Source organism: Salvelinus namaycush, chromosome 27, assembly GCF_016432855.1.
Source record: "Salvelinus namaycush isolate Seneca chromosome 27, SaNama_1.0, whole genome shotgun sequence".
In the NCBI taxonomy this organism is placed as follows: Eukaryota; Metazoa; Chordata; class Actinopteri; order Salmoniformes; family Salmonidae; genus Salvelinus; species Salvelinus namaycush.
In genome coordinates, this window is record NC_052333.1 from 19,645,676 (window position 1) to 19,700,176 (window position 54,501).

Below are 54,501 nucleotides of genomic sequence, written 5' to 3' on the forward strand. Positions count from 1 at the left end.
CCATTTGTTACAAACCAGAAATGCGCTACTCAAAAAGCCCTGGCACCGTCACAGATTGTCTCTGGATAGCGGAAAACGATTTATGGTGAAACATTGAATCTGTCTCCTTATGAGCAACAATAAAGAACATTCCTAAATCTCACTGGGAGGAATATCAAAAACCTATGGTGTGGTTTGGACCCCTCTTTACTGACAACTCTGTGAGTCTCACTAAATCATTGTTTATCCTGTCAGAACTCTGTTGTGGATATCTGGGTGACCTCAGACTGCAAGTCTTGCTGGGCCCTCCTGGATTGAGAACCAGAACCACAAGGGATCTGGTCCATGCCTAGTCATACAGGCTTCCTTTCCTTCCCAGCTACAGTCGGAGCGCAGACTGACACAGGTTCCCTGTTGGCATTCCGGCCCCTGTTGAGAGAGTTGCGTTCCACGCGGGTCCGGCAGGGCAGGCAGAAGTCTCGGAAGCACCTCTTGAAGTTCTCGTCCAGGAAAGCGTAGAGAACGGGATTGAGACTACTGTTCATGTAGCCCAGCGCAATGCAGAGGTGCCAACTGGCTTTCACGTAGGGGTTCCTGTTAATAAGAAGCAATGATAAATGATGTATAATTCATTTTATTTTATGCCCTTTTTCCAAGTAATTTGACCTAATAAAATAAGTAAGATTAATACAAAAGCAATACAAGCACACAGTAAAATTAACAAGAAAATAAAAGTACACAAAACATAAATTCTTACCTAGAGTTGATCTCCACCAGGGTCTTGATGATGATGAAGATGTGGATGGGTGTCCAGCAGATGATGAAGGCCGCAACGATCACGAGGACCATGCGGGTGATGCGGCGCATGTTGCGATCCTTCTCCTTAGAGCCGGAGAGCAGGCGGACACTGCGCAGACGCAGTATCATCAGACCATAGCAGATGGTGATGACCATGACAGGGACGATGAAGGCAAAGATGAACACGCAGATCTTAGTGACCGTGTCCCAGTACCAGTCAGGGTCAGGGAACATCAGCGTGCACATAGTCTGACCTAGGAAGAGAGGGGTGTAGGGGCGGAGAGAGGGGTGAAGGGGAGGAGAGAGGGGTGAAGAAGCGGCGAAAGGGGTGAAGAGGCGGAGAGAGGGTGAAAGGTGGAGAGAGGGGTGAAGAGGCGTAGAGAGGGGTTTTGACCAAAGATTTAACATACTGTAAATTTGCAGGAAGAGGGACTTATCCCCTTATTTAATGGGATTAGAAAACAGACAGTTCTAGAGAGGAGACTGTAGTAGGTTTATGTTATAGAGATAATTTATATTTTGACCAAAGATTTAATATACTGTACATTTTTGCAGTAAGAGGGATTTATCCCCTTATTTAATGGGATTAAAAAACAATGAATTTAACAGACAAATTCCCCAAAACATGTTGAGTTTCAAATGATGAAAACTCCAACATGGGTGAGGCTATACAAGAAATCCTTTGAAAGAAGTGTAAAAAAAATGTGCTATCTAGTTTAACGATGCTGTCTCACCACTGTCTGTTGTTTTGGTCACAGCCATGACCATGATGGGCACTCCGATGGCAGAGGACAGAACCCAGATCAGAACGTTGATGATCTTACCCTTGGCAGGCGTCCTGAACTCCAGGGCTCTCACTGGGTGACACAGAAAATTACGGTTCAATTGCAACATATATTACAGTGACTGCTGGCCTTTTTTCATTTTTATGTGGTGGATTATTGGTTCTAAGCACCTTTCATTTATTTACGCGAAAGGATAGGAGTTGATCAGGATACATTTCAAATGGCACCCTATTCCCTATTAAGTGCACTACTTTTAACCAGAGCCTCCCTAGGCTCTGGTTAAAAGTAGTGCACTATAAAGGGAATAGGGTGCCATGTGGAATGCTTCTTTCCCTTTACCTGGGTGGCACACAGCGATGTAGCGGTCCACAGACATCATGGTCAGGGTGAAGATGCTGGTGAACATGTTGTAGTAGTCGATGGCGATGACCACCTTACAGAGGACCTCTCCGAAGGCCCAGGTCCCCATCAGGTACTTGGCGCTCTGGAAGGGCAGTGTGCTGGTGGCTAGGGCATCCGCTAGAGCCAGGTTAAAGATGTAGATGTTGGTGGATGTCTTCATCTTGGTGTATCTGTGGACAGAGGCAGAGAAATGAGTTAAGTTGATGTTGCTATAAAAGCGTCTGTTGTTTTCTTCGAAGATGAGTAAAGATAATTGATCTCTTGCTGTGTGTTGAACATGCGTGGAACAGCAAAACATACTATTCTAATTGTTTTCAGAAACATTTCTATTTCTATCTGAATGAGTGATTAGTCATTAAAGCATTAGTGAGCTACAAGTAGCTCTGACCACATACTTCAGTGTATGCTTTTTTTAAAGCAATGTCATGAGCAGATCATGATCACTGTTTTAAGATTAACATTTTCTTGATAACATTTCCCACTATGGATCTGTATTAGATCATAACTACTTCTGATTTTTTGGGGTCTATTCCTCTAAAATAGGCCAATTTAGAATTTCCGTAACTCCCCCAAAGATAAGTTTTCTTTAGCGTTTATTAATTAGACTTTCTCATGAGCATGTTGGTTGACTCACTAGTTACAGAGATATTGGCTTAATGGGGACAACTCTCTGAAGGCACAATATACAATTGAAGTAGTAAGTTTACATACACCTTAGCCAAAGACATTTAAACTCAGTTTTTCACAATTCCTGACATTTAATCCTTGTAAAATTCCCTGTTTTAGGTCAGTTAGGATCACCACTTTATTTTAAGAATGTGAAATGTCCGAATAATAGTAGTGAGAAGGATTTATTTCAGCTTTAATTTCCCAGTTGGTCTGAAGTTTACATACACTCAATTAGTATTTGGTAGCATTGCCTTTAAATTGTTTAACTTGGGTCAAACGTTTCGGGTAGCCTTCCACAAGCTTCCCACAATACTTTGGGTGCATTTTGGCCCATTCCTCCTGACAGCTGGTGTTACTGAGTCAGGTTTATAGGCCTCCTTGCTCGCACACACTTTTTCAGTTCTGCCCACACATTTTCTATAGGATTGAGGTCAGGGCTTTGTGATGGCCACTCCAATACCTTGACTTTGTTGTCCTTAAGCCATTTTGCCACAACTTTGGAAGTATGCTTGGGGTCATTGTCTATTTGGAAGACCCATTTGCGACCAAGATTTAACTTCCTGACTGATGTCTTGAGATGTTGCTTCAATATATCGACATAATTTTCCTGCCTCATGATGCCATCTATTTTGTGAAGTGCACCAGACCCTCCTGCAACAAAGCACACCCACACCATGATGCTGCCACCCCCGTGCTTCATGTTTGGGATGGTGTTCTTCAGCTTGCAAGCGTCCCCCTTTTTACTCCGAACATAACGATGGTCATTATGGCCAAACATTTTATTTTGTTTCATCAGACCAGAGGACATTTTTTCAAAAAGTACAATCTTTGTCCCCATGTGCAGTTGCAAACCGTAGTCTGGCTTTTTTTATGGCGGTTTTGGAGCAGTGGCTTCTTCCTTGCCTTTCAGGTTATGTCGATATATGACTCGTTTTACTGTGGATATAGATACTTTTGTACCTGTTTCCTCCAGCATCTTCACAAGGTCTTTTACTGTTGTTCTGGGATTGCACTTTTCGCACCAAAGCACGTTCATCTCCAGGAGACAGAACGCGCCTCCTTCCTCAGCGGTATGTCGGCTGCGAGGTCCCATGGTGTTTATACTTGCGTACTATTGTTTGTACAGATGAACATGGTACCTTCAGGCATTTGGAAATTGCTCCCAAGGATGAACCAGAGTTGTGGAGGTCTACAATTTTTTTTATGAGGATTTGGCTGATTTCTTTTGATTTTCCCATGATGTCAAGCAAAGAGGCACTGAGTTTGAAGGTAGGCTTTGAAATACATCCACAGGTACACCTCCAATTGAATCAAATTTTGTCAATTAGCCTATCAGAAGCTTCTAAAGCCATGACATAGTTTTCTGGAATTTTACAAGCTGTTTAAAGGCACAGTCAACGTAGTGTATGTAAACTTCTGACCCACTGGAATTGTGATAGAGTGAATTATAAGTGAAATAATCTGTATGTAAACAATTGTTGGAAAAATTATCTGTGTCATGCACAAAGTAGATGTCCTAACCGACTTTCCAAATCTATAGTTTGTGAACAAGAAATTTGTGGAGTGGTTGAAAAACATGTTTTAATGACTCCAACCTAAGTGTATGTAAACTTTCGACTAAAGTTTGGATACACCTTGTCATTCAAGGGTTTTTCTTTATTTTAACTTTTTTTCTACAATGTTAAAAATAGTACAAATTAAGAAAAACTTTGGAATTAGTAGTTGTGTCCAAACTTTTGACTGGTCCGGTGTGTTCATAGAGATACAGTAGAGGTCGGAAGTTTACATACACTTAGGTTGGAGTCATTAAAACTCATTTTTCAACCACTCCACACATTACAAAAGTATCTATATCGACATAAACTGAAAGGCCACTCAGCAAGGAAGAAGCCACTACTTCAAAACCGGCATAAAAAAGCCAGACTACGGTTTTGCAACTGCACATGGGGACAAAGATTGTACTTTTTGGAGAAATGTCCTCTGGTCTGATGTAACAAAAATAGAACTGTTTGGGCATAATGACCATCGTTATGTTTGGAGGAAAAAGGGTAAAGCTTGCAAGCTGAAGAACACCATCCCAACCATGAAGCACGGGGGTGGCAGCATCATGTTTTGGGGGTTCTTTGCTGCAGGAGGGACTGGTGCTCTTCACAAAATAGATGGCATCATGAGGAGGAAAATGATGTGGATATATTGAAGCAACATCTCAAGACATCAGTCAGGAAGTTAAAGCTCGGTCCCAAATGGGTCTTCCAAATGGACAATGGCCGCAGGCATACTTCCAATGTTGTGTCAAAATGGCTTAAGGACAACAAAGTCAAGGTGTTGGAGTGGCCATCACAAAGCCCTGACCTCAATCCCATAGAAAATGTGTGGGCAGAACTAAAAAAGTGTGTGCGAGCAAGGAGGCCTACTAACCTGATTCAGGTACACCAGCTCTGTCAGGAGGAATGGGCCAAAATTCACCCAACTTATTGTGGGAAGCTTGTGGAAGGCTACCCGAAACGTTTGACCCAAGTGAAACAATTTAAAGGCAATGCTACCAAACACTAATTGAGTGTATGTAAACTTCTGACCAACTGGGAATGTGATTAAATAAATAAAAGCTGAAATAAATCACTCTGTCTACTATTATTCTGACATTTCACATTCTTAAAATAAAGTAGTGATCCTAACTGACCTAAGACAGGGATTTTTTACTTGGATTAAATGTCAGGAATTGTGAAAAACTGAGTTTAAATGTATTTGGCTAAGGTGTATGTAAATTTCCGACTTCAACTGAATATTCTATCTTAACTGACTTTGTCTTCAAAACAGTATTCTGTTAGTCATAGCCCATGGGTCTGTATGTAAAAGGCTGTAGAGGTACAGACTACACTAGTGCTGTCATTTGTTTGCCTAAAAGAGTACATTGCTTGTCGATTACATTTTTGCACTCCGCTGAACGGCTTTGTGGATAAATTAAGTCCATTTAGTCAATGGTCCAGATGTGTGTGTTCACCATAAAAGCTATTGCCTTTCAAAAGCCAAAATGACAACAAAATTAAACCAAACAACACTCAGAATGAAGTAAACAACATTTACTGGAATAAGGAAATCAGCTCTGGGCGCTGGTCAGTTGTTGACAGTGACTGTAAGCTCCAAACCTAACTGTTCCCTGTCGCCCATTAATAAATACATTGTAGCCTGTTGATTTTCCTCTCCTTGGTCGATAACATGTATTAACAGTCCGTGCACTTACAGCTCGTATTGCATAAACACTACCAGCTAATTCCCTCTTGGGACTGGGGCTATAATTGAAGTCAGCAAAGAGACCTAGAGCCAGAATTGTGATGACCATCCCATGTTTAGGCATCCCATTAGCGTATGAGGCTAATGGTGGGTTAGGGGTGAGAAGGGGCAGGGCTGTCGAGTGCCTGCTGCTGAGAGCTGCTGGTCATTTGCTGTTTTCTCTTCTGCTCCTTCGGCTCCCACAGAAGTGTTAAACCCGACTGACTCTGCACCTGACCTGCTATTCATTTCGGTCAAAATTCGTCTCATCAAGACAAACAGACACGCATGCCAATGCACACATAGACACACACATCTAATTACCAGACAACTGGATGCTCTAGTCCTCGATCTCGATCAGGGGAGTGTTGCGATTTAATCACAATTGGTTTTGGAGTTGGAATTTGATAAATGTCCTCCTTTCTGTAATGAATTATCCCTGTAGTTAAGGAACTAATCAATATGTAGTATGGTAAGACACAGAGCTCTGAGCTCTCAGCTGGGGTGGATTTATCTTTCGTTGTGCTTCTCTTGCACACAAAAGTCTCATCGCTGTTCTTATTCTGCCTAATATCATGGAGAGATGAACTGAGACGATCAAAATGGCCTATTGCATACATATCATCTCAGTTTCCCGAGACATAATAACACATTTCTATTAATCAGGTGGAGGGCAATCTATTGTATATGCATGACGGATGGCTGAAAGACCTGTCAATCATGGGAGATATCTGAATTCTTATTAGCCAATGCCCGTCACGTGATGGGGTCCTTCTCACAGGCATCTCAGCTCCAAAGTAGGCTACAAGTGAAGACAGACACACCGGGGATGCAACTGCACGTGTCCTTCTTACTGAATTCTGAGGTGCATATTGAAGATCTTAGAACTGTTTACATTTACTTTTCGCCAGCCAACAAGATGAGTATGCCTGACGAACAGCAAAAACACTTGCTTACAGGTATGTCAATCTACTATGCCCCATAGTACATTAAGTTTACCTAACTTATTGGTCAACTTGTCCTTCTGTGCGAGAAAAACATATTCCATACGTACACTGGGACAGTTGTGGGATGTGATAGATCCCAAATTAATATAACCACTCGCATCAAAAAAACTTTTAAAAGCAATGAGGCTAATGCAACAGAGAGGCTATTTCTTCACATACTTGTAGACATTATAAGAGCAGCAATACGCAAACGGCAGTAGGCTATAAGTGCGCGTCAGAGCCAGAGTAAAACTATTGCCTGGAGTTTCTGGTGCTCAGATGTGTTGTGAGGCAGAATATAGCAGGATACAGACACTTGTCCGTCTGTTAGAACCTTTTGATTCAGCATAACTTCATCTAGGAATCCGTCTGTTAGAACCCTTTGATTCAGCATAACTTCATCTATGAATCCATCTGTTAGAACCCTTTGATTCAGCATAACTTCATCTATGAATCCGTCTGTTAGAACCCTTTGATTCAGCATAACTTCATCTATGAATCCATCTGTTAGAACCCTTTGATTCAGCATAACTTCATCTATGAATCCGTCTGTTAGAACCCTTTGATTCAGCATAACTTCATCTATGAATCCGTCTGTGCTTCCTAGCTCCACTGTCAGCACTGTCTCATATTTATCGTATTTGAATCAGAGGCAGTTGTTATGCCCCTTGGATGGGTTTGCTCTCTGCATATGTAGAATCATCATCGCCAGCACTAAGCTGGCGTGATCGGGACTACACCTACACTACACCCTCCACACACACGCACATGCACACACCTCTCCTTCACCACCAAGTCCCTTCTGGTGTTAACTGTCCAAACCATGGCCTACTTCCATCTGCCTTGAGCCAATGTTACAGGAGCCAGGGCTTACACATGATGCACACACACAGAGACACACACTCTTACACACACGCACACTGAGACGGAGATGCGACGAGAGACGCATCGAGTGGGTGGCCTCTGGGCTCTGTGGGTGGATGTTGATGAAGTGGCTAGAGAAGGAGAGAAGACGTGGGTGGGTGGTGGGGGAAGAGCCATGATGTCATATGCACGGTGTCACACACACAGGAGCTGAAACACACCAGTACTGGCAGGATGGTAAAAGGATACGGTGTTCTGTACAGCACTGTACGGTACAGTCGGTTCAGGGAACTGGCTTGGATATTTTTACGGGGGGTGCAGCTGCCAACCCGAAGCATTTTCTCAGCAGGTTTCAGCATCAAGGCAGGATTCATCACAACGTGCTATGTTGATGACAGCTGTGCATGCATTAATCACAGAAAAGGAGGGAGAAGATGAGCTTTGATATTTGCCCACAGTGCCCACTCTGTTAATGCTATCCTTTTAACTGGTTCTGGACCTGTAGTAGTTAGCTAATGTCACATGTTTATAGGGGTGGTTTTGTATGTCCATCCTCCCTGTTGGAAGCTTGAAAAAAAACAGTGGGATATTTGTTCCAACGTCGTATTAAATCGTGCTGTTCAAAACGAGAAACATGAACTCTGATAGTATCATAGACCCCATGTCTAATTGGGGATTGTAGCTGTGTAGCTGTTATTGCTGTGTCCCTAGAGCAGCGGTTCACAGCCATTTCCATTCCGTGGACCACCAAATCACCGTCAAAACATCTTGAGGACCACCATTCGCAGAGTCATGACATTTTTTTTTACATAAAATATCTTGGCGGACAAATTTAGAGTACATTTTATCAGTGAATGATTTAAGGTCTATTATTATTATTATTATTATTATAAACAATTTGCATTGTGAAAATATTTTTTAAATAATATCATTAATAACCCCCAAAAATTAGAGGGTAACCAACATATGGAGGAGGCAGATCCTTAGAATCACTGCTGCAGGCTACAGAGGGCCGTGTGTGTGTGTGCGTGTGTGCGCGTGCGTGCATGTGTGTGTGTGTGTGCGTGCGCGCGTGCGTGCGTGTGTTAGATTCACTGCTGCAGGGAACAGAGGGTCATTTTAAAAATGTCAGTCAGTGGCCTTGGTTCCAGGAGAAACGGGATGGAGATGGAGCGCTTCCTTCTCTTGACGCTGGTGAATATTGATTACTGTCTTATTGATCACAGCTTCATCGGACCACAGGCATCATTTGTGTGTTAGGCACGTACACCCAGAGTCATTGATCACAGTCTGTCACCACTAGCTAATCACTCGTCCCAATATTGACCATGTTCGCTGGGCTCCAGTCCAGTGTGTAACTTTCCGACAGTTTAAAAGGCAGCACGACATGAAAATATATCTTGCTGCTGTAACGGAAGTGCTATAGTGAACCATTCTTGCTTGATAACTAACCTTGCCTCAGATGAGTTGAGGAAGAGTTGTGTTTTCTTCATGACTTATTACTGAGGGTTTAGCTCAGAAGGCTGGCAGAGTCGTGTGGTTCATTGGAGACGCAGACTCAAACCCTAGTTAGGCACACTGCTTGTAGACATCCTCTGTGAGTACACACTCTGTTGTGAGGGTGTTTCAATCAGCCAGTTTACTACGAATTGGAGACATCAGCATTTAGACCAGGGGATTGGTGGGCCAAAATATGATCTGAGTGGTAGCCAAACAAATATACATTATGTATTTAGAAATATAGAAGGTAAACAATAGCTTTTTAGTAAGCAATCATAAAAGCACACTTCAAACATTCAAATTGTAGCCATATAACACCTAACACATTCTGGTTACCAGTAAAGACCTATTTAAAAAATGTAACAGTTGTGGCACAGAAACTGCAACCAACTTTCTATGTGCATGAGGCTAATAGCTTGAATATGTTTCAAATAACTTGAATATAGGAAAGGTGTAACAATTTGTATTTGCAGCAGGAAGTCTGATCTGTCATCATTTCTACCCCATTGTTTTCTCCATACTCTGCGGCAGTGCCCTCTACCTCTCATCGCTTCCCACCGCCTCCCTGACCAAACACACACTACTCATCCCAGAGCTCTCGCTGTGTTCTTCAAGCTGTCGGGACAGAAGTAGAACACAGGCACACTACCGAGTAAGAGAGGAGACATGCAGCAAGACACGGGAGCTGGTGTTGACTCACACCCATCCTAAAAAAACACCCCAATAAAGCTTCCACTCCACTGGGTACAATATTTCAGGCTGGAATTGATCATCTTGGTGTGTTTGAGTAAACACTTCTCCAAAGAAAGGATTTCAACCTAATCAGAGTTATACGATGTCAGTTTATGGTGTATACCAGAGTTTGAAGGTAATCTTACTCAAGTTTATGGGATGATTCTCCCCAGTTTTGGAGAGAGCTTTCCCCCTGAGACAGCTCTACTAATGCCCTACGTATGGATAAACCAAGCACACCACCTACTGTAGTACCCCAGCTACACGGCTCAAGCAAGACATTTTATCAACTGCACCCCCACACATTCGTAACATTAGCCATTACAGTTTTAACAATTGCTAACAAGCGTTTACCTATACTTAAGATACTTTTTCTAAACTCTTAACACAGCAACACACCTACATCACACAATTAGCCAAATAGTTCATTTCTGCTCAAAACCACATTTTGTTCATTGAATACCAACTCTACATTTAAAAATGCAAAAAAACTTTCTCTACATACATTCTATCAAAACACGCCAAACCCGACTCACTATCTAATCATTCTGTCAAAACACTAGCACATGTTTTCTATCCAAGAGGAACATGTAGTCAATTATAGCACAACGGCTTTCAAAATACTAACAGTTGATTGCATTACAAAAACTGCATTACTTTTCATGTTTCAGTTGTACCTGCATACAATAGACAAAATTAAATCCATAGTTTTTCTTAATTCAGTTTCTTTTTACTGTAAACCACTCCACATTTTTTGGTTGAGTGTCGAATGTGTGCATTTTTGGCAATATACTATCTAAAAGAATGAGTCATCTTTACTTCATAGAATGTACAGTAGAAAAAAATAGTAAGTGACAGAATTGCTGCCAGTGATCAACAAAAAATCCAATATAGGTTCCAAATGTGTAAAAATAAAACACAATTACAGTAAAAAAAGCACAGAAGGGAAAAAATGCAAAAATGCACAGTCCTGTTCTAATCTATACGATCTTCAGCATTTGGCCACATGTTCTCGTCCACATCACATCTTAAGTCGTCTCTCGCTATGCACCTTGGATAGAAATGCTTGGCATGCCTTATCCACCCCTGGCAGTCTTCAGCTGAGATGTCTCTGCAGCCGGCATCCATTGCATCCAGGGGGGACATTTGGTCATGTGGCCGATGATCATACACTTTCCACCTCCAGGCAGAAAAAAATTCCTCAATGGGGTTGAGGAAAGGCGAGTAGGGGGGGAGGAAAAGGGAAACCATTCTTGGATGGGCTGCAAACCAGTTTGTGATTGCATGTGAATGGTGGAATGCTACATTGTCCCATTCACAAATGTCCTCATGTCCCCCCCCCCCCACCTTTTCCCTTTCTGCTTCTGGCACCAGCTGTTGGTGGAGGTCATCTAAAAACAAAAGCTTGTTGTAGGTTTCAATCTGACATTTCTGCAGGAACAAACCAGCACTCCAGATTGCAGCACACATTGTGATATTTGCTCCTCTCTGACCCGGCATATCAACGGTGACCCTTTTCCCGATGACGTTTCTTCCCCTCCGACATGTTTTTGCCAGGTTAGGGCTAGACGTCCCGCTAACTTCCGGTGAAACTGGAGGGCGCGCAATTCAAATAAATAATCATAAAAATGATGGATATTAAACATTTAGGTACATACAAGTGTCTTATATCGGTTGAAAGCTTAAGTTCTTGTTAATTTAACTGCACTGTCCAATGTACAGTAGCCATTACAGCGAAAGCATGCCATGAGATTGTTTGAGGATGGCGCCCCACATCAAAATATTTTTCCACCGGCACAGTTTTTATAAATTCAGAAATAGCAATTAAATATTCACTTACTTTTTGAAAATCTTCCTCTGATTTGTCATCCAAATGATCCCAGCTATAACATGTAGTGTCATTTTGTTAGTTAAAATCCTTCTTTATATCCCAAGAAGTCTGTTTAGTTGGCGCCATCGATTTGAGTAATCCACTTGTTCAACATGCAGAGAAAGGAATCCGAAAATCTACCCCTAAACTTTGTTTCAACAAGTCAAAATAAGTTTCAATTTACTCCTCAGATACCGTAATATTTAATCAAATTATAATATTTCTTATGGAAAGAAGTATGTTCAATAGGAAACCGATTTTAGCAGGTGCATTCTGTCTTCATCGCTCGCGCACACATTTCCAAGACTGTGTCCCTATACTAAAACTGATATTTCTTATTCGTTTTGGAAGTTACAATCCTGAAACCTTGAACATAGACTGCTGACACCCTGTGTAAGCCATGGGAATTGCATCCTGGGAGCTAGAATTCAGTATGCTCCTATACTTTCCATTGTAAGAGCATCGGCTGTCAAAAAAAACATTCAGGTTGGTTTTTCTTTGGATTTTCTCCTACCATATCTGTTCTGTTATAATGTTCTACATTATTTTAACATTTCTACAAACTTCAAAGTGTTTTCTTTCCAATGATACCACTTATATGCATATCCTGGCTTCAGGGCTTGAGCAACAAGCAGTTTACTTTGGGCACGTCATTCAGGCGGAAATTGAGAAAAAAGGGGCCTAATTAATTAAACCCTGCCTCGTCTACATACATTATTTAATGTGGGTTTTGATTAGCCTTCAACTCCTTGACTCTCTGAAAGAAATCAAACACAGTATGTGTAAATGCTTTTCAGTATGTCCTACTGTATGTACTGTAACCCATGTTTACATGTAGAGAAGCATAGTGTAAAACTCACTATAGAACAAGACATATTGGATAGACATCATACCTGGACATATTGGTGCCGGAGTTCCTTGACCCGCTCACTGTTCCTTTCAAAAGGAACTGTGTACAACTGTTTAATTCGAACTCTGTGTTTGGTCAGAGTCCGAGCAATGGTAGTCAGGCTGATGCTTTCCACATTGTTCAATACCAGGTTGTCCTTCACAATTCTGGTCTGAATTTCTCTCAGTTTTACTGCATTGTCAGCAATGACCAATCCTACAATGGCATGGTCTTGGTCTTCACTGAGGAGCTTTCCTCTTCCTCCAGAGGGAGGAAGACGTTGTGTCCTTTAGAGGAACAAAAAACAACATATGTATTTTCATTGGGTCTGGTGGCCTACAGTTACTGTGGGACATAGCAACAGTAATGATAGAAGAAGCCCTTGTGAAATGCATTACTAACCTGTTGGTTTGTTGAAAATTCAGGATAATGGAAGCCACGGTTAACCGTCTGAGATTAGACTGGACTCTTTCACCAGCATCTCTCAGTGATAGACCCTGGTTTATCACATGGTCCGTGGTGGTGGCTCTTATTTCATCAGTGACAACAGCTCTTACTCTCCTTTGAACATCACCACACATTCTTACTCCTCTCCCCCTATCTCTCCTTTCCCTTGTCCTGGTCCAACTACTCCTCTGCCTGGTTCAACTACTCCTCTGCCTGGTCCAACTACTCCTCTGCCTGGTCCAACTACTCCTCTGCCTGGTCCAACTACTCCTCTCCCTGGTCCAACTACTCCTCTGCCTGGTCCAGCTACTCCTCTGCCTGGTCCAGCTACTCCTCTGCCTGGTCCAACTACTCCTCTGCCTGGTCCAACTACTCCTCTGCCTGGTCCAACTACTCCTCTGCCTGGTCCAACTACTGCCCTGCCTGGTCCAACTACTCCTCTGCCTGGTCCAATTACTCTTCCTGTCCCATTACTCCTCTGCCTGGTCCAACTACTCCTCTCCCTGGTCCAGCTACTCCTCTGCCTGGTCCAACTACTCCTCTCCCTGGTCCAAATACTCCTGTAATAATGACAATTACAACAATACTGATTGAACACTTTTATTTTAACTTAATATAATACATCAATAAAATTAATTTAGTCTCAAATAAATAATGAAACATGTTCAATTTGGTTTAAATAATGCAAAAACGAAGTGTTGGAGAAGAACGTAAAAGTGCAATATTTGTCATGTAAAAAAGCTAACGTTTAAGGTCCTTGCTCTGAACATGCGAACATATGAAAGCTGGTGGTTCCTTTTAACATGAGTCTTCAATATCCCCAGGTAAGAAGTTTTAGGTTGTAGTTATTATATGACTATTTCTCTCTATACCATTTGTATTTCATATACCTTTGACTATTGGATGTTCTAATAGGTACTTTAGTATTGCCAGCCTAATCTCGGGAGTTGATAGACTTTAAGTCATTAACAGCGCAATGCTTGAAGCACAGCAAAGAGCTGCTGGCAAATGCAGGAAAGTGCTGTTTGAATGAATGCTTACAGGTGGCATCCCTAAGTCTAAATATTGCTGTTACATTGCACAACCTTCAATGTTATGTCATAATTATGTACAATTCTGGCAAATTAATTACGGTCTTTGTTAGGAAGAAATGGTCTTCACACAGTTTGCAACGAGCCAGGCAGCCCAAACTGCTGCATATACCCTGAGTCTGCTTGCACTGAACGCAAGAGATCTGACACAATTCCCTAGTTAAAAGAAATTCATGTTAGCAGGCAATATTAACTAAATATGCAGGTTTAAAAATATATACTTGTGTATTGATTTTAAGAAAGGCATTGATGTTTATGGTTAGGTACACATTGGTGCAACGACAGTGCTTTTTTCGCGAATGCGCTTGTTAAATCATCACCCGTTTGGCGAAGTAAGCTGTGATTCGATGATAAATTAACAGGCACCGCATCGATTATATGCAACGCAGGACAAGCTAGATAAACTAGTAATATCCTCAACCATGTGTAGTTAACTAGTGATTATGTTAAGATTGATTGTTTTACGATAAGTTTAATGCTAGCTAGCAACTTACCTTGGCTCCTTGCTGCACTCACGTAACAGGTAGTCAGCCTGCCACGTGGTCTCCTCGTGGAGTGCAATGTAATCGGCCATAATCGGTGTCCAAAAATGCCGATTACCGATTGTTATGAAAACTTGAAATCGGCCCTAATTAATCGGCCTTTCCGATTAATCGGTCGACCTCTACTTTATACTATATTTAAGGTTTTGAACATTAGGTCTTCATTTCTGGCATGCTGTGTGCCAGCATTTGTAAATAACAAAATAAAGATCCATAACTTAGGTATTGGGTAAGCTTGTATGTAAAGAAAATGTAAGCATTTTAGAAATGTGTTAATTGACTGCATATTCCCCTTTAAAAAATGTATTACAAAATAAATAAAATTGACAGCATATTCTGTGAAAACACGATGAATTGTGTTTATGGTATGGTCCACAACAGACGGCTAATTGTGTTTAGCGTTTTGAAAATGTGACTACAGATTGGACAAAAGGATGTTAGTGATTGTAAAAAACTGTAAGATGTAAATCATAGCATAGTACATTGGGTACAATCATCTCTACACTCATACTGCTTCTCTCTCTGTGTGTGTGTGTGTGTGTGTGTGTGTGTGTGTGTGTGTGTGTGTGTGTGTGTGTGTGTGTGTGTGTGTGTGTGTGTGTGCGCGTGTGTGTGCGTGTGTGCGCGTGTGTGTGTGTGTGTGACTTGGATGGCTGACTGTCAAGCAGAGGAGTGCTGCTGACCTGGGCTGTGTTACAATGGATGATCCACAGCAGTGGTGGTGTCAGCTCCAGCTCTCAGCTCTCCCCTCAGTCCCCTTAGTTAGTGATCACAGAGGACTCTTCTTCAGCTCTGTTCCAATATCCACACTAGAATACCACTCAGAATGAAGCAATGTATTGGGCATGCATTATAAGTGATGCTAACGTGGATACTAGAAAATAACCTTCACATCCACACCAGTTAGCTCTCAATCTGGAGCAGGCTACACCTGGGTTCAAATAGTATTAGTTTTCTTTCAAATACTTTGAGTGTGAGATTTAGCCTGCCTGGAAAGCCAGATGGATACATTCAACAGCTCTCTAGAACGGAGAGAGGGGATATACTGTACACTCATAAAAAGCAGAATTACTCACTATGCTGTGCTTTTAAAACGGATGTTCAATGCCAATCACGATTCACAGTGAATGAACATTAGCAACTCACTGTGGTGGCTAACACATTCGTTTTACTCCACTAGTCAATGTTTTATTTCTTGTGTTCCAGACAATTAGAACGCATCGAACCCAACTCGACGTCACCGCTTTCTCCACACTCTTCCTATCCATTTTAAATGTGTGTAGTTCAGTCCTTGATCTGTTCTTGTCTAATGATGTTATGTATTCTGTCATGCTTTAGATTTTTGTGTGGACCCCAGGAAGAGTAGCTGCTTCAGTAACAGCTGATGGGGATCCTAATAAAATACAAAATGTGTCTGTTTCTCTCTCTCCTGCTTTCTTTCTCTCTCTCTCTCTCTCTCTCTCTCTCTCTCTCTCTCTCTCTCTCTCTCTCTCTCTCTCTCTCTCTCTCTCTTTCTCTGTCTTTCACTGTTTATCTCTCTGCCTGTCTGTCTCTGTTTTTTGCTATCTTCCTTGTTCTCTCTCTCCCTTCACTCTTTCTCTCTCTTTTTTTTCTCTCTGTCTCCTTACATTTTGGGGTGGTTGTCATGGTAACGGCAGCCCATGCGCCAAAAAAAAAGAAGAAGAAGAATGCAGAAGGCATAAGGCATTAAAGTGGTTGTGGCTAGATGGTATGCTCTGTTTTGCTTGTTTACAGCGGGTCATTTCATAGGGAACTGTTGGAGGCGCTCTCACATTGTTACATTGCCAACACTTTCAGAATAAAGACGCAATGTATTGGGCATGTATTATAAACATGGCGTCCGTTCTAAAACCTGGCCGAACTCTCTTAATATATGGCTCTGGCAGAAACCAACTAATGTCCTTTGTCATGAAAACCCCTTTCATTATCTGACAGTAGACAGCAGAAGAGGCCATTAGATGTATATTTTTCCTGACAACCAGAGAGAAAGGTTCGTACTGATGGTAGCCTACTGGCTCTTACAGTCAAGCTCCATTGAACTATACATATATTACAATTCTGAATTAAGATGCAGATTGCTCTTTATTTCCAATTCAATTCATGAATTTGAATTGAATTTGAGTTGGATACACTCAACAGGAAGCAGAATTTAAATAGAATTTGAATGAAAGGAAGTGGAATTGAATTCAAAGAAATTCATTGAAATTCAAATGGCTTACTTATTCTACACATCACCATCATTTTTTTTTTTTAAATCACATCATATTGTGAATTGTATCATTGTTTTCGGTTTACGCCCTGGCTCTCCTGGTGTTGTTATCGTCAATTGAACATTGAAAATCCTTGCAGGATCAGGATCAATGGCCTTCTGGAAGGCCTTGAAAGGGACAGCTATCATGCGGACCGGGACGGCCGCTGCTCTTCTGGGCCTAACACAACTGTCGGAATACAGAAAACCCCAGAATACATGGGCACAGGCTGGCGTATGTAGCAGCGGAAGGGGGAATTACAGCAGCCATTTAAAGATGAGCTCCCAACCAGAAAAGCTCAGCTCTCCACCCTGCAAGACACTGAGGAGTTTGATGTTCTTGTCATAAGGGCCGGGCCGCGGGCTCCGGATGTGCTGTCACACGCAACCTTAAGACTGCACTGGTGGAGAGGAATGATTTCTCATCAGGGACCAGCAGCCGGAGCACCAAGCTCAGCCACGGAGGAGTATACTACCTCCAAAAGGCCATTATTAAATTAGATTATGAACAATACATGATGGTGAAAGATGCTCTCCATGAACGCTCCAACCTGCTAGACATCGCCCCTCATCGCCCCACTACCCATTATGTTCCATGTTTACAAATGGTGGCAGCTGCCATACTACTGAGCTAGTATAAAGATGTAAGACCTGGTGGCTGGAGGCCAGTGTCTGAAGAGTAGCTATGTCCTCAGTAAGAACAAGGCCCTGGAACTCTTCCTCGTGCTGAAGAAAGACAAGCTGGTGGGAGCCATCGTCTACTATGATGGACAGCATAACAATGCAGATTGCCCTGACAGCAGCCAGACACACTGCTGGATTTGCTAACTACAGTACACAGAGGTGGTCCACCTGCTGAAGAAGACAAGTGCTGAGATGGGCAAGGAGAAGATTTGTGGGGCATGCTGCAGAGACGTTATCACAGGAAATGTATTTGACGTCAGAGCCAAATCATCAACTCCACGGGACTGTTCACTGACTCTCTGAGGAAAATGGATGACGGGAAGAACGCTAAAATCTGTCAGCCCAGTGCTGGGGTTCACATAGTCATCCCTGGTTATTACAGTCCTGACATGATGGATCTCCTGGACCCGGCAACTAGCAACGGCCGTGTCATCTTCTTCCTGCCCTGGGACATGATGACCATCACGGACGACGGACATGCCCACTGACGTCACTGCCTACACCATCCCCAGAGAGGAAGACATCAACTTCATTCTGAACGAAGTCCGCAACTACTATACCTCAGCCCTGATATAGAGAGGAGACGAGAGGAGAGGAGACGTCCTGGCAGTGTGGATTGGTATCCCTCCTCTGGTCACTGAGCCCAACTCTAAAGACCCTCAGTCCATCTGCAGGATCCACAGTGGCCTGGTCACCATTGCAGGAGTGTAGGGCTGCCGTCTTATCTTCTTTGGGACAGGGGGGCAGTATTGAGTAGCTTGGATAAAAAGGTGCCCAGAGTAAACTGCCTGCTACTCAGTCCTAAAAGCTAGAATATGCATATAATTAGTGGATTTGGATAGAAAACACTCTGAAGTTTCTAAAACTGTTTGAATGATGTCTGTGAGTATAACAGAACTCATATGGCAGGCAAAAATCTGAGAAAAAAATCCAACCAGGAAGTGGGAAATCTGAGGTTTGTAGTTTTTCAACTCTTTGCCTATCGAAGATACAGTGGAAATGGAGTCAAACTCAGTTGAATTTGTTTTAATTGGTTTTAATCCAATTATACTTCCTTCAATTGAAATTCTGCTTCCTGTGGGATGTAGCCAATTCAATTGAAATTCATTGTTGGAATTGAATTAAATAAAACAAATCCGAATTGACCACAACCCTAAAGCTATCAGTGGATTCAGAGCTACTAGACTGGTCACTGTTTTATAATGTCTGACTGCAGTGGGCAATAAAGCTATTAGTAGACATCAGAGGAAGTAAGTGCATTAGACTGGACATCCAGTTTACTAGACTTGACACTCATTGTCTTATAATGCCAGACAGTTTAGTAGACTAATAGGGTTCAGTTTAGTACGCTGTGAGGGTTCAGTCCCCAAAGTTTGGCAGTGATGTGGGCATAATTATTCTCCTTAAGGGTACACTCAGCATGGTAAGGGCATCGTAAACAGTAACCACATCACTGACATCAATACTATTTAAATTAAGGGAGGGTGCAGATCGGGAATAGCCAATAATAATGGCAGTAATTGCAATTTGAATCATGTTGATCTTAATGTCTGTACAGTTGGAGAATTTAAAATAAAATATGTTTTAAAGCTAGCCCAATTTGAGGACTATTTTAAGTATAATCCTTTCACTTCAAACCAAATCCAACGAAAGAAAGCCGTCATATTTACCAGCTAGAGATGGAGGTAAAAGAGACTCCCTGCTTGACCTGGCCCAGCTCTCTAGCCATATGCTGTGTGTGTGTGTGTGTGTGTGTGTGTGTGTGTGTGTGTGTGTGTGCGCGCGCGCCCCTGCGCCCGCGTGCACTGTGGAATCAGCCTGAACTGAGGACGAATGGATGTGAAATATGAAAGCGAGTCCGAAGCATGCACGCAAGCTAGTAGGCGCGCACACACACGCAAACGCACACACACTCCACCAGACTCCATATCTTTCCTCTGGTTCTCAAGCGCGAGTAAACATTGATTCACTGTTTCACCAGCAAAAATGTATCATCGTTGAACGAAAGCAAAGTATTTGTATATTTTTTTTGTCAAACAATGTATAATACAGTGTAGCAACGTCAAGTCACCGAAGATTGACTTTCAGTGCTTACATTTGACAAATCATCGTTATGCTTAGCTAACATGGTGAGGCAAACATAAAATATTGTACTATAAAAAAACGGAATTTCCATACGGAATACACGATTCCCTTATAGCCTAAAAGTTTTGGGGAGAAAAGTACTTTTTCAATCATGCATTTCCCCAAAAGGATATACATTCACACATTTTCATACGGACAATAATAGGCATACAATATAAAAAGTAAGTTGTCACCAATGATAGTAGGCTAAGTAGAGTTCCAGTAGAAAGCCCTTACCTCACCACACCGTACATCACAAGGACATTCCCGAGCAATCCCACCACGCAGATAACGGAGTAGAGCGCCGTGATGGAGATGGCTACTATAATATTGGAGGCGCTCTGAACCGGGAGCTGATGGGTGTAGTTTCCTCCGTTGGGCTCGAACCCCATCTCGTCGTCCGGGTAGGTGACATTGGATGGAATCACCGAGTACAACTCGAAATCAGCCGGTTCATCACCGGGGGCAGTGGATGGCTCCATGGTTATACTATTGTCGCTCGCGTCTGTGACTGTCTCTGTTCTCTGGTTCGTGGTTCTGAAAACTTCACCAAGCACTACTGGTCGGCTAGGAGGGCACGACTTGCGCTTTTGTTTCGCCTACTGGGCGTTTTATTGGTTGGAAGGTGTGTACTTATCCTTACGCGCCAAAGGGCGAGTTGGTCGGTTGGTCTGTCTCACCAAACGGTCGATCCTGATTAACAGAATGATGACAGACTTTACCACCCAAAAAATAAGAAAGCAAAAATGTTTTCACTATTGTTTAGATTTCACAGAAAATGATGATCCAATAACTGTTCCTTCATATGTCCAATTGAAAGACAGGAGTCCTGTTCTCAGGAGGATCGGTCTGTGTAGTGTTGCCGGTAGCCATTAGTGGAAAAGGTGCACATAGTGATTTGCCTCGCTCTCCAAACGTCTAATGTTACCCCATCCGGCCCTGCATGTGATTTCTTATAACCAACGTTATATGTCGAGATCAAAGTTGTGCATAGTTGGCTGATAATTGTTTTAGCCTATTCAGCTGAACTGAAGAAGCCAATTAATGTCTACACTTATCGTAGACTATGCGACAGAACATATGATAAACATATTGTTCACAGACAATACCATGATGATGCAAGTTTATTTGAATAAATAACCAAATGCAGTACTTTGAATGAAATAATACTGGGCCTAGGCCTATTAGTGATAGAATTAGCCTTTGTCTAGATGTGTAGTTCTAGGCTTGTTGCTTGGCAAGCACATAGAGAAAATAATCTAAAAAGGAATTGAACGGTGCCTCAGCTGGTTTTGATGTGGCAATTTTCATCTTAATGGAAAATGCTTGTGGAAAAACTGCTCCTCATTAGATAGCCTACATTTGCTAATGTTCTTTATAATCATTGATATTTCTGAGATGAATATCACCTGTGGAATACTACCCCAACACCCTACCATTGAGCCAATAGGGTTAACCCTCGTGGTGGGAATTGTAACATGGCTCATACAGTGATTTCGGAAAATTTCAGACCTCTTGATATTTTCCACATTTTGTTACATTACAGGGTTCTGAATACTTTCCGAAGGCACTGTACATGTACTACCTCTGTTTCAACGCTTGAGATTGATAGAGCTAGCAGAGCTACAAGGCTTGATATGCTACGGTACCAGTATTTGGAGACTAGATTGATGCAAATGACTCAGAGCTTAATATTTTATATCAGAGAGAGGTACAGATTTTCTTTTCGTTTCTGTGTCGCTAGTTGTTTCTCTATCTCTCTCACTCGCTTCTTCCCTCTCCCCCTCTCTCTCTCCCATTCACTTTCTTCATTTCATAATTTAATTGATTCCTCTCCTACTGTGTTGATTACTTTTCTCTGAGTCCTTCTCCTCATTACTCTCCACTTTACCAGGCTCCATAATGGCCCTTCATTTCCTGCTATGTAAAGTGGCTATACAAACTCTTGTTCACACACAACTAAACCCTTCAGGAAATATACAACACTCTTCTGCCCGCAGGGCTTAGAGGTCCAGTTCATTATTAGTAATATAAGCTTCATGGACCTTTGGAGTTTACACAGGTTGAATCTTACATGGCAATCAATACCCTATATAGGGCCCTACTTTGACCAGAGCCCTATGGGTAGTGCACAAAAGTAGTGCACTATATAGGTGATAGGGTGGCATTTTTGGATGCAAGCACAGTAATGATGTGCCTACGTTGATGATGCGCCTAGATATCCCCTTAATCATCTCTAATCCTAAGTGTCACAACCACATTGATTGATGGGGCAGAGATAAATCCTTATCGTAAAACATTACATCAAAACAACCCGGGCACATGTCGTGGAAATTCTTATACAGGGACACCCAAAGTCAATCTTAAATGAATCATTGTTTATTGTCACAGTGCTGGAGAGGTTTCAACCAACTCAATGCACCATGTACACATGTCAATCAGGAGCTTTGCCTGGCCAGTCCCAGCAGTTGTCTTATACAGTAGGGAGAACAAGTATTTGATACACTGCCGATTTTGCAGGTTTTCCTACTTACAAAGCATGTAGAGGTCTGTACTTTTTATCATAGGTACACTTCAACTGTGAGAGACGGAATCTAAAACAAAAATCCAGAAAATTACATTGTATGATTTTTAAGTAATTAATTTGCATTTTATTGCATGACATAAGTATTTGATCACCTACCATCCAGTAAGAATTCCGGCTCTCACAGACCTGTTAGTTTTTCTTTAACCTTTTCTCAATAGGGGGGGCGCTATTTCCACTTTGTAAAAAATCGTTCCCAAATTAAACTGCCTCGTACTCAATTCTTGCTCGTACAATATGCATATTATTATTACTATTGGATAGAAAACTCTCTAGTTTCTAAAACCCTTTGAATTATATCTGTGAGTAAAACAGAACTCATTTTGCAGCAAACTTCCTGTCAGGAAGTGAGAAATCTGAAATCGAGGGCTCTGTTCCAGGGTCAGTTTATTAATTTGCAAACATTAATTTTAATGTTTGTGCTTTTCTTATAACTAATATAAGCGCCTATAACAAACAGGACACTTCGAGTGACCCTCCTTCAAGATGGCCGTACTTCTTCATTACACAAAGGAATAACCTCAACCAATTTTTAAAGACTGTTGACATCCAGTGGAAGCGGTAGGAACTGCAAGCAGATCCCTTAGAAATCTGGTTTCCCAATGAAATCTCATTGAAAAGAGAGTGACCTCAAAAAAAAAATCTGAATGGTTTGTCCTCGGGGTTTCGCCTGCTAAATAAGTTATGTTATACTCACAGACATGATTCGAACAGTTTTAGAAACTTCAGAGTGTTTTCTATCCAAATCTACCAGTTATATGCATATCATATCTTCTGGGCCCGAGAAGCAGGCAGTTTAATTTGGGCATGCATTTCATCCAAAATTCCGAATGCTGCCCCCTACCCTAGAGAAGTTAAGGAAGTGATTGAGGTGGAGACTGGGTTTGGGGATTCCAACCTATGGTTGGAATGGGTTCAGTATACGGCCAGATCAGTAGCTAAAGAAGAATGTTATGCCTGCGACACAGCCAAACCTCAGTTGACAACCATCCTCTTTCCACTCGATGGAATTAATTCACCCAGGGGAATGGCCTGTATGGTAAAGCTGTTCATGAAGGCAGGGAAGCCAGACAATGACAGTTGCACTGATCTGCATTATCTGTATCCCCATGTACCCATTATATCCGGACTTCCCCGTTTCACAGTAGCAGAAGGAAACTATTATTGTATGGCTCGATACAGCACACACGGATGGGACTTAGGGGAGGTAAGAACATGCAATAGGACAGAGAATGTTACAACCAATGAGACAATGAGGGACCTGACTGGGTGGTTGAGTTCCGTGGACTTTAGTAAGATAAAATGGCCTAGAGCAGATGTCTGGTGGTTGTCTGGAGGTATTAAGCTGTGGCCTAACCTGCCTACAAATTGGACCGGTATTTGTGCATTAGTACAGTTAGGCATAACCTTCACTCTTATCAAACACAAAAACCTAGTGCCAGGTAAAAGAGAGAGAAGGAGTGCTCCGCCAGAATCTTTTGACAATAGAGTTTACTTTGATAGCATTGGGGTTCCAAGGGGGGTGCATAATGAGTTTAACTTCTTGACGCTAGGGATCAGAATTTTTATTTATTTTAAATAACGTTCCCAAGGTAAACGGACTATTTCTCAGGTCCAGATCGTAGAATATGCATATAATTTACAGATTATGATAGAAAACACTCCAAAGTTTCCAAAACTGTCAAAATATTTTCTGTGAGTATAACAAAACTGATTTTGCAAGGCGAAAACCTGAGGAAATCTAACCCGGAATTGTTTTTGTTTTTTTAATCTGTGTTTCATTGCCCGTCTTTCTTCCATTTAAAGGGGTATCAACCAGATTCCTTTTCCAATGGCTTCCTCAGGCTGTGACCAGGCTTTAGACATAGTTTCAGGCTTTTATTTTGAAAAATGAGCGAGATTTTTCAAAACTAGTCAGGTGTCCTTTGATTAGTTCCTGCGCGCGAGAGGGGTAGCTCTCCATTTTCTTTCTCTCTTTTATTGAATAGGTTACGGTCCGGTTGAAATATTATCGATTATTTATGTTAAAAACAACCTGAGGATTGATTATAAAAAACATTTGACATGTTTCTACGAACATTACGGATATCTTTTGGAATTTTCGTCGAACGGAACGAGGCTGTGGTTTTCTGAACATAACGCGCAACCCAAATGGCGTTTTTTTTGTTATAAAAGTAATATTTATCGAACAAAAAGAACATTTATTGTGTAACTGGGAGTCTCTTGAGTGCAAACATCCGAAGATTATCAAAGGTAAGCGATTAATTTGATTGCTTTTCTGACTTTATTGACCATGCTAATTTGGGGCTAGCTGTTCTAGCATTGATTGATACACTCACAAAAGCTTGGATTGCTTTCGCTGTAAAGCATATTTTCAAAATCTGACACGATAGGTGGATTAACAACAAGCAACAATACCATAGCTGTGTTTTGGTATATTTCACTTGTGATTGCATGATTATAAATATTTTTAGTAATATTTTTGAATCTGATACTTTAGGGAATTTTCTTTTGCCTTTCAGGACCGGAACGAGGCTGTGGTTTTCTGAACATAACGCGCAACCCAAATGGCGTTTTTTTGTTATAAAGCACTGCCTAGGGGTTCCACTAGATGTCAACCATCAATAGAAATTATAATGAGACTTCTATGGTGTTGTGGGAGTGAATGATAGCAGAATCAGTCAGGTGTCTGGCAGTCAGCCATTTTCTGATCATGCTTATTCCTCATGGTAGTCACTTGCGTTCCATTGCTCACGAAGACAAGAAAGAATACTCCGGTTGGAACTTTATTGAAGCTATATGTTAAAGCTAGGAATCAGATATTAGCTAGATTGGAATCAAGCATCTTCTGGTGATCAACTCTCAATAAAAATGTAGACTGGATGAATTATATCTATTATAACCAACAGTGTTTCATCAATTATACAAGAGATGCAATAAAATGATTAGCAGAACAGACAGAGGCAGTTTAGTTTGGTGACATGGCAGAATAGAATATTATTGGATATGTTACTGGCTGAGAAGGGAGGTGTATGTGTGATATTTGGAACAATGTGCTGTACTTTCATCCCAAATAACACAGCTCCAGACAGATCAGTGACCAAGGCCCTGGCTGGTTTAACTACATTAGCTCACGAATTAGTGGAGAACTCTGGGGTGGATAATTCTCTGACAAATTGGTTTGACAGTATGTTTGGTGAATGGAAAATTCCTTCACTTACGAGGAGCCCATGTTGGATGAGACCATTTTTCATGTTTAACCTTTCTAGCGCAGGCGTTCCGCTAGCGAGACCCCTCGACAACATTCCGCTGAAAAGGCAGCGAGGGAAATTCAAAAATATTTTTTTGAAATATGTAACTTTCACACATTAACAAGTCCAATACAGCAAATGAAAGATAAACATCTTGTTAATCTACCCATCGTGTCCGATTTCAAAAAGGCTTTACAGCGAAAGCACAACATATGATTATGTTAGTTCAGAGCCAAGTCAAAAAACACACAGCCATTTTTCCAGACAAAGATAGGAGTCGCAAAAAGCAGAAATATAGATAAAATTAATCACTAACCTTTGATGATATTCATCAGATGACACTCATAGGACATGTTACACAATACATGTATGTTTTGTTCGATAATGTGCATATTTATTTCCAAAAATCTCAGTTTACATTAGCGCATTACGTGCAGTAATGTTTTGATTCCAAAACATCCGGTGATCTTGCAGATAGCCACAGAAATCCCAGAAATACTCATAATAAACATCGATAAAAGATACAAGTGTTATTCACAGAATTAACCTCTTGAGCCTATGGGGGCGCCATTTCGACTTTGTAAAAATGAGTTCCCAAATTAAACTGCCTCGTACTCAATTCTTGCTCGTACAATATGCATATTATTATTACTATTGGATAGAAAACACTCTCTAGTTTCTAAAACCGTTTGAATTATTTCTCTGGGTGAAACAGAACTCATTCTGCAGCACATTTCCTGTCAGGGAGTGAGATTTCAGAAATCAAGGTCCCTGTTCTGAGGTCAGTTTATAAGTCCCCATGTAAGCCATCGGGCTACATGCACTGCATACGTCTTCCTCTAGATGTCAGTAAGCGGTGAGAATTTGAATGGAGTGGATTGCGCAATCTGGGACCCTATATAAGACCGTGGAACGGAAGTACCGTCCTTTTCAACGGTGCGCCTGGCGCAAGAAGACATCACAATGGCGTCCTGCAAACGCTTTCGTTTTAGTAGTTCTATATCTCCGGTCATGTTTTTATTCGTTATAGGTGTTAAAGACATCATAAGGTAGTTAATTTAAACCGACTTATAGCAGTTTATAGCAGTTTATTGCGATTTTCTGGGATTTCTTTGTCATGCGCTTTCACGAGTTGGACACTTCTCCAGTGGGTGGCTATCGTTAGCTGCTATTTCGACAGGAGAAGAGGACATCTTTCAACCAAAAGACGATTGTTCTGGAGAAAGGACACCTTGCCCAAGATTCTGATGGAAGCTCAGCTAATAGTAAGCAGTCTTTATGCTGTTAATTCGTACTTATGTTGACAAATGTCAAATAATAATTCCGCCATGAATTATGGTGCGGTCTCGCTTTAGCGCACGCTGTATTGCGCAGTAACGTTAATTTTAAAAATCTAACACAGCGATTGCATTAAGAACTAATTTATCTTTCATTTGCTGTCCAACTTGTATTTTTTAGTCAAGTTTATGAATAGTTTTCGATTAGAATAGGTGCCTCTCCAAGATGGCGCCGGACAGATTGCTTGACGTTTTGGCCACTAATCACATTGTATAACCACGATTTGTGCCGCTAAATATGCACATTTTCGAACAAACTCTATATGCATTGTGTAATATGATGTTATAGGACTGTCATCTGAAGAATTCTGAGAAGGTTAGTGAAAAAATTAATATCTTTTGGTGGTTTATACGTTATCGCTATGTTTGGCTTGAATCAATGCTGTTGTGATGTTTGCTATTGTGGTAAGCTAATATAACGCTATATTGTGTTTTCGCTGTAAAACACTTAGAAAATCTGAAATATTGTCTGGATTCACAAGATCTGTGTCTTTCAATTGCTGTACGCTGTGTATTTTTAAGAAATGTTTTATGATGAGTAATTAGGTAATACACGTTGCTCTCTGTAGTTATTCTAGTCGCTTTGGTGAGAGTTGTGATGGTGGCTGCAATGGTAAACTATGATTTATACCTGAAATATGCACCTTTTTCTAACAAAACATATGCTATACAATAAATATGTTATCAGACTGTCATCTGATGAAGTTGTTTCTTGGTTAGTGGCTATTTATATCTTTATTTGGTCGAATTTGTGATAGCTAGTGATGGAGTAAAAAACTGGTGGAGTAAAAAAAGTGGTGTCTTTTGCTAACGTGGTTAGCTAATAGATTTACATATTGTGTCTTCCCTGTAAAACATTTTAAAAATCAGAAATGATGGCTGGATTCACAAGATGTGTATCTTTCATCTGGTGTCTTGGACTTGTGATTTAATGATATTTAGATGCTAGTATTTACTTGTGACGCTATGCTAGGCTATGCTAGTCAGCTTTTTTACTGATGGGGGTGCTCCCGGATCCGGGTTTGGGAGGAATTAGAGGTTAAAGATAGACTTCTCCTTCTCCAGATTTCAAAAAAACTTTACGGAAAAAGCATAATCTGAGTACGGCGCTCAGAGCCCAATCCAGCCAAAGAAATTTCCGCCATGTTGGAGTCAACAGAAGTTAGAAATAACATGATAAATATTCACTTACCTTTGATGATCTTCATCAGAATGCACTCCCAGGAATCCCAGTTCGACAATAAATGACTGATTTGTCCAATAAAGTTCCATAAAGTCCATAATTTATGTCCAAATAGCCACTAGTTGTTAGCGTGTTCAGCCCAATAATCCATCTTCATGAGCACTAGGTCCTGATAAAAACTTAAAAAGTTTCGTTACAGGTTGTAGAAACATATCAAACGATGTATGGAATCAATATTTAGGATGTTTTTAACATAAATCATCAATACTTTTCCAACCGGAGAATTCCATTGTCTGTAGCAAAGGACTGGAACGAGAGCTAACTCTGTCGTGAGCGTGCGTCACGAGCCCGAGACACTCTGCCAGACCACTGACTCAAACAGGTCTCATGAGCCCCTCCTTTATAGCAGAAGCCTGAAACAAGTTTCTAAAGACGGTTGACATCTAGTGGAAGCCTTAGGAAGTGCAACTTCACCCCATAGACACTGTGTATTCGGTAGGCCAAGCTTTGAAAAACTACAAACCTCAGATTTCCCACTTCCTGGTTGGACTTATCTCAGGTTTTCGCCTGCCATATGAGTTCTGTTATACTCACAGACATCATTCAAAAGGTTTTAGAAACTTCAGTTTTTTTTATCCAATACTACTAATAAAATGCATATATTAGCATCTGGGACAGAGTAGCAGACAGTTTACTCTGGGCACGCATTTCATGCAAAAGTGAAAATGCTGCCCCCTATCCCAAACAGGTTAAACTGTTTTTTGTTGAAGATCTAGGACAGTCATTAATGAGGATAAGATGTAAATACATATATTGGTTTTGTGTGGTTGATTTTGAGTGACATTGATAATTTTAATAAAAATAGATGTGTAATTGTGTGTATAATATTTATTCTAAGGGTGGATTGTTATGGAGATTCATATGTTTAAGGTAATGGTAAGATAATGACTAAATTATTTATAATTTCAAATTAATGTTAAGGTAATAACTAACAGTATTCCACCCTGTCACTGGATAATGGAGTGAGATGTATTTGAATCATAAGACTAGAATTGTGCATAGAAAAAGAGGAATTGTTTAACTTCTTATGGTTGCAGGGGCAGTATTGAGTAGCTTGGATGAAAGGTGCACAGAGGTGCCCAGAGTAAACGGCCTGCTCCTCAGTCATAGTTGCTAATATATGCATATTATTATTAGTATTGGATAGAAAACACTCTGAAGTTTCTAAAACTGCACGCTATTCATCCAAAGTGAAAATGCTGCCCCCTATCCCTAAAAAGTTTAAAACATTCTAAAGATTGATTCAATACATTGTTTGACATGTTTCTACTGACTGTTACTTTTAGTGAACGTGCTTCCTGACGTTGGATTTGTTTACCAAACACGCTACAAAAATAGCTATTTGTACATAAATGATGGACATTACCGAACAAAACAAACATTTCTTGTGGAAGTGGGAGTCCTGGGAGTGCATTCTGACGAAGATCAGCAAAGGTAAGTGAAGATTTATAATGCTTTTTATGAGTTTTGTTGACTGCACAATTTGGCGGGTAACTGTATGTCTTGCTTTTGTTGCTGAACGCTGTTTTCAGATTATTGAATATTGTGTTTTGCCGTAAAGCTTTTTGAAATCTGACACAGCGGTTGCATTAACTTCTTGACGCTAGGGGAATTTGTCTGCCTTTCAGGAACGGAATGAGGCTGTGGTTTTCTGAACATAACGCGCAACCCAAATGGCGTTTTTTTGTTATGGTGGAACAATGGTGGAACAAACTCCCTCACGACGCCAGGTCAGCGGAGTCAATCACCACCTTCCGGAGACACCTGAAACCCCACCTCTTTAAGGAATACCTAGGATAAGATAAAGTAATCCTTCTAACCCCCCCCCCCTTAAAAGATTTAGATGCACTATTGTAAAGTGGTTGTTCCACTGGATATCATAAGGTGAATGCACCAATTTGTAAGTCGCTCTGGATAAGAGCGTCTGCTAAATGACTTAAATGTAAATGTAAATGTAAATGTATAAAACTAATATTTATCGAACAAAAATAACATTTATTGTGTAACTGGGAGTCTCGTGAGTACAAACATCCGAAGATTATCAAAGGTAAGCGATTAATTTTATTGCTTTTCTGACTTTCGTGACCATGCTAATTTGGGGCTAGCTGTTCTAGCATTGATTGATACACTCACAAAAGCTTGGATTGCTTTCGCTGTAAAGCATATTTTCAAAATCTGACACGATAGGTGGATTAACAACAAGCTAAGCTGTATTTTGGTATACAGTGATCCCTCGCCACTTCGCGGTTCACTTATCGCGGATTCGCTATTTCGCGGATTTTTTTTTTTTGGTGCATTGTGCTCTGCATTCTGATTCGCTAAAAACTCACTCCCGCTTCTTGTATCAAAACATGCTACGAATTGTGCTATCATTTTGTCGTCTCGTGCAGTTATGTGTACGTACATAAAACAGCTTGGCAAATTTACATTAAGTTGGCCAAATTATCTTGTAATTTCGAACATCTCCTAAACCCATAATGTCGACGAAACGGCCTGAACTTAAGCGAGTAGCTGAGGAATGGGACCCTTTGATGAGCCGTTCATTACAGTTCTCCAACGTAATCGATGGTGGCATGTCGGTGTACAAGGATCTTTTTGCAAAGAAGAAAAAAGAGCGACAACAGCTGCCTATCACTATGTTCTTCTCCCGAACAAACACACCTGCACCGCGGGCTTCAGAAGAAGAGAACACTGCAGAGCGCAGTCAGGATGCAGCGGCCCAGTCTGAAGAGCAGTGAAACGGCCTACACGTGAGTCACTGTATTTGTATACATGTAATAGTTGCTAATTGTAAAAAAAAAAAAAGTTTTCTATTTCGCGGATTTCACTTATCGCGGGTCATTTTCGGAACGTAACCCCCGCGATAAACGAGGGATTACTGTATTTCACTTGTGATTGCATGATTATAAATATTTTTAGTATTATTTTTGAATCTGATACTTTTGGGAATTTTCTTCTGCCTTTCAGGACCAGAACGAGCCTGTGGTTTTCTGACCATAATGCGCAACCCAAATGGCGTTTTTTTGTTATAAAACTAATATTTATCGAACAAGAAGAACATTTATTGTGTAACTGGGAGTCTCGTGAGTGCAAACATCCGAAGATTATCAAAGGTAAGCGATTAATTTTATTGCTTTTCTGACTTTCGTGACCAAGCTAATTTAACTTCTTGGTGCACAGATCCCGATTACGGGGTCATTTTCCTAAACAACCACTGAATTGCAGAGCGCCAAATTCAAAAAATAATACAAAAAATATTTATAATCATGGAATCACAAGTGAAATATACCAAAACACAGCTTAGCTTGTTAATCCACCTATCGTGTCAGATTTTGAAAATATGCTTTACAGCGAAAGCAATTCAAGCGTTTGTGAGTGTACTAATCAATGCTAGAACAGCTAGCCTTAAACAGTTCCTCTTTTTCTATGCACAATTCTAGTCTTATGATTCAAATACATCTCACTCCATTATCCAGTGACAGGGTGGAATACTGTTAGTTATTGCCTTAAAATGAATTTGAAAGTATAAATCATTTAGTCATTATCTTACCATTACCTTAAACATATGAATCTCCATAACAGTTAGTGATTAATTTTATCTCTATTTGTGCTTTTTGTGACTCCTCACTTTGGCTGGAAAAATGGCTGTGTTTTTCTGTGGCTTGGCTCTGACCTAACATAATCGTTTGTGGTGCTTTCGCTGTAAAGCCTATTTGAAATTGGACACTTTGGTGGGATTAACAACAAGATTACCTTTAAAATGCTATAAAATACTTGTATGCTTGAGGAATTTTAATTATGAGATTTCTGTTGTTTTGAATTTGGCGCCCTGCACTTTCACTGGCTGTTGTCATATCGATCCCGTTAACGGGATTGCAGCCCTAAGAAGTTTAACAATTATGCTAAGACATTCAAAAGGTTGGTGCTTGCTCATCAGCTCAGTGTTCCATATAATGTAAACGGGTTAAGGGTTTAGATGACCTTACCCTCAACTTGTTAAAAGAAAACCTTCAATCATTACTCATCGTCCGTATCTACAGGGGGAATTGGGGGCTCATCCAGAGTTTGCAGCTCATTCGTTTCACCATCCTCTGGAGGAGCAGAAAACATGATTGCTGCTGAAATCTTATCAGCCAGAGAAGCACAGATAGCCTAACAACATGTTAATAACATTTCACAGGGAAGAGAAAGAGAACACATTATACTAGTTTCACACCAACCTTGCTAAGAACGAGATTGGGGCAAGGTTAGCCCAAGCTACAATCTAGTGGCTCTCTTCACATTTTATAGAAGCCTTGCTTTTCCAAATCATAATTATAACTATTGATAAATTATCTAACCCAAATTTCAAATGACAGTCCATAGTGCTTCACGTTGGTTCTATCACTTTAATTTAAGACCTTAACTTTTGTAATCACTTGTGGTAATGATAGATTGGTATCGCAATGCATTCTTAGTCTAAATTACTATACATTTCGCAGAGTGCAGACCTCCACAATCAACCTGATACCCCAAATAAACTGTTTTGGACAATCCTAAATCAATTACGGGCACAGTTGACCACCCGCCTCCGTCCCCGGCACTCATCCTTCCTTTCCTGGCGTTTCTTCATGTTCTTCTTCAGATAGTGTTTCAGTTTGTACTTTTAATGGCACATGTTCAAAGTGGATGGCCCTTGATAATGTCTCTCACCTTACAGTCCATTATGTCTTTGTCAATTTTCCTACCAGTACACCAGCAGTATGAGAGAAGTTTGGACTGGATCTCTCTCCATGCTCACTCCACATGGACCCATGTTGCATTGCTGGGATAAAAAGCATGTGAGAAAGGCAGTTGAAAGCTTCGACTGGATGCTGTGTACAGGTCACTGGCTCGGACTCAGGTCTCACGGTAGAAGTGGTGAAGGACCATACTGAACCCCATTTTTGCCATTTTCAGACGCTTAGAGGTGGTGTTGAGGTTCACACTGTGCTTGACCGAATTATCTTCCATGCATCTGATACCATCTGTGGTCCCCTTCGCCAAAACCTTGAGAGAGGACAGACCAGAACAACAGTTTAGTTTAGGGCATTTGTAATTCAGGAAATCCAGACTTCTAAAACAATAACAACACACAGTTGAAACCACCCCCCCCACCCCCCTCCCAAATTGGCTGATACTACCCTATCATCTTGGCAATCTCACTGCAGAGTTACAGGTCAGGGGGTTAGAGGGCTAATCCTTAGGGAGAAATCCAGACCATCCAGCAGACCCAATCTGGTTAGATTTGTTATTGAAGCAAGACAAAAACAAGAAAAGAAAACAACAACAGCAATACACATATATCACTTGATGTGGGGAAACTACAAACCATTTGGAGTAACTGTCATCCATTACCAACATCTCCTTTTTGCTTTTACATGCAGGCATATGAAGAAAATCAATTTGCATATTTACCAATGGGCCCCAGGGCACTGGTAATTCCCCCTTTGGACACATGACTCACATCGTGATTCATGCATCCAAAAAAAGAATAAATAAAAAATAAATAAATTAGAATAACAAATCAAATGATCTCTTGATAACTCCATAAGGAAATAACTATCCCATAAGGTAACGGTAAAATAGACTAGTTACAGCTCTCTCTATGTCCACACTTCAAAATCAAACGGAGTATTAACAGTATCCTCAGAAATAGTACTTTCTCCTTGAAAATCTCCATACCTTTATAACATTATAAATATTAAGGTTTTCACCTCCACAACGCAGCAACAATCACAGCGCAGCAGCACGAGTGGTACACATATCTTTCAATGGCTTCTCCTGTCAGTATTCACTACCTGTAGATGGATGGATGGTGGTGGACAGAACCCCTAGATAACGTTATAGATCTAAAAACTCAGCTCAGAATGGTTGGGGTATCCATTCTTTCACGCACTCGGTAATCCTCTTTCACACTGGAGCTAGTCCCTTGACAGCTCTCATTCACTCTGTACAGTCAGTTTAATAACCACATTTCAATCTCTTAACATCCAAATGTCAATCAATCATTTTATTATCTAAATTTCAATCAGCTTAACATGTCCTTTCCACACAACCATACACAACTTTTACATGCACATTCACTTAGTACTATTCCCAAACACACTCAGTAATCTCCCTTATTACCCACGTGCATCTTCAACAATTATATGTCGTCACCTCCTATGCACCATATGTACAGTGCCTTGAAAAAGTATTCATCCCCCTTGGCATTTTTTTTTTTTTTTTGCATTACAACCTATAATTTAAATATATTTTTATTTGGATTTCATGTAATGGAAATACACAAAACAGTCCAAATTGGTGAAGTGAAATGAACATAATTACTTGTTTAAAAAAATTCTAAAAACAAATTAAAAACGGAAAGTGGTGCGTGCATATGTATACACCCCCTTTGCTAGGAAATCCCCTAAGCAAGATCTGGTGCAAACAATTACCTTCAGAAGTTACATAATTAGTTAAATAAAGTCCCCCTGTGTGCAATCTAAGTTTCACATGATCTGTCACATGATCTCAGTATATATACTGTTCTGAAAGGCACCAGAGTCTGCAACACCAAGCAAGCGGCACCACGAAGAACAAGGAGCTCTCCAAACAGGTCAGGGACAAAGTTGTGGAGAAGTGAAGATCAGGGTTGGGATAATAAAAATAAACTTTGAACATCCCACGGAGAACCATGAAATTCATTATCAAAAAACGGAAGGATTATGGCACCACAACAAATGTGCCAAGAGAGGGCCGCCCACCAAAACTCACGGACCAGGCAAGGAGGGCATTAATCAGAGATTCAACAAAGAGACCAAAGATAACCCTGAAGGAGCTGCAAAGCTCCACAGCAGAGATTGGAGTATCTGTCCATAGGACCATTTTAAGCCGTACACTCCACAGAGCTGGGCTTTACGGAAGAGTGGCCAGAAAAAAAGCTGTTACTTAAAGAAAAAGAAGGAAGAAGGTACTCTGGTCAGATGAGACTAAACTTGAGCTTTTTGGCCATCAAGGAAAACGATATGTCTGGCTCAAAATCCAACACCTCACCATCCCCACAGTGAAGCATGGAGGTGGCAGCATCATGCCGTGGAGATGTTTTTCATTAGTAGGGACTGGTAAACTGGTCAGAAGGAATGATGAATGGCGCTAAATAGTGGGAAATTCTTGAGGGAAACCTGTTTCAGTCTTCCAGAGATTTGAGACTGGGATGGAGGTTCACTTTCCAGCAGGACAATGACCCTAAGCATACTGCTAAAGCAACTCTCGAGTGGATTAAGGGGAAACATTTAAATGTCTTGGAATGGCCTAGTCAAAGCCCAGACCTCAATCCAATTGAGAATCTGTGGTATGACTTAAATATTGCTGTACACCAGCGGAACCCATCCAACTTGAAGGAACTGGAGCAGTTTTGCCTTGAAGAATGGGCAAAAATCCCAGTGGCTAGATGTGCCAAGCTTATAGAGACATACCCCAAGAGACTTGCAGCTGTAATTGCTGCAAAAGCTGTCTCTACAAAGTATTGACTTTGGGGGGATGAATAGTTATGCACTCTCAAGTTTTCTGTCTTTTTGTCTTATTTCTTGTCTGTTTCTCAAAGAAATATATATATTTTGCATCTTCAAAGTGGTAGGCATGTTGTGTAAATCAAATGATACACACCCCCCAAAAATGCATTTTTATTCCAGGTTGTAAGGCAACAAAATATGAAAAATGCCAAGGGGGTGAATACTTTCAGAAGCCACTGTATCTTCACTATACATATAAAATAGCACAGAGTGCACCTTTTGCTATTCTCTACCAGTGGCTGCAGGCTATGTAGACATTTCTGTTAAATGCCTACAGACAGCTGTCAGCGGGGCATGGTACCAATACTTACCCTCGCTCTAGTCTTCTCTCTAAGACTAGCTCTAGCCTTCTTCCACGTCATATGTATTTCAACGGTTCCTCTTATAGTCTCTACAGTATCCATGGTCCCTGAGCATCTGTAGTCCCTGAGCATCAATAGTCCTAATAGCATCCATAGTCCCTATAGTTACAGAATCTATGGTCCCTACAGCATCTTTAGTCCCTCAGCATTTACAGTCCCTCAGCATCCATAGTATCACTAGTTTATAGTCATAAATGCTATGGTCTCTATAGGCTCTATTGTCTTGCCGCTTCCCATACATGTAAATAAGACCCCGTATTCACAATTTAAATCTCCTATCCCTTCCCTATCTCTCTGTGTCTGTCTGACAACCACCTCCACATTCACATATCCAAATAGAAATGTATTCTCATTAAAACACAGAGCAGAACAAAGCATGTTATGAAGGTTTGCTCCTCCACCTCTCATGGTGACAGAGAGCTAGACAAACAAACACATCTTGCTGAACTTCGGAGGCCTGTGGATGGGATGGGCTCCTCCAGAGCAGCTTTCCATCTGGGCCTGGCTGAGAGGAGGGGAAAGCCTTCCCCATTAAAGAGAAAGGGAGACAGGCCCACAACAGGTAGAGGGGCCACAACCAGGCAGGCCAATCGTTGAGTGAGGTATTGACAGACAGTAAGCCACAGTAAGCCCAGCAGCAGTTCTCGTTGTAAACTTGTTCTAATGACATCATTCTACCAATTAGAGAGAGAGTGGGAGATGCAGGCCACAATCAGAGAAGTAAGCTTCCTCCTCACCATAATATATCATGACAGCCTAGATCCCTTTTGTCACACCCTTTATTTTTCCTCCTTTCAGTAACTCTTCATTTTAAGGGATCCTAATTACAGTGTAAATACATATGTAATTACTGACCACCTCATTGACACATCTGTGCAATAAAGGGCTATGGAGTCTGCCCAGGCCCAATGGCAAAAATGGGTTTACAAACGGTTGACATAAAAAATTACTTAACCATCAATTAAACATTTAGATATTAGATACATTAATAAACAGTTATGGATAAAATTGTGAGATCGTCATTCGTGCTTCCCAAATTGTAAGCCTATTAAGCTTGGTTGAATAATGGTTTATAAATGTACTTAAATGGTCATACGACAGACTCTTAATTCCATCATGTAACCTTGCAAGAGTTTCACTGTTGAGGAACATTCTTACTTTTGGAAGGGATGCATTGGTGCAATTATTTCTTTATCCCAGGAATTAAGACATCATGTCAAGATCTGCCCATCTGTGCCACACGACGACCTTGAACGTGCCCACGTGTTGACACTGACATCATGTGACAGTGAGCAAAGAACAGTGTCGAGAAGAAGGTCGGTATGCAAAATTGAGATTGCTGTAAAATAAAAATAAAAATAAAAATAAAAAACACTGTTGTGAACTCGACAAAAATGTCAACACAGGAGAGAGAAAGTAAGTTTTACATGCAATTTGTTTTGCTTTTTTGGAGACATGAATTCTGCTGGAAAATTTAGCATAGATAGTTAGTTAACTAGCTAGTGTTTTCCAGCTAGCTAGCCTAGTGTTGGCTAGCTAGCTAGCTAGCAAACCTTTCAATTATTTTTCTAACCTTGACTAGCTAGCTACCGGCTAAATCTGGCTAATAGCTTATGCTATGGTCGCTACTCGCTGGCTAAATTCATAGCTAACATTAGCTGGGCTCGATGGTCTTATCAATTATTTGTGGTCTTATCTTCCCTGAACCTGAATCTCAGTGTGTCTGTACCCCAAAGGTATTACGTGAGAAACACCCAGCATGTTTACATTAGCTTGCTAGCTACTTGTGTCAACACACTATGACAAGTAATGTTAGCTAGTTCCTTTTCAATGTAGCTAAATGTAGCTTATTAGTGTTAGCAAGCACTATTAATGCTAGTTGGATAACACAACAACTACTAGCTAGACCTAGCCTAAACTATAGAAATTATGATTATGATAATGATGATAACTATTATAGGGTAATGTACAGTGTCTATGATAAATTGTCATACATTCTTCTTGTCTACCACAGGTCTCAGACTACAGGATGTAAAAATGCTTACAAGAAAGAAATAGAGGAAGACAGAGTTGTCAATTTCCATTGTTCCTTGTAATATCAAGGCTACTCATCATACTAGCTATAGGCTGCAGATATGAGTCACCACTAGTTATTTTTCTGTTATTGAGTAGGCCTATATATTTGTTTAATCTATTTAATCAAATTATTAATCTAACAATAAAAATCCTTATTATTTTGTATCAAATTAAATGTCTTTAAATGTTGCAATGAAGTTGACTAAAGTAGAAGATCATCTTTTGCTTGTATGTATTTTTACTTGGTAATGATTAATAACTAATTATCTAGAAATTGCTCATTGGTAACTACTGTATAAAGTTACACTTCACTTTAAATGGTCACATCTGCTCCTGCCACGCTCTCTAGTGCTCATCCGGTGTCTCCTTGACCTGCCGCCACTCCCCCAGTGCTATCTCCCTCTCCCCCTCTCTCTGTGTGTGTGTGATTGTGTGGGAGGAGACAGGTGAGCTGGAGTTAGAGCAGATCCCCACCAGCTGCAACTTATTCCATAATCAAGACCTCTACAAATACTCAGTCCTGCCACTTCCACATGGGCCAGATTGTAATCTCTGCCCAGTCAGTCCATGTTTCTAGCCGTTTGTTCCTGTTGTGCCTGTTTTCCCTTGCCTGACGCTGTTTTCCTCTCCGCTACAGTTCTGCTCGCTCTGACTCTGGTCCCTGTCTCCAGTCCGACTTCTCGTCAGTCCTGCTACTCTGTCCTGAATTCCCTACTTTACGCTCCCTTTGATTCCCCTCCGGACCTGCTTACCCTGTCCCCACACCTTTCACTCCAGCCTCAGCCCCGCACCTGGTTTCCAGCAACCCGCCCGAGCTTCCCCTGGCCTGCACTCAATCTTCCCCCCGTGTTTCAATAAATACCTTAGTTACCTCATCCCAGTCTCCTCGTCTGAGTCTGCTCTTGGATTCACCTGTTCCGCTCTGCGTGACATAAGTAGCTAAATCCTGTGTAACACCAAGTAGTTACATTGTACTCATGCAAATATTACATGTACCCCGAGGTGTACTAATGTGTTTATCCTCCCACCTGGATGGTGCTTCCGGAAACCTTCAAATAAGTGCCAGGTTGTCAGGATGGGTAATGTACTAACTAAGTACACATTAACTACAAGTACTGTAAGTACCTTTCAAGATACACTTCATTTTAATTAGATAAAACTTGTCTAACACCTAGTAGTTACATTGTACTTATGCAGATATTACATGTACTTCGGGGGTCAAGTGCTAGCAGCAACATAGAGTTGAGATTTTGAAGAGTGCGCATTCACAGGTAGGTAATTAGAGTCTATTGAGCCTCCAACCTTTAAAACTTCTTAAGACTAGGGGGCGACATTTTCGTTTTTGGCTAAAAAACGTACCCATTTGAAACTGCCTATTTCTCAGCCTCCGAAACTAGAATATGCATATAAGTGTCAGATTAGGATAGAAAACACTCTGAAGTTTCCGAAACTGTAAAATTTTTGTCTGTGAGTTAAACAGAACTGATATTGCAGGCTAAAACCTGGGGAAAATCCAATCAGGAAGTGACCCTGTTTTTGAAACCTCTCTGTTCTTATCCATCCCTATTGCCCATTGAAAGGGATATCAACCATACTTCTTTTTCTATGGCTTTCCTAAGTTGTTAACAGCCTTTAGACATAGTTTCAGGATTTTATTTTGAAGAATGAGCGTGAAAGGGCACATTGCGTAAGTGGATAGGTGGGGGCTCTCAGAGTGAGTTCTGCGTAACAGAGAAAGGCGGCCATTGTTCCTCCCTGTCCTAGTGAAAAGCCAACTGTCCCGGTTGATATATTATCGAATAGATATTTGAAAAACACCCTGAAGATGGATTATAAAAAACGTTTGACATGTTTCTGTAGACGTTATGGATATAATTTGGGATTTTTGTTGGCGTTGTCGCGAGCGCTCTTTCCGGTGGATTCCTGGGCATAACGCATCAAACTAACGGAGGTATTTGGATATAAAAAATATCTTTATGGAACAAAAGGAACATTTGTTGTTTAACTGGGAGTCTCGTGAGTGAAAACATCCGAAGATCATCAAAGGTAAACGATTAATTTGATTGCTTTTCTGATTTTCGTGACCAAGTTACCTGATGCTAGGTGTACTTATTGTTTTGTCGAGCGATCGATAAACTTACACAAACGCTTGTATTGCTTTCGCTATAAAGCATAATTTCAAAATCTGAGACGACAGATGGATAAGGCTAACTGTGTTTTGCAATATTGCACTTGTGATTTCATGAAATTATATTATATTATATACCTGTGGCGCTAGGCTAGGCTATGCTAGTCAGCATTTCTGATTACAATTATCCCGGATCCGGGATGGGTGGTTCAGAAAGGTTAATCTCTTACGCCCAGCGCATCGGTGCACAAGAGATTACAACCTTGTGACAGTTATTTCAGAATTGGAATGCAGCTGAGAAGAAATTAAAACTTAATTTAGTGGGAACTTGCCCATTTGTAACAACCATTGTAACATGCATTTGTTGTTACACCACCGTAATTACAGACTGCAATTACCACCAGTTACATGTTATTACAGTGTAATAATGGGTTTAAATGAACTAAAATACTTATTACGGTGTAATTGCTTGAGGATTGATTAGAAACGTTGTTTGACTTGTTTGGACAAAGTTTATTGGTAACCTTTGGGATTCATTTTGTATGCATTTTGAATGAGGGAATACCGGTGTATTACTGAATCAAGCACGCCAACTAAACTTACTTTTTTGGGATATAAAGAAGGACTTTATCGAAGAAAAGGACCACTTGTTATGTAGCTGGGACCCTTGGAATTGGAGACAGAGGAACATCTTCAAAGGTAAGTGATTTGTTTTATTGCTATTTCTGACTTTCGTGATGCCTCTGCTTGGTTGGAAAATGTTTGTAATGCTTTTGTACGCGGGACGATGTCCTCAGATAATCGCATGGTATGCTTTCGCCGTAAAGCCTTTTTGAAATCTGACAAAGCGGCTGGATCAACAAGAAGTTAAGCTTTTAAACGATGTAAGACACTTGTATTTTCATGAATGTTTAATATTACGATTTTGTAATTTGAATTTGGCGCACTCCGATTTCACCGGATGTTGTCGAATTTGATCACGGTAACGGGATTTCCGCTCTACTTAACCTCACCAGGGTAGTTGGCAGCATTCTGAATTTTGGATGAAAAGAGTGCCCAAAGTACACTGCCTGCTACTCAGGTCCAGAAGCTAGGATATGCATATAATTGGTAGATTTGGATAGAAAACACTTCAAAGTTTCTAAAACTGTTAAAATAATGTCTGTGAGTATAACAGAACTGTAAATGGCATGCAAAAACCTGAGGAAAATCCGTCCATGAAGTGCTTATTTTTTTAAATGCCTGTTTTTCCATTGAAAGCCTATCCACCATACAAAGACTTATGACGCAGGTCACTATTGTAACGGCAGTCTAGCTCTTCCTCCTCCTCGGACGAGGAGAGGCGAGAAGGATCGGAAGACCAATGTGCAGCGTGGTAAGTTTCCATAATTTAATATACACGAAGACAAGACACTATACAAAATAACAAACAAACTAACCGTCACAGTCCTAGCTGGTGCAGACAAAACACAGAGACAGGAAACAACCACCCACAAATCCCCAACACAAAACAAGCCACCTATATATGATTCTCAATCAGGGACAACGATTGACAGCTGCCTCTGATTGAGAACCATATTAGGCCGAACACAGAAACAGACAAACTAGACACACAACATAGAATGCCCACCCAGCTCACGTCCTGACCAACACTAAAACAAGAAAAACACATAAGCACTATGGTCAGGACGTGACAACTATCTCCATGGCTTCCTCTAAATGTGGCCAGTCTTTGGGCATTGTTTCAGGCTTTTACTCTGAAAAATGAGGGAGAAACAGCACTTTCAATGAGTGGACAGTGGAAATTTCCAGACATGAGTCCAGCGCATGACCGGGAGTGTGCCTTTCTTGTTTCTCCTTTTCTATTGACCAATCTTTTGTCCGGTTGAAATATAATCGATTATTTATGACAAAAACAACCTGAGGATTGATTATAAATGTCGTTTGACATGTTTCTACGAACTTTTATGGTACTTTTTCGTCTGTATGTTATGACCGCGCTTTTTTCCCAATGTATTACTGAACCAAGCGCACCAACAAAACTGAGGTTTTCGAATAAAAAGAGGGACTTTATCGAACAAAACAAACATTTATTGTGTAACATGGAGTCTTTGGAGTGCAACCATGAAGATGAAGATCATCAAAGGTGTTACACCCTGACCTTAGAGATCCTTTTAATTCTCTATTTGGTTAGGTCAGGGTGTGACTAGGGTGGGCAATCTATGTTTTCTATTGCTTTGTAGGCCGGGTATGGTTCCCAATCAGAGGCAGCTGTCTATCGTTGTCTCTGATTGGGGATCATACTTAGGCAGCCTTTTTTCCACCTTAGTTTGTGGGATCTTGTTTTTGGTACTGTGCTGTTTATCCCTACTAGATGTTACGTTTCGTTTTGTATTTGTTGTTTTTTCGGGTGTTCATTTAAATAATAAAATGTACGCCTAACACGCTGCACCTTGGTCCGATCCTTCCATCGACGAACGTGACAGAAGATCCCACCACAAACGGACCAAGCAGCGTGGCCAGGAGGAGCAGGGATCCTGGGCACGGGAGAGAAGGGAGTGGAGGACTTCCTGGACGTGGGAGGAGATCATGGCTGGAGACAAGAGCCTGCCATGGAAGCAGGCGGAGGCAGCGAAGGAGGATCAACAATGACTCCGGGGTTCGCAACCACGACGGAAGCCCGAGAGGCAGCCCCCAAATTTTTTGGGGGGAGGCACACGGGGTGGTTGGCGGAGCCAGCGTTTAAACCAGAGCCAACTCCCCGTACTCACCGTGGGGAGCGTGTGACCGGGCAGGCAGCATGTTTTGTGGTTATACGCACTGTGTCTCCAGTGCGCATCCACAGCCCGGTGCGTGCTGTGCCAGCTCCCCGCACTTGCCGTGCGAAAGTGGGCATCTGTCCAGGACGGGTGGTGCCGGCTCAGCACGCCTGGTCTCCAGTGCGCCTCCTCGGTCCAGGATATCCTGCGCCAGCTCTACGCACTGTATGTCTGGTGCGCCTTCACAGCCCAGGGCATCCTGTGCCAGCTCCCCGCACTTGCCGTGCGAAGGTGGTCCTTGGTCCAGGACGCTTTGTGCCAGCTCTATGCTCCAGACCTCCAGTGCGCCTCCACGGTCCAGTATATCCTGTGCCAGCTCCATGCACCCGGCCTCCAGTGCGTGTCTCCAGCCTGGTACGTCCTGTGCCTGCTCCACGCACGAAGCCTCCAGTGATGATCCATGGCATGAAGCCTCCAGTGATGATCCATGGCCCGAAGCCTCCAGTGATGATCCGTGGCCCAAAGCCTCCAGTGATGATCCATGGCCCGAAGCCTCCAGTGATGATCCATGGCCTAGAGCCTCCAGTGATGATCCATGGCCCGGAACATCCAGTGATGATCCATGGCCCGGAGCCTCCAGTGATGATCCATTTCCCGGAGCCACCAGTGATGATCCATGGCCAGGAGCCTCCAGAGACGATCCAAGGTCCGGAGTCTCCAGCGGCGGTCTGCAGTCCAGAGCCTCCAGCGACGGTCGGCAGTCCAGAGTCTCCAGCGACGGTCTGCAGTCCAGAGCCTCCAGTGACGGCCGGCAGTCCAGAGCTTCCAGCAACGGCCGGCAGTCCAGAGCTTCCAGCAACGGTCGGCAGTCCAGAACCTCCAGCAACGGTTGGCATTCCAGAGCGTCCAGTGACGGCCGGCAGTCCAGAGCTTCCAGCAACGGTCGGCAGTCCAGAACCTCCAGCAATGGTCTGCGGTCCAGAGCCTCCAGCGACGGTCTGCGGTCCAGAGCCTCCAGCGACGATCTACGGTCCGGAGTCCTCGACGACAATCCACGGTCCTGAGTCCCCGGCGACGATCTACGGTCCAGAGTCCCCGACGACGAACTACGGTCCGGAGTCCCCGGCGATGATCCACGGTTCGATTCCTCCGGCATCTGAGGGCACGCAGATGCACTCTGCTGCCCTCGGCGACGATCCCCGCACCAGAGGCGCCACCGAAGTTGGCGGAGCCACGAGCGGAGCGGGGTCTGCATCTCGCACCGGAGCCACCACTGAGGGTAGATGCCCACCCGGACCCTCCCCTATAGGTTCAGGTTTGCGGCCGGAGTCCACACCTTTGGGGGGGTACTCTCACGCCCTGACCTTAGAGATCCTTTTAATTCTCTATTTGGATAGGTCAGGGTGTGACTAGGGTGGGCAATCTATGTTTTCTATTTTTTTGTTGGCCGAGTTTGGTTCCCAATCAGAGGCAGCTGTCTATCGTTGTCTCTGATTAGGGATCATACTTAGGCAGCCTTTTTCCACCTTAGTTTGTGGGATCTTGTTTTTGGTACTGTGCTTTTTAGCCCTACTAGACGTTACGTTTCGTATTTGTTGTTTTTTTGGTGTTCATTTAAATAATGCCTACCACGCTGCACCTTGGTCCGATCCTTCCATCGACGAACGTGACAAAAGGTAAGTGATACATTTTAACGCTATTTCTGACTTTTGTTACTCCTCTTCTTGGCTACTAACTGTTTGTAATGATTTGTCTGCTGGGCGCTGTTCTCAGATAATCGCATGGTTTGCTTTCGCCGTAAAGCCTTTTTGAAATCTGACACAGCTGTTGGATTATAAAGAGGGACTTGATCGAACAAAACAATTTTTTGGGGGGTAACTGGGAGTTTTGTGAGTGTAACCACATGAAGATCATCAAAGGTAAGTGATTAATTGTATCGCTATTTCTGCCTTTTGTTACTCGTCTACTTGGCTGGTTACTGTTTGTAATGATTTGTCTGCTGGGCGCTGTTCTCAAGTAATCGCATGGTATGCTTTTGCCGTAAAGTCTTTTTGAAATCTGACACCGTGGTTGGATTAACAAGAAGTTTATCTTTAAAACGATGTATAACACTTGTATGTTTCATGAATTTTTATAATGAGTATTTCTGTTTTTGAATTTGGCGCTCTGCAATTTCACTGGATGTTGGCCAGGTGGGACGGTAGCGTCCCACACCCCCTAGAGAGGTTTTAAGAGCTTATTCGGAAGACAGCAGCTCTATAAACACTCTTCTGTGGTGCCCCAGGTTATTACAAGTTAATTGTTGCATGGTTTAATTCAATCACGTAATCAAATGTTAGGTAATCGATTTGATAAAATAGCCTGTCATATAATTTAATCAGTCAGAGACACGACACTACGCAGACGCCTGTTGAGGTGCGCAAGCATTTTGGATGAAATGATCGAGTAACATGTACAGTACCAGTCAAATGTTTGAATGAGTAAGTGTGTCCAAACTTTTGACTGGTACTGTATGTATACATTTATTTTGCAATGCTCCTTCAGAGAAAGATAGGATCATGATCAATATACCAGTGTCTGATTAGAGCAAAACATTAAGTGAAACATTCATTTACATTCAAGTCATTCATCTTGAAATGTTTTATCGTTTTAGATTGGATTAAAAAATATTTGGGTCATATGCCCAAGCTCGAAAGATCAATCAACATTGCTTGAATAAAACATGAATTCTAAATTAAATCTTGACATTTTTTATCGTCTTCATTTGATTAAGTAATCTCAAAAATGTTTATCGTCTATGCTTGTTTGACAGAGGAGATGTGTGTGTCATGTTCTGTAGCTCAAAATATCAAGCAGCAGAGAAGCAATTTCAGGCAATGATTCACAGAGCCACATTCACTTTGGACTGGAACAAAATATATATTTCACTTTGGTATTATTCTGACTAACTGTCATCACTTTACTGTTGCAGACATGTACAGCGAGAAATTAATTTAGAATTGATCACCAACGCTCTTTGTTTCTAGATTGATGTAACTGTAGGCCTAGTTGTTCTTCAGTGCTTGCTTGTTTAGGGGCTCTATTTAATCCATGTCGCGGAATTTCAGCGTTACAGCGTGACTGCTTTTAAATGTCAATGTTCCCGCGTATGCGGAGAATACATTCACAGTAAAAGCTGTATATATCGGCTCAATGGTAAATTATCTTAACATTTTTATTGCGCAATCTGTAACACTTCAGCTAAACAGATTGAATAGATGTTTGTCTTTATTTTGATCATCTCAGAGCCCAATCTGTCATGAGAGACACCTTTATGTTGATGGTGGCACTTTTAGGAGACACATGGCAGTGGTTGGTGTTTGGCACATATAAGTGTTCCTTTGGTTCATATTGTTCCTGTGCCAATGGCTTACCCCCTTCAACCAATTCATAACAGTTGCTTTCTTCTTTGCTCATTTGGTAACAGGGGATGTGCCAATCGCTTTCCCCGTTTGCCCAGTTGGTAGAACATGACTATGCCAATGGCTTCCCCCCTTCGCCCAGTTGGTAACAGGCGACTGGCAAGTGACTCATTTGAAGTCTATTAAATCTCCCTCTGAAGCAGCCAAATGGGACGGTTTGAACCATACAGCCTCTTCAACAGGGCAAGAGCAGATGGAGCACATTATTTAGACCCCTGAGTCCTCACACTCTCCTGGATACAGCTACAGCTACTGGATACAGCTACTTCTAACCATATAGTTGCCCTTGGCTTGGTTTGGTATCTTCCCTGCTTCAAAATAACAGGAGAAATGCTGCTTTAGACAACATAATAAAGTTTATCTCTTTCTTTCCTTTGTTGTCTTTGAATCTTTCTTTCTTCCTCCGGTTCCTCTTGGTTAGATGCTAGAAATAAACATGTTAATTCATGAGGTCATTATTTCTACATTTCACAGCATGGTCCAGTGAAAATGCAGAACATGTTCAGTTTTGCATCAGAAGATGTTATATAGCACCAGGCTCAGGCTGACTGGCAGAAAACAGCAGCATCTACAGAAAGCTGTTATTTCACCTTTCCCCCGCTTGTATGATCACAGCTGTTCCACCCCAGTGATGCTCAATAGAATCAGTCATACTTCCATTTCTGCCTTTCTTTCTTTTCTACCTCGCCGTTGTAACGTAACATTGTACCTTTTCTCTCTCCCCTCACGTAACCTCCTCATTCTTCTCTTCATCCCGTTGTAATGTAACACTGTATATTTTCTGTTGAATCAGTGATACACCTCTCACCTCTCTTTCTCTTCTCTACTTGGCCGTCATTCTACTATGACTGTGGCTGACAAGCATGACATCCATTCTTTGATGTAAGGGACTCAACAGGATTTAATGACTGTTAGAGTTATGGTGGATGTGATATGAACAGCAGTGAAGACTGTAACAATCGTGTGTGTCTATGTGTGTGAACACGGTAGTGATTGCTTTGCATGCTCATTAAGGAACATCCAACAAATGGTAGTAACTGTGGCAACCTCAGGATAATGGCAAGCTCTGTCAAACACACACACACACACTTCAGTGTGAAAGAATAACACATTTGTTGTGGCTTGACTCAGAGGGGTTGGGTTAAATGCGGAAGACACATTTCAGTTGAATGCATTCAGTTGCACAACTGACTAGGTATCCCCCTTTCCCTTTCCTTCATAACAGCTTTGAACTATACTGTATATCACCCTACAGATGCTCACAAATAATGGCTGGCTGTTGATATGAGTAAGAGATCAAGTAGGGAGGAATGGTTTTGACCTTAGATAATTGCAGTTAACAAGGGATGGCCTTTAGAATTACATATAAAGGGAGTAGTTCTGCCAAACCAGGTTGAAAAATCCGGTGAGGGACCAATTTTTGGGGGAAGGGGTTGAAAGAAGCACGAAGTTCACAGGAATGTGATGTATTTGTGGTTATGGATGGAGACAGTGTTATGAGGCAGGATGGGCTACAGTGTCTGTGTGTGCCTGCATCCATGTGCGTCGGTGTTTGTGTGTGTCCGTGTGCCTGTGTGTGCGCTCATGTGTTTTTAACTCATGAGAACTGACAGGACGTGAACAGAAGGGAGGCGAGAACTGAAAGAAAAAACAAACATATTGTTCCATCTCATCTCATTACTAGCCAATTGTCCCTCTTCTCTCCTTCTCCCTCCATGCTGGTATCCTGATGCCTGGCAGAAGAAGGGGGAGTAGGAAGAAGGGAGAGAGAGAGAGAGGACGAGAGAGGGAGGGAGAGATGGAGACAGCGAGGGAGTAAGAGAGGGACAGAGAGACACAGCAAGGGAGTAAGTGAGGGAGAGAGCGATGAAGGGAAGATGTAGGCTGTCTATCAGGAAAGAACCAAGAACAAAGCATGAATATACAAGGTTAACCTATAGCCTGGCCCGAAATCTGTTTGTGCTTTCTTGCCAACTCCTGTGGTCACTGGCATGACATTAATAATCATAGGAGTTGGCAAGACGGCACAAACTGGGACCAGGCTAACACAATGACGGGTTGCTGGACAGAATTATATAGTGTAGAAGTTCTCACATCATATGACATATCACTTTAGACTTGTGCTTCTACTCAAGCCATGGTCAGTTTCTTATCTTGCTGTTGATGACGACGAACATAGCTGCGATGATATGGGAGTTATTTATATCCTTTGCCCATTCTGTATCACTCTGTCTGGCAGTCCAATCAGCCGCATTGACATCACCTTGACTTTGAAGGCTGTTACCCACCTTCTATGGAAACTTGACATACCTTATATTGTTCAGAGGAATATCAAGTCAGAACTAGATAGAGGGAGATCGAATGCTGCCTGTCAGCCAAAAAATTTGAAAAACCACAAAGTGTGATGTGGAAATTGAAGTGATGACTCTCTGAGGTGGGATTGATTTTTTGAAAGGGATAGCTGTGTGCGTGTGTGTGCATGCATGAGTGCATGTGTTAATCTGAAGTCTTTGAAGCTGACCCCATAACTACTCATAACCACAGACCCCATACCTATTCATAACCATCGACCCCATAACTACCCATCAAACACAGAGCCCATAACTACTCATAACCATCGACCCCATAACTACTCATAACCATCGACCCCATAACTACTCATAACCACAGACCCCATAACTACTCATAACCACCGACCCCATAACTATTCATAACCACCGACCCCATAACTATTCATAACCACCGACCCCATTCCTATTCATAACCACCGACCCCATAACTATTCATAACCTCCGACCTCATAAATACTCATAACCATCAACCCCATAACAACTCATAACCACCGACCCCATACCTATTCATAACCACCGACCCCATAACTACTCATAACCACCGACCCCATAACAACTCATAACCACAGAGCCCATAACTACTCATAACCACCGACCCCATAACTATTCATAACCACCGACCCCATAACTACTCATAACCACCGACCCCATAACTACTCATAACCATCGACCCCATAACTACTCATAACCACCAACCCCATACCTATTCATAACCACTGACCCCATAACTATTCATAACCTCCGACCTCATAAATACTCATAACCATCAACCCCATAACTACTCATAACCACCGACCCCATACCTATTCAAAACCACCGACCTCATAACTATTCATAACCACCGACCCCATAACTACTCATAACCATCGACCCCATAACAACTCATAACCACAGACCCCATAACAACTCATAACCACAGAGCCCATAACTACTCATAACCACCGACCCCATAACTATTCATAACCACCGACCCCATAACTACTCATAACCATCGACCACATAACTACTCATAACCACAGACCCCATAACTACTCATAACCATCGACCCCATAACTATTCATAATCACCGACCCCATAACTACTCATAACCATCGACCCCATAACTACTCATAACCATCGACCCCATAACTACTCATAACCATCGACCCCATAAAAACTCATAACCACAGACCCCATAACTACGCATAACCATCGACCCCATACCTATTCATAACCACCGACCCCATAACTACTCATAACCATCGACCCCATAACAACTCATAATCACAGACCCCATAACTACTCATAACCACAGACCCCATAACTACTCATAACCACCGACCCCATAACAACTCATAACCATCGACCCCATAACAACTCATAACCATCGACCCCATAACTGCTCATTACCACAGACCCCATAACAACTCATAACCATCGACCCCATAATTACTCATAACCACCGACCCCATAACTACTCATAACCATCGACCCCATAACAACTCATAACCATCGACCCCATAACTATTCATAACCACCGACCCCATAACTACTCATAACCATCGACCCCATAACTACTCATAACCATCGACCCCATAACTACTCATAACCACCGACCCCATAACTGCTCATAACCATCGACCCCATAACAACTCATAACCACCGACCCCATAACTACTCATAACCACAGACCCCATAACTACTCATAACCACAGACCCCATACCTATTGATAACCATCGACCCCATAACAACTCATAACCATCGACCCCATAACCACTCATAACCACAGACCCCATACCTATTGATAACCATCGACCCCATAACTACTCATAACCACAGACCCCATAACTACTCATAACCATCGACCCCATACCTATTCATAACCATCGACCCCATAACTACTCTTAACCACAGACCCCATAACTACTCATAACCATCGACCCCATACATATTCATAACCATCGACCCCATAACTACTCATAACCATCGACCCCATAACTACTCATAACCACCGACCCCATAACTACTCATAACCACAGACCCCATAACTACTCATAACCACAGACCCCATACCTATTGATAACCATCGACCCCATAACAACTCATAACCATCGACCCCATAACCACTCATAACCACAGACCCCATACCTATTGATAACCATCGACCCCATAACTACTCATAACCACAGACCCCATAACTACTCATAACCATCGACCCCATACCTATTCATAACCATCGACCCCATAACTACGCATAACTATCGACCCCATACCTATTGATAACCATCGACCCCATAACTACTCTTAACCACAGACCCCATAACTACTCATAACCATCGACCCCATAACTACTCATAACCATCGACCCCATAACTACTCATAACCATCGACCCCATAACTACTCATAACCATCGACTCCATAACAACTCATAACCACAGACCCCATAACTACTCATAACCACAGACCCCATACCTATTCATAACCACAGACCCCATAACTACTCATAACCACAGACCCCATACCTATTGATAACCATCGACCCCATAACTACTCATAACCACAGACCCCATACCTATTGATAACCATCGACCCCATAACTACTCATAACCACAGACCCCATAACTACTCATAACCATCGACACCATACCTATTGATAACCATCGACCCCATAACTACTCATAACCACAGACCCCATAAATACTCATAACCATCGGCCCCATAACAACTCATAACCACAGACCCCATACCTATTTATAACCATCGACCCCATACCTATTCATAACCACCGACCCCATAACTACTCATAACCACAGACCCCATAACTACTCATAACCACCGACCCCATAACTACTCATAACCATCGACCCCATAACTACTCATAACCATCGACCCCATAACTACTCATAACCATCGACCCCATAACAACTCATAACCACAGACCCCATAACTACTCATAACCACAGACCCCATACCTATTCATAACCACAGACCCCATAACTACTCATAACCACAGACCCCATACCTATTGATAACCATCGACCCCATAACTACTCATAACCACAGACCCCATACCTAATGATAACCATCGACCCCATAACTACTCATAACCACAGACCCCATAACTACTCATAACCATCGACACCATACCTATTGATAACCATCGACCCCATAACTACTCATAACCACAGACCCCATAAATACTCATAACCATCGGCCCCATAACAACTCATAACCACAGACCCCATACCTATTGATAACCATCGACCCCATACCTATTCATAACCATCGACCCCATAACTACTCATAACCATCGACCCCATAACTACTCATAACCATCGGCCCCATAACAACTCATAACCACAGACCCCATACCTATTGATAACTATCGACCCCATAACTACTCATAACCATCGACCCCATAACTACTCATAACAACCGACCCCATAACTACTCATAACCACAGACCCCATAACTACTCATAACCATCGATCCCATAACTACTCATAACCACCGACCCCATAACTACTCATAACCACCGACCCCATAACAACTCATAACCATCGACCCCATAACAACTCATAACCACGACCATAACAACTGCTCATACCATCAGACCCATAACAACTCATAACCATCGACCCCATAATACTCATAACCATCGACCCCATAACAACTCATAACCATCGACCCCATAATTACTCATAACCATCCGACCCATAACTACTCAAACCACCGACCCCATAACAACTCATAACCATCGACCCCATAAAACTATCATAACCACGACCCCATAACTACTCATAAACCATCGACCCCATAATACTCATAACCATCGACCCCATAACTACTCATAACCACCGACCCCAAACTAACTCATAACCATCGACCCATAACTACTCATAACCACGACCCCATAACTACTCATAACCATCGACCCCAAACTACTCATAAACACGACCCCATACATTCATAACCATCGACCCCATAACTACTCATAACCACAGACCCCATAACTACTCATAACCATCGACCCATACTACTCATAACCACAGACCCATAACTACTCATAACCATCGACCCCAAATCTTCCCCACCCCCCCCCTTCCTACTCTTCCTCCCCCCCCCCTCTGTCCTAACTCTTCTACCCCCCCCCCCCCCTCCTAACTCTTCCCCCCCCCCCCTCCTCTGTCCTAATCTTCCCCCCCCCCCCCCTCTCCTAACTCTTCCCCCCCCTCTGTCCTAACTCTTTCCCCCCCCCCTCTGTCCTAACTCTTTCCCCCCCCTCTCCTAACTCTTTCCCCCCCCCTCTCCTAACTCTCCGCCCCCCCCCCCCCCGTCCTAACTCTTTCCATCCCCCCCCCGTCCTAACTCTTCCACCCCCCCCGTCCTAACTCTTTTCCCCCCCCCCGTCCTAACTCTTTCCTCCCCCCTTGTCCTAACTCTTTCCTCCCCCCTGTCCTACTCTTTTCCCCCCCCTCTGTCCTAACTCTTTCCCCCCCCCCCCCTCTGTCCTAACTCTTTCCCCCCCCCCCCTCTGTCCTAACTCTCCCCCCCCCCCCCCTCTGTCCTAACTCTCCCCCCCCCCCCCCTCTGTCCTAACTCTTCCCCCCCCCCCCCTCTGTCCTACTCTTCCCCCCCCCCCCTCTGTCCTAACTCTTCCCCCCCCCCCACCTCTGTCCTACTCTTTCCCCCCCCCCCCCTCTGTCCTACTCTTTCCCCCCCCCCCCCTCTGTCCTAACTCTTTCCCCCCCCCCCTGTCCTAACTCTTTCCCCCCCCCCCTGTCCTAACTCTTTCCCCCCCCTCTGTCCTAACTCTTTACCCCCCCCCCCTCTGTCCTAACTCTTTACCCCCCCCCCCTCTGTCCTACTCTTTACCCCCCCCCCCTCTTTCCTAACTCTTTCCCCCCCCCTCTGTCCTAACTCTTTCCCCCCCCCCTCTGTCCTAACTCTTTCCCCCCCCTTCTGTCCTAACTCTTTCCCCCCCCCCTCTGTCCTAACTCTTTCCCCCCCCCTCTGTCCTAATCTTCCCCCCCCTTCCCCCCCCCCTCTTTCCTAACTCTTCCCCCCCCCCCCCTCTGTCCTAACTCTTTCCCCCCCCCCTCTGTCCTAACTCTTTCCCCCCCCCCCCCCTCTGTCCTAACTCTTTCCCCCCCCTCTGCCCTAACTCTTTCCCCCCCCCCCCTCTGTCCTAACTCTTTCCCCCCCCCCCCCTCTTCCTAACTCTTCCCCCCCCCCCCCTCTGTCCTAACTCTTCCCCCCCCCCCCTGTCCTCATCTTCCCCCCCCGTCCTAACTCTTTACCCCCCCCCCCCCCCGTCCAACTCTTTCCCCCCCCCCCCCCTGTCCTAACTCTTTACCCCCCCCCCCTGTCCTAACTCTTTACCCCCACCCCCCCCCCTCTGTCCTACCTCTTTACCCCCCCCCCTCTGTCCTAACTCTTACCCCCCCCCCCTCTTTTCCCTAACTCTTACCCCCCCCCTCTGTCCTAACTCTT

At 42.4% G+C, this 54,501-nt stretch overlaps 1 protein-coding gene across 1 annotated transcript; it reads right to left on the reverse strand.

The window, feature by feature from the left end:
* Nucleotides 1-332: 332 nt before the first annotated feature.
* Nucleotides 333-20,383, reverse strand: LOC120022660 (delta-type opioid receptor-like). The gene is made up of 5 exons (XM_038966644.1): nucleotides 20,139-20,383; nucleotides 1,902-2,134; nucleotides 1,512-1,634; nucleotides 737-1,031; nucleotides 333-573 (listed from the first exon to the last, which is right to left on the reverse strand). The coding sequence occupies exons 1-5, from the start codon at nucleotides 20,381-20,383 to the stop codon at nucleotides 333-335; spliced, it is 1,137 nt and encodes a 378-aa protein (XP_038822572.1).
* Nucleotides 20,384-54,501: the final 34,118 nt, after the last annotated feature.

Coding starts and splice junctions, on each gene's coding strand:
- LOC120022660 (XM_038966644.1), bottom strand. CDS start 20,383: ATGGAGCCATCCACTGCCCCCGGTGATGAACCGGCTGATTTCGAGTTG. Junction 2,135..20,138: donor GTGATGTACGGTGTGGTGAG/GTAAGGGCTTTC, acceptor CTCTGTCCACAG/ATACACCAAGATGAAGACAT. Junction 1,635..1,901: donor CATCGCTGTGTGCCACCCAG/GTAAAGGGAAAG, acceptor TGTGTCACCCAG/TGAGAGCCCTGGAGTTCAGG.